Below are 70,276 nucleotides of genomic sequence, written 5' to 3' on the forward strand. Positions count from 1 at the left end.
TGACCATTATACAGTACTGAGCATCATGTGTGGTCGTTATACAGTATGGAGCATCATGTGTGGCCGTTATACAGTATGGAGCATCATGTGTGGCCAATGGCCATTATACAGTATTGAGCATCATGTGGGATCATTATACAGTATGGAGAACTGTGTGTGGCCATTATACAGTATGGAGCACTATGTGTGACCATTATACAGTATGGAGCACTGTGTGACCATTATACATTATGGAGCATCATGTGTGGCCATTATACACAATGGAGCATCATGTGTGGTCATTATACAGTAATGAGCATCATGTGTGGCCATTATACAGTATGGAGCATCATGTGTGGCCATTATACAGTATGGAGCATCATGTGTGGCCATTATACACTATGGAGAATCATGTGTGGCCATTATACACTATGGAGAATCATGTGTGGCCATTATACAGTATTGAGCATCATGTGCAGCCAATATACACTATGGAGCATCATGTGTGGCCATTATACAGTATTGAGCATCATGTGTGGGCATTATACAGTATGGAGCACTGTGTGGCCATTATACAGTACTAGATGGTTTCCCGATTCTAACGCATCGGGTATTCTAGAATATGTATGTCCACGTAGTATATTGCCCAGCCACGTAGTATATTGCCCAGTGATGTAGTATATTGCCCAGTGACGTAGTATATTGCACAGCCACGTAGTATATTGCCCAGCGACGTAGTATATTGCCCAGCCACGCAGTATATTGCCCAGCCACGTAGTATATTGCCCAGTGACGTAGTATATTGCCCTGTGACGTAGTATATTGCCCAGCCACGTAGTATATTGCCCAGTGACGTAGTATATTGCCCAGCGACGTAGTATATTGCTCAGCCACGTAGTATATTGCCCAGCCACGTAGTATATTGCCTAGTTACATTGTATATTGCCCAGTTACATTGTATATTACTCAGTGACGTAGTATACAGCAGAGCCACATAGTATATTGCCCAGTTATGTAGTATATTGCCCAGTGACGTAGTATATTGCCCAGTGACGTAGTATATTGCCCAGTGACGTAGTATACAGCACAGAGCCACGTAGTATATTGCACAGCCCATGTAGTATATTGTCCAGCTATGTAGCATATTGCCCATCCACGTATGACACAGGTTAAAAAAATAAAAATATACTCACCTTCCGCAGGCGCGTTGTAGCTCTGTCGCCTGTGTGGGGTGCAGGCGGCATCTTCCGGTCCCAGGGTGTGAGGACGTCGCGGCACATGACCGTGACGTCACGGCAGGTCCTTCTGCCAGACGATCCGTGCCACCGGAACGTGCCGGTTGCATATCGAGGAGCGGGAAAGGCGGCGTAGGTGAGTATATAATCGTTTGTTTTTTTTTAAATAATTTTTAACATTAGATGTTTTTACTATTGGTGCTGCATAGGCTGCGTCAATAGTAAAAAAAACTTGGTCACACAGGGTTAATAGCAGCGGTAACGGAGTGCGTTACCCGCGGCACAACGCGGTCCGTTACGGCCGGCATTAACCCTGTGTGAGCGGTGAGCGGAGGGGAGTATGCGGGCGCCGGGCAGTGAGTGCGGGGAGTAAGGAGCGGACATTTTCTTCCGGACTGTGCGCGTCGCTGATTGGTCGTGGCAGCCATGACAGGCAGCTGGCGAGACCAATCAGAGAACGAATAACCGAGACAGACAGACAGACGGAAGTGACCCTTAGACAATTATATAGTAGATGGAGCACTGTGTGTGGCCATTTTACAGTATGGAGCATCATGTGGGGTCATTATACAGTATGGAGCACTGTGTGGCCATATTTTTTTGTTTATAATTATTGTATATTAAAGTGTGATCAGCAGTGCTAAATGGGTGTGGTTGGGACGTGGATATGGGTGTGACTAATTATGAATGGGTGTGTTCAGAGGTGTGGCCTAAAATGTGCCGCAGCGCGCGTTGCGCGCCGCAAACTTTGTTCTTCTTTCCCATCTTCAAAAGTTGGGAGGTATGCCATTGTGATGTCTGGGGAGGAGGGGGCATGTTACGTTTTTTGTGACAGTCCGCCAAAACACATTCTGCGACGGATGCGACGTGTGGCAATGCGTCGCTAATGCAACCCTATGGAGAAAAATCGCATCCTGCGGGCAACTGTGCACGATGCGTTTTTTTCTCCAAAACGACGCATTGCGACTTGCGTCTCTAGTGTGAAAGCACCCAAAGATGTCTGAAACGGATGGCCATCCGTCACTAATACAAGTCTATGGGAAAATACAGGATCCTGCATTCTCAAAAATCGACGGATTGTGACGGGAGCTGAAAGACGGAAGTGTGAAAGAGGCCGAGTGTGAGTGAGCGGCTCAAGTTTCCCGCCTAATAATATGACAAGCGCCTTGCACGTGACTGCTCGCTCCTCTTTCAGGTGACTTTATGAATGCTTCCGCCCGTTACCGTGGACAACACCGACAGACACACGGTGCAAGGCTTGTCCGGTGCCGTACACCGCCGTGTTCGTCAGCTGTTGTAAAAAGATAAACCTACAGTTAGCTCCTACACTGCCGTGCATTGTCAGCGCCGTGCAGTCCGCTCCCACATGTATGTGTATATACGGGTAGACGGATTCGGTTCCCAATCCAACACAAGCGTCTAATTAGCAAAGCACATGCGCTGAATGACGTCATGTCCCCGCCCACTCCCGGGGAGTCGACGTTCCAGTGAGTGAGCTGCTGTGTCAGAGGCGCCTCCTGCCGGCACCGCGGCTCCTGCCCGCCCGGCCCCTTCCCGAGTATCGTGTGAGTACGTGCTGTGCCCCTCAGTGTCGGGCGCCGCTCAGCATGGCAGCCGCTTTGCTGTCTAGTTCTGTCACCTTCCCGCTCTGGGGGTCACTGTTATCCCCTGGGAGGCATCAGCTGGTGTGGAGGCGCATTGCCTCCCCTGTGCCCTGACATGTACTCGTGGTCAGCTCCAACCAGGGCCAGGTGGGTCTGTAGTGGCATTGCCGGCTCATAGAATAGTACCCAGGTAATCATTTGGTAATGCTCACCACAGCCAGCAACGGCCACCCTGTGTGCCAGCTGCTGCTGTACTCTGTAGTGCTTAGGCTACGTTCACATTTGCGTTGTGCGCCGCAGCGTCGGCGACGCAACGCACAACGCAAACAAAAACGCACCAAAACGCATGCACAACACTGCGTTTTGCGAAGTTTTTTGGTTGATTTTGGACGCAGCAAAAATGCAACTTGCTGCGTCCGGAATGACGCATGCGTCGCAAAACGCAAGTGCAACGCATGTCCATGCGCCCCCATGTTAAATATAGGGGCGCATGACGCATGCTGCGGCGCCCGACGCTGCGGCGCAGACCGCAAATGTGAACGTAGACTTAGGCATCACCGCAGCGGAGGTGGGTGTGGGGAGGCAGCGGTCCAGCGGAGGTGGGTGTATGGGGGAGGATGCATCGGTCCAGCAAAGCTAGATGTGTGTGAGGGGAGGATGCACTGGTCCAGCGGGGCTAGGTGGATGTGTGGGGGGAGGATGCACTGGTCCAGCGGGGCTAGGTGGATGTGTGGGGGGAGGATGCACTGGTCCAGCGGGTCTAGGCATGTGTGTGAACTGGGGAAGGATGCACTGTTCCAGCTGAGCTACGTGGATGTGTGAGGGGAGGATACACTGGTCCAGCGGAGCTAGGTGTGTGTAGGATGCACTGATCCAACGGAGCTAGGTGTGTGTGTGGAGGATGCACTGGTCCGGCTGAGCTAGGTGTGTGTGTGAGTGGAGGATGCACTGGTCCAGCTGAGCTAGGTGTGTGTGAGTGGAGGATTTACTGGTCCAGCTGAGCTAGGTGTGTGTGTGGAGGATGCACTGGTCCAGCGGAGCGAGGTGTGTGTGTGCAGGATGCACTGGTCCAGCTGAGCTAGGTGGGTGTGTATGTGGAGGATGCACTTGTCCAGCGGAGCTAGGTGTGTGTGGAGGATGCACTGGTCCAGCTGAGCTAGGTGTGTGTGAGTGGAGGATGCACTGGTCCAGCGGAGCGAGGAGTGTGTGTGCAGGATGCACTGGTCCAGCTGAGCTAGGTGGGTGTGTATGTGGAGGATGCACTTGTCCAGCGAAGCTAGGTGGGGGTGTGTGTGTGGAGGATGCACTGGTCCGGCTGAGCTAGGTGTGTGTGTGAGTGGAGGATGCACTGGTCCAGCTGAGCTAGGTGTGTGTGTGTGTGTGTGTGTGGAGGATGCACTGGTCCAGCGGAGCTAGGTGTGTGTGGAGGATGCACTGGTCCAGCGGAGCTAGGTGTGTGTGGAGGATGCACTGGTCCGGCTGAGCTAGGTGGGTTTGTGTGTGGAGGATGCACTGGTCCAGGTGAGCTAGGTGTGTGTGGAGGATGCACTGGTCCGGCTGAGCTAGGTGTGTGTGTGTGTGTGTGTGTGTGTGTGTGTGTGGAGGATGCACTGGTCCAGCTGAGCTAGGTGTGTGTGGAGGATGCACTGGTCCAGCTGAGCTAGGTGTGTGTGTGGAGGATGCACTGGTCCAGCTGAGCTAGGTGTGTGTGGAGGATGCACTGGTCCAGCTGAGCTAGGTGTGTGTGGAGGATGCACTGGTCCAGCTGAGCTAGGTGTGTGTGGAGGATGCACTGGTCCAGCTGAGCTAGGTGTGTGTGGAGGATGCACTGGTCCAGCTGAGCTAGGTGTGTGTGGAGGATGCACTGGTCCGGCTGAGCTAGGTGGGTTTGTGTGTGGAGGATGCACTGGTCCAGGTGAGCTAGGTGTGTGTGGAGGATGCACTGGTCCTGCTGAGCTAGGTGTGTGTGTGTGGAGGATGCACTGGTCCGGCTGAGCTAGGTGTGTGTGTGTGTGGAGGATGCACTGGTCCGGCTGAGCTAGGTGTGTGTTTGTGGAGGATGCACTGGTCCGGCTGAGCTAGGTGTGTGTGTGTGTGGAGGATGCACTGGTCCGGCTGAGCTAGGTGTGTGTGTGTGTGGAGGATGCACTGGTCCGGCTGAGCTAGGTGTGTGTGTGTGGAGGATGCACTGGTCCGGCTGAGCTAGGTGTGTGTGTGTGAAGGATGCACTGGTCCGGCTGAGCTAGGTGTGTGTTTGTGGAGGATGCACTGGTCCGGCTGAGCTAGGTGTGTGTGTGTGTGGAGGATGCACTGGTCCGGCTGAGCTAGGTGGGTGTGTGTGTGGAGGATGCACTGGTCCAGCTGAGCTAGGTGTGTGTGTGTGTGTGGAGGATGCACTGGTCCGGCTGAGCTAGGTGTGTGTGTGAAGGATGCACTGGTCCGGCTGAGCTAGGTGTGTGTGTGTGTGTGTGTGTGTGTATATGCACTGGTCCAGCTGAGCTAGGTGGGTGTGTGTGTGGAGGATGCACTGGTCCAGCTGAGCTAGGTGTGTGTGTGTGTGTGGAGGATGCACTGGTCCGGCTGAGCTAGGTGTGTGTGTGAAGGATGCACTGGTCCGGCTGAGCTAGGTGTGTGTGTGTGTGTGTGTGTGTGTATATGCACTGGTCCAGCTGAGCTAGGTGGGTGTGTGTGAAGGATGCACTGGTCCGGCTGAGCTAGGTGGGTGTGTGTGTGGAGGATGCACTGGTCCGGCTGAGCTAGGTGGGTGTGTGTGTGGAGGATGCACTGGTCCAGCTGAGCTAGGTGTGTGTGTGTGTGGATGCACTGGTCCGGCTGAGCTAGATGGATATGTGAGGGGAGGATGCGCACTGGTCCAGCTGTGGGGGGAGAACACATTTTCCATTGTCGTCCCCTTAGCAGGACTGACCTTTTGCAGTGAATGGATCACTTAAAACGTTCGGGGATCATTATTCCATTGAAGCCAAAATCATTTTTCTTACTGAGGCCACTGTCATATTAGGCTGTGTTCACTCTGGGCTTTTTGTTTTTCTTTACATGAAAAATTAGAAACATAACTGACCCTTAAAATAAATTCGACATTATGATGCCCTCGCCGCTCCTCCAGCGCTGTCACCAGCTAGGTGGTCGTGTGATTGCTGCAGCCAATCACAAGCCCCAGCTCTGGCCAACGCTTTATCACTGCAGCCAATGATTGGCTCCGTCTGTCACATGTCTGTACCACTGCGACAGACTGTACTATGCTGATGGGACAGTGAGTGTCGATGTCTCCGCCCGTCTAGATTGTGTCTTTTGAGGGTACCAGGGGGTCTCTCCCTAATGTGACATTTCTCCCTTTGGTGGTGATAAATGTTAATTGGCAGAAAACTCCTTTGATAGGTTGTTACTGTGTCCTTCATTGTAGTCTATTGACTATCCCTAGGCCTCATTTAGTCATCTGTTTTTTTTTTGTTTTGTTTTCATGGGAGTGCTTCATAAATGCCCTAATAATTGGATGCAGATACATTTTATCTGTTTATTGCAGCAGTGCTGACTTATCTGTTGTTCATCTGTAGGTTGAGGTATATGGCGATTTTTGGCTACGACAGGTCTCGCACCCACCGATCGCTCTGTGGAGCCATATGCAGGTGAATGGGGTCGAGCAACCGTGATAAGCAAGTCACAACCCTCCAGCTGTGTGTGTGTGCTGCTGATGGTAACCTATGGGTCGCAGTGTGACGTGACCCCATGCACCTGTATTAGGGCTGTCCCACACGTCCAGATAATTCCGGTACCGGAATAAATCGGTACCGGAGTTATCCGTGTCCGTGTGCCTGGGAACTCACGGAGGCCATACGTGCGGCACACGTGTGCCGCCCGTATGGCGAGTGGGTACCACACGGAGCGTGTGGTACCCACTCTGCATGGTGCTGAAGCTGCGATTCATATCTTCCCTGTAGCAGCGTTTGCTATAGAGAAAATATGAAGAATAGTGTTTAAAATAAAGATCCATGTGTCCGCCGCCCCCCCACCCCCTGTGCGCCCCCCCGCTGGTCAGAAAATACTCACCCGCTCCCTCGCTGCTTCCTGGTCTGGCCGCGGCTTCTCCTGCATGCGGTCACGTGGGCCCGATCATTTACAGTCATGAATATGTGGCTCCACCTCCCATAGGGGCGGAGCCGACTATTCATGATTGTAAATGATCGGCCCCACGTGACCGCATACAGTAGGAGGCGCGGCCAGACCAGGAAGCAGCGAGGGAGCGGGTGAGTATTTTCTGACCAGCGGGGGGGCGCACAGGGGGTGGGGGGGCGGCGGACACATGGATCTTTATTTTTAACACTATTCTTCATATTTTCTCTATAGCAAACGCTGCTACAGGGAAGATATGAATACCGGCTTCAGCACCATGTGGGGGGGACAGCGCTTACTGTAGCGCTGTCTCCTGCACGCACACGGACCCCAGACGGAGAATGTCCGTGTGAGGTCCGTGTTTTACGCGGACCCATTGACTCTATTGGGTCCGTGTAAAACGTGCGCTCCCACGAACACTGACATGTCTCCGTGTTTGGCACACGGAGACACGGTCCGCAAAATATCAATGACATCTGCACAGATGCATTGATTTTTATGGGTCTACGTGTGTCAGTGTCTCCGGTACGTGAGGAAACTGTCACCTCACGTACCGGAATCACTGACGTGTGAAACCGGCCTTATGCTGCACTTCTGCTCACATTTAGGGCCCACAGTAGATTCTCTGCTTCCATTACAGAACAGCTACTTTGAGCGTTCCAACGTCTGTTTCTTGTGCTGTAAACCTGCAGTGTCTGCTTGCCCTGTAAGCTTTTCCACAAGTCTGTGATCACTGCCTGGGCTGCGGCCATAGATGGGCTGTGCAGAGGGAGGAGACTGGGAACTGGGTGAAATGTCAAGGTCACAGTATTTCTGACTGCTTGCATGTGAGGACTTGTGCGCCACAAACTGGGTGTGATGGATGGAAGAAAATAGGAATCCGTTCTGCTTTCCCTTAGTAGTGAGCCGTCTGTCTGCTGTCACATAGGTGCGGGGTGTACAGCCTCGTGACGTGTGTCCTCGGTGTGCGACCAGGGTTTCATTGTTTCCCCTGCTTTTATTCTATAGTCAGGAATGTTCTTTATTCAGGAACCCAGTGGCCATGTTCCCACCTAGCGTAAAAGCTGCAGTTTTTTGTACAGATAAGGTCGTGCTACACAATGAGTTCCTGATGTTTGTTTGTAGAAATTACTTGAAAATGTTGTAAAAACGCTGCACTTTTAAAAATTTTTTTTTTCAGGTAACCATGGCAGTACAAATTGAATCAGGAACACATTGTGTGAACGCGACCTAAGCATTCAAAGTAGAAGTGATTTCACGAAAACTTCCTCCCACCGTGCTTTTAAAAACACTGTTGACTCTGCGTGTTTTTTTTGTGTAGATTTTACTTTAGAAAACAAGAATGTAAAAAGGCAGTTGTTTGTATTGCAGCATTTAAATGTATAAATACATTTTCTATGACATGTTCCCACTTGGCATAAATGCTACTTTTATTTGTACAGAGAATCCACAGCATTTAATAGTTCCAGCAAAGTGGCTGTGATAGGATGAAGACACAGTGCTGTCAGTGATGCTCCTGACTTGTGTGTATTTTGGTGCATTTTCACTTCAGGATTGTATGGGGAGCTGAAAAAACACAATTTTATGTTTTAAGTGCAGAATCGCAGTGTTGGCGCACTGAGCAGGAAGAGGCACTTGTTCAGCAGCACGGTTGTTTTCCATATAATTTAGCATTCTTTATGCCTTTCGGCTGGTTTTTTTTTTTTTAATGTTTTGAAATAAAGTCTACAGAATTTTTTACATATTGGCGAGTGCTGCAATTTCTTATTGCATGAATTGATTCCTATCTTGGCAAATGTGATAACCTCAGCAACAAGGGGCTCATTTAGTCTTGTGGATTGGATTAGGGGGTCTGTACACTGCATGATACTCGTGAATGAGTGTTGTTTAAAACGCTTGTTTCACAATGAGTTTGACGTGTGAACGAGCAAAACACTTGTTCAAGTGAAATGAACTTTTTTTTAGCAGTATAGGGCCAAGTTCACACATTAGGTATTTTGTCAGTATTTTATATCAGTATTTGTAAGCCAAAATCAGGAGGGGAACCATCAGAGGAAAAGTATAATAGAAACACGTCACTACTTCTGTATTTATCACCCACTCCTGGTTTTGGCTTACAATTACTGATGTAAAATACTGACCAAATACTGACCGTGGCCTAAAGTATAATTGTTCATGGCGGTGCATTGTCCGCTGTGAACAGTCCTGGCACAGCTGAGAACAGCAGGCTATGTGCACTGTATTGCCTAGTAGACGTCGCTCAGTGCACATCGTCTGTTTTGTGCTGTCCATCTAAGCAGGCATTCAGGCGACTGCCAGTCAGTGCAAGTCTACACAGTGGTTGCGTGCTACTGGGCCATTCTGTATAAATGGATTTTTAGGTATTTGTGTTTAGACTTGGGGCACAGTGGCGTTTTGATCAATCCACAGCTGCATGCAGTTTTTATATAGACAGGCATGGTTTTGACAGTTCATGTCCTGAATGCAGGGTCAGTCACACAGATGATCTTCGTTGATTGGCTTATTACATTTGGGTTCTGCTGTAAAAACAAAACTGTTTCTGGAAAAACATTTTTTTAGAAGTGATGAAACTGTGCTGTGTGTCCATATTCTTAGCCTTTTTTCTCTAGTCACCTTCCACGACGGCATATGGAGGTTGCCTCTTTGCCCTAATGGGGAACAGGAAATGGAGAGGTTAAAAGGCCCTCCCACCTCCCTCTCACCAGTGTCTTTCCTGTTCCCCATGGGACAGGAGAGGTTTACTCTCGTATGCAGTGGTGGCCGGTGACTGCTGCATCTAACAAGCGTCGGCTTGTGTGTAACCGGGCAGCATGGGGTCGTATCTTACCTCCCCTCTTATGCTGCTCCCGTCGCACCACGCTGCGGTGTCCTCGGGACCTGTGCCTAGCCTTCCCGCGCCCCCGTGAGGGCAAAGCAGGCTAGTGTTTCCTGACCGGAGTCCTCCTGGAGCTCTCCGGTCTCTTCCCCTCCAACACGCTGCTGGCAACCCGGAAGTGATCGCGCGCGTCACTTCCGGTCCTTTCTGCGCTCCCTGGAGGCACTTCCGCCGGCGGTGTCTCGTGCAGGACGGCGTCCTCCACGCTGGACCATGGAGGGGAAGAGGTGTATCCACATCGCTGGGGGCAGGTGCATACCACTGTGTATAAAACCTGCCAGAAAACGTCGCAGGTAAGACTGTTCCTGTCATGGAGAGCGTTACCTGCCCTGCGCTTGCAGAGCCCAGCGCTGCCCCTGCCACAGTAAGTGCCGCAGGGACAGGGGTCCTTAGATAGTAATTTGGGGTATCCTTGGTCACTCTCTCTCTCCCCTCTCATTGCAGGGAGAAAGGTCTACCCCCAAAACTACTGTTAAAAAGAAGTGTGCCATCTGTAATATTAAGCTGCCACCTTCATGGGAGAAAAAACTCTGCAGGACCTGTACTGACAAAGTTGTCAGGGCAGAGCAACCTTCTTTGCTAGAGGAAATCCGGTCCCTGGTCAAGCAAGAGGTGCAATCCTCCCTAGCAGCCTTTACCCCTCCAACCCCTCCGCCACCCCCTCCGCCACCCTCTCCAGCCAAAAAAAGGAAGATCCAGGAAGAGGATTCTGAATCTGAGTCAGACCTCTCTTATGCCTCATCCTCAGGTCGTCAGGAGGAATCTGCATCCTCTATTTCATCTGAGGCCAGAAAATATCTCTTTTCTTCTGACTGGATTGAGGACTTAGTAGCCGCAGTACGCAGTACTATGGGGCTGGAGGAGGAGCCAGAACCTCAGTCCATACAGGACCAGATGTTTGGTGGCATAACTAAGGGTAAACGGGTGGGGTTTCCAATCCACCAGAATATTTCTGATATGATTGACCAAGAGTGGGAATTACCTGAAAAACGCCTCAGTACTCCATCCGAGATGAAGCGTAGATTCCCCTTAGAAGGCGAAATGACCAAATGGGATGTCCCTAAAGTTGACTCTCAGGTGGCAAGAGTGGCTAAAAGAACGGCTCTTCCATTTGAAGACTCGTCGCAATTAAAGGATCCGATGGACAGGAAGATTGAGAGTCTATTAAAGAAATCATGGGAGACCTCCTCGGTAGCCCTCAAAGCTAATATCGCATCAACATGCGTGGCTAGAGCTCTATTCCGCTGGATAGGTGAACTGGAGTCTCACATATCCCAGGGCACTTCAAGAGCTGAATTATTAGACTCCCTTCCTAGTCTCCTTAGAGCCACGGGTTTCCTAGCAGATTCTTCGATGGAAACTATCAGAATTGCTGCAAGGTCGTTAGTACAGACTAACTCGGCCAGAAGGGCGCTGTGGTTAAAAATGTGGTCTGGTGATATCACCTCCAAAGCCAAGTTATGCGCCATACCATTTAAAGGTAACTACGTCTTCGGGCCTTCTCTTGATGACATCTTGGAGAAAGCAACCGATAAAAAGAAAGCCCTCCCAGAACAAAAAACTCCCAAAAAGAAGTTTTTTCGTCCCTTTCAGGCCCAAACCTCTCAGAGAGGGAAAGGCAAGTCTGGGAGGTGGAGTTACCCGAAGGGAGGGGGGAGAAACATCCTCATCCCTCAACAACAGCAGCAGCAGTCTCAACAGGAGAAACGGTGACTTCGATCCAGTGGGGGGGAGACTTTCAAAATTTTACTCCCAGTGGCAAAACATCACCTCTTGCCCCTGGATCCTCAATGTCATCAAAGAGGGTCTCCTAATAGAATTCATTTCCTCCCCCCCACGGGGTCTAAAAGTCACCTCCCTACCCTCCCTGAAAGATCAGTCAAATTTGGCGTACGGTCTCAGAGCCTTAAAGATGTCAGGTGCGATATCCCAGATACCAGAATCGGAGAGGGATCGCGGCCACTACTCTCGCTTATTTCTGGTTCCCAAGCCATCGGGCGAGTCCCGTGTCATTATAAATCTAAAGAATCTCAATCGGCATATAAAGTACCGAAGATTCAAGATGGAATCAGTGAAGAATGCCATCCCCTTGATAGGTCCACACTCCTTCATGGCCACTCTCGATCTGAAAGATGCCTACTTTCACATCCCCATTCACCAGAGACATCGCCAATACCTCAAATTCGCTGTGCAGAGAGGGCGTCTGATAGAGCACTATCAATTCAACGTCCTCCCATTCGGAATTTCCTCGGCTCCAAGGGTATTTTCCAAAATAATGGGGGAGGTAGTCTCCTTTATCCGGAAGCAAGGCGTCTGTATAGTGCCGTACCTAGACGACCTTCTGATAATAGCTCCTTCCAAACAGGCCCTGGAGTCTCATGTATCCAATACTCTCGAGATACTGACATCTCTTGGATGGGTGCCGAATCTGGAAAAATCTCACCTACGACCCTCCAAATGCAGGAAATTCCTGGGAGTTCTCCTGGACTCGGCAAGACAAATGTCCTTCCTCCCAGTGGAACACCGTCAAACCCTTTTATCAAAGGTCAAAACGTTCAGGGACACCAGATCCCCTACAATCAGAGAAGGCATGTCTCTTGTAGGCTCGATGACAGCCTGCATTCAATCGGTACCATGGGCCCAGGCCCATTCCAGAATTCTTCAGGCACATATCTTGCAGAATTGGGACGGTCATCCCAGTTCTTTAAACAAGAGATTGTACACACCAGGTCGTGTCAAGGCCTCCCTGGCATGGTGGATGTCCCCAAAAAATTTACAAAAAGGGGTCAGCTGGACGCAAGTCCCACTGACCACAGTAACAACGGACGCCAGCCAGAGAGGCTGGGGGGCCATGATAAATCACACCCCTTTCCAAGGTCTCTGGGACCAGTCAACAAGCAAGAAATCTTCCAACTACAGAGAGCTAAAAGCTGTAGAAGAAGCCCTACTAGTAGGAGGTCATCTGATCAAGGGACATCACGTTCGGATATATTCGGACAATGTGACCACGGTGGCCCACATCAGACATCAGGGCAGTTCAAAAAACAATTCCCTGAAGAATATATCTGCCCGGATATGCTCCTGGGCAGAAAGACATCTCTTATCTCTGACAGCGGTTCACCTGAAAGGCTCGTCCAACATTCAGGCAGACTATCTAAGTCGCCAAGACATACATCCGGGGGAATGGTGCCTGAGCAACCGAAGCTTCGAGATGCTGGTGAACAAATGGGGTCTCCCAGAAATCGACCTCTTTGCATCCAGCCGAAATGCGAAAGTCGAAGCATTCTTCTCTCTGAACCCCAGGGACGGCTCCAAAGGAGTGGATGCACTGGTCCAGAAGTGGAATTTTCGGCTGGCTTATGTGTTTCCACCAATCCCAATACTGGCGAAAGTCTTACAGAAAGTGCGAGAAGAACAAACGCCTACCATATTGGTAGCTCCACTGTGGCCCAAGAGGAGTTGGTACAACCTGATAGTGGACCTTCAGGTGGATGGGCCGCTCCACTTTCCGATAGAAGAAGACCTTCTTTCTCAAGGACCAATCCATCTCCTAGATGCCCACAAGTGGAATCTGGCGGCATGGCTACTGAAGCCCAAATATTAAGAGCCAGAGGACTATCAGAAGCAGTGGTTTCCACACTTCAAAAATCTAGGAAACCTGTAACCATTGCAATATATAATAAAATCTGGAAGAAATTCTCATCCTTCTGTCTTCCTGAGGTGCCGGATCCCTTCAACCCGAATATTTCAAAAATTCTAGACTTTTTGCAAAAGGGCTTAGAAATAGGCCTCAGGCCTAGCACCTTAAAAGTCCAGGTGTCCGCCCTCAGTTCAATATTTGATCAGGATCTGGCAAATCATCGCTGGATCAAGAGATTCATGATATCAGCTTCCAGAATGAACCCTAAGAAGCAAATAACAGTACCACTGTGGGATCTCAACCTAGTATTACAGGGGCTTACAGGTCCCCCCTTCGAACCATTATCCTCCTGCTCCCAGAAAAACTTAATCTACAAAACAATTTTTCTAGTGGCTATTACATCAGCAAGGAGGGTGGGAGAATTACAAGCTCTCTCAATAAGAGAACCATACCTAACCATTCGAGATGACTCTATAGTACTGCGCCTAGACCCTTCCTTTCTTCCAAAGGTCGTATCGGACTTCCACCGCTCCCAGGAAATTATTCTACCTTCTTTTTGCCAAAATCCTGCAAATTCCAAAGAAGAGAGATTCCATATGCTGGATGTCAGGCGCACTGTATTGTTTTACTTAGAACAAACCAGTTCTTACAGAATTGACCACAATCTATTTATCCATCCATCAGGACAAAATAAGGGAAAAAAGGTAGCCAAAAGTACTATTGCCAACTGGATAAAGAAAGCAATAGCGGAAGCATACCTTGCTCAAGACAAAACTCCTCCAGTGGGAATCAAGGCTCATTCGACTAGATCAACCTCAGTCTCCTGGGCAGAAAGAGCAGGTGCATCAGCGGAGCAAATCTGCAGGGCAGCCACATGGTCTTCATTGCATACTTTCTCCAGGCATTACAGATTGGATGTAATGCCCAACAAGGATTTAGCCTTCGGCCGGAAAGTACTCCAGGCCGTTGTCCCTCCCTAGCGCCAATCAGTTGGTATTCCTCCATATGCCGTCGTGGAAGGTGACTAGAGAAAATAGAATTATTCTTACCGTTAATTCGGTTTCTAGGAACCTTCCACGACGGCGCTAGTTCCCTCCCTATACTCCTGGATTTAAATCTGGGATTCAAGGTAAACCGGTGCTATGGTTTTCAGTTATAAGTCACTGGTGAGAGGGAGGTGGGAGGGCCTTTTAACCTCTCCATTTCCTGTTCCCCATTAGGGCAAAGAGGCAACCTCCATATGCCGTCGTGGAAGGTTCCTAGAAACCGAATTAACGGTAAGAATAATTCTATTTTTCTGCAATCAAAACTATGAACATCCCCATATACTGTAATGGGTAGATGTTCTTTCCGTGGAAAACACTGATGGAACACAGCCACCTGAATGAGGCCTTAGACGATGCTTAAGGGGTTATTCACAACTATGACAGCCCCTTCTTAAACCAAATGCTCATCCCCAATAAAGTAATGAAGCCCGCTCCCGCGGTGTTGTTGCTCACTTTCCCCAGGGCTGTGATGCGGTGTTGTGACACGTGACGCCGGCGCCCAATCAGCACTGATGTCACTGTCTCCGCCTTCAAACACACTGAGCATGAAGAGGAAGTCAGAGCGCAGCTGCAGCCCGGACTTCCTCGTCATGTTTGCTTTGTCCAAAGGTGGAGACAGTGACGTCAGTGCTGATTGGGTGCCGGCGTCACGTGTCACAATACCTCATCACACCCCCGGGGAGAGCGAGTGGCGGCACAAGAGGGTGACTGTGGACTTTATTATTTTATCGGGGCATAACCTTTAGTTTAAGAAGGGGTTGTCATAGTAGTGGACAACCCCCTTTAAATGGGCTGATTTATGTGCTGTACATACGCAGACATCCAATTACACTATTCCTGTAATCAAGACTAATGCTTATAGAAGAATAAAAATCTGTACTTTGTTCCATTTTTGTTTTTTACCTCTGAATCATCTTTTAGAAAAAATGTTTCTTCTGATACTTTTTTAAGCACATTTATTTAGAAAGAAAAAAGAAAGCTTAAATGTGGAGGAGGACTCCTAAATGGCTGTTTAGGTATTAGTATATTACTAGGAACTAATGATTTGTTTTCTTCTCTTAGGCAGAGTTCCCATGAACGGTTAATACTAGGGCCTGTCATGTCCACGTGCAGCTCCATGATCTCTATGATTGCATCTGAAACTAGCATTGCCTCGTCCACAAAACGGACAGGACTAGGCACTATGTACTAACATTGGGCAGTGTGAGGTCCGCGTGAGTCTTAAGCACACTGCCCAAAGATTTGTGAATAGCGGAGTATCAAGTGGAGTGAGAACTAATGTGGTGGTTTGGTTTTGTTTTTTAATACTTTTCCCCATATCATTCTGGTGGCATCTTTGCTGAAGGTTTTCATCTTGGCATACAGACCAGTCAATATCGGTATAGGAGAGCCAGTCAGGTGCATTGCTAACTAATGCAGCAGCTTTCAGGATAATCAGTGATGTTATTACAGATGGTTTATTACATTTTGGTTATGATTTCACAATTGCAATGTCAAAACCATGTTTTCTTTCTGCAAAACTACGCTGTGTGGCCTTGCTGCTAGGGATCATTCAGATGTCTGTTTATGGCTAGTCAGTGACTATAAATGTCTTTTCTGATTAATTTTCAGATGTGAATTATACAAATGGGATTGAGTAAACTGGATGTTCTCTACAGGCGGTTACTCCTTACTAAATTTTTCATCCGAGGATGGGGCAAACCAGAAGACTTGAAACAGTACGTCTATGGGAATATACAGTAAAGTTTGATTTCTCCCTACATGTGATTTATACATTTTAGCTCTAAAGTTTACACGATGGCAGTAAGGAACTGAATAGTATTATCAGTGATCACTTACTAGACTTTGAATGTTATATTTTATCTTCTGCAGCTTTTCAGCTAGCAACATAAGAAATGCTTTGAGCTTGAACCTTTGTTTTAAACCATTTGTTTAGGATAGTGGCTCACTTGCTAATTGCTGGGCCCCCACAGATTGAGAATGGACTCTGCACAGTCCCATTTTGAATGGGGCAAAGGTGCACATGCTCACTTCATTAAATTGTCTATTGGGCCATCGGTAAAACCATAGTACAATGCTTGGCTGTGTCTGCCAGTCTCATCGATAGTGACCGGAGGTTGAGCTTGTACAGTGGCATGTAAAACTTTGGGCACCCCTGATCAAAATTACTGTTATTGTCAACCGTTAAACAAGTTGAAGATGAAATGATTTTTAAACGGCCTAAAGTTAAAGAATTCATGTTTCCTTTGTCTTTTAGGCAAAAAAATATCTATCTAAAATTACAAAAAGGAAAATGGGTCGTTGCAAACGTTTGGGCACCCCTGGAGATTTGTGTGCTCTGCTAACTTTGACCAAGGTTTCAGACTTTACTTACCCTGTTAGGGTTATGGCTTGTTCACTATCATCATTAGGAAAGATAGGTGATGCAAATTTCCCAGCTTTATAAAAACCCAGCCGCCTCTAACCTCGTGTCAAAAAACAGAATCCATGAGGTCTTCTAAGCAGCTGCCTAGCACTCTGAAAATAAAACTGGTGGAGACCCGCAAAGTAGGAGATTCCTGTAAGAAGATAGCAAAGCTTTTTCAAGTTGCCCTTTCCTCAGTTTGACCGCAAAAGACCTTCAGAACGATTTAGCAGACTCTGGAGTTGTAGTACATTGTTCTACTGTTCAGACACACCTGCACAAATATGGCCTTCTAGGGAGAGTCCTCAAAAGAAAACCTCTCCTGCGTACTCGCCATATAATTCATTGTCAGAAGTATGCAAAGAACATCTAAACAAGCCTGTTGCAGCCAATGGCACGTGAAACATTTCACAGGTAGAACGAATAATGGATTCAACGAAATTTCAACAACTTCTTGATGCAAACATAACACCACCTGTAAAAAAGCTGAAGTTGAAAACAGGATGGCGTCTACAAATGAATAATGATCCCAAATATACATCAAAATCCACAATGGAAGATCTCAAAAGGTGCAAGCTAAAGATTTTACAATGGCCCTTACAGTCCCCTGATCTGAACATCATTGAAAATCTGTGGCTAGACCTCAAAATAGCAGTGTATGCAAGACGACCCAGGAATCCAACAGAACTGGAAGAATTTTCCATAGAAGAATGGATGAAAATCCCTCAAACAAGCATAGAAAGACACTTGGCTGGCTACAAAAAGCATTTACAAGCTGTGTTACTTTGAAAAGGAGGTACTACTAGGTACTAACCATACAGGGTGCCCAAAGTTTTGCATAAACTCATTTTCCTTTTTGTAATTCTTAAAATGTAAAAGATGAATAATATATTTGGTTGTTTTTTTTGCTTAAAATACGAAGGAAAAGTGACATTTTTACCTTTAGCCCTTTTAGAGATCATTTCATCTTCAAGTTGCTTAACTGTTCACAATATCAGTAATTTTGACGAGGGGTGCTCAAATTTTTACATGCCACTGTATACATTGGCTCCATTGAGTGAGGTTTTATAGCTTCTATTCTCATGATCGCTGGTGAAAAAACAACCCTTGAGGCTATGACTGCATCCATTAAACCAATCCATTTCTATTTTTTAATCAATTTAATTGTTTTAAATGGTAAAAAAACAGCAAGAACTTAACCGTCGTTTTAATCTGTATTTCATAAATCAACCGTACACATGAAAATAAGCAACTTTGTAATATCTTATCAGAGAAATCTGCTTCTGTCTCTGCCAGAACTGATCCGTCATTATCAAAATTCTAGGTTCTAAGGTAAAATCTGTGTTCAGTGAGGAAAGACCGTCTTATTACTGAGGTAGGAGATGGCGGCTGCTGCTGATTAGAACAACAGTAAAGGTACCTTCACACTGAACAACTTAACAACGATAGCGATCCGTGACGTTGCAGCGTCCTGGATAGCGATATCGTTGTGTTTGACACGCAGCAGCGATCAGGATCCTGCTGTGACATCGTTGGTCGGAGCTAGAAGGCCAGCACCTTATTTCGTCGCTGGATCACCCGCTGACATCGCTGAATCGGTGTGTGTGACGCGGATTCAGCGATGTCTTCACTGGTAACCAGGGTAAACATCGGGTTACTAAGCGCAGGGCCGCGCTTAGTAACCCGATGTTTACCCTGGTTACCAGTGTAAATGTAAAAAAAAAAAAACACTACATACTTACATTCCGGTGTCTGTCGGGTCCCCCGGCATCTGCTTCCCTGCACTGTGTCAGCGCCGGCCGGCCGTAAAGCAGAGCGCAGGGGTGACGTCACCGCTCTGCTTTAGGGCCGGCGCTTACACAGTGCAGGGAAGCGGACGCCGGGGGACCCGACAGACACCGGAATGTAAGTATGTAGTGTTTGGTTTTTTTTACATTTACACTGGTAACCAGGGTAAACATCGGGTTACTAAGCGTGGCCCTGCGCTTAGTAACCCGATGTTTACCCTGGTTACCCGGGGACTTCGGCATCGTTGGTCGCTGGAGAGCTGTCTGTGTGACAGTTCTCCAGCGACCACACAACGACGAAACAGCGACGCTGCAGCGATCAGCATCGTTGTCTATATCGCTGCAGCGTCGCTTAATGTGGCGGTACCTTTACTCTTTAAAGGGAATCTGTAGATAAGCCCCCGATGTAACCTGAAAGATAAGAAAACAAGTTAGATTATACTCACCAGGGTGCGGTCCAGGTCCGATGGGCGTCGCAGGTTCGGGTCCGGCGCCTCCCATCTTCATGCGATGTCGCCCTCTTCTGTCGCAGCTCTTGCTCCGCACTGCAGTACTTTACGCTGCCCTCAACAGGGCAAATCAGTACGCCTGCGCAAGAGCCGCAACAGAAGCAAGGAAGAGGACGTCATCACATGAAGATGGGAGGCGCCGGACCGCAGCGTCCATCAGATCTGAACCATACCGGACCGCTCCTCCAGGTGAGTATAATCTAATTTGTTTTTTTATCTTTCAGGTGACATCGGGGGCTTATCTATAGCATTACAGAATGCTGTAGATAAGCCCCTGAGGCCATGTGCACACGTTCAGTATTTTTCGCATTTTTTTCGCTATAAAAACGTGATAAAAACACGAAAAAAACGCTTACATATGCCTCCTATTATTTACAGTGTATTCCGCATTTCTTGTGCAAATGTTGCATTTTTTTCCGCGAAAAAATCGCATCGCGGAAAAAAAAGCAACATGTTCATTAAAAATGCGGAATTGCGGGATTCCGCACACCTAGGAGTGCATTGATCTGCTTACTTCTCGCATGGGGCTGTGCACACCATGCGGGAAGTAGGAGACTCTCCTCCACGGACTGGGCACCATATAATTGGTAAAAAAAAAAGAATTAAAATAAAAAATAGTGATATACTCGCCTTCGATGGCCCCGGAGGCATGCTGCCGCTTCCGTTCCTTTAGATGGTCTGTGTTCAGGACCTGCGATGACGTCACGGCCTTGTGATTGGTCGCGTGACCGCTCATGTGACCGCTCAGCGACCAATCACAAGCCGCGACGTCATCGAAGGTCCTGAACACACACAGCATCTATAGGAACGGACTCCTGCAGGTGAGTATAACCATTTTTTTATTTTTTTTATTATTTTTACATTATATCTTTTTACTATTGATGCTGCATAGGCAGCATCTATAGTAAAAAGTTGGTCACACTTGTCAAACACTATGTTTGACAAGTGTGACCAACCTGTCAGTCAGTTTTCCAAGCGATGCTACAGATCGCTTGGAAAACTTTAGCAGAAAATTACGCTTGCAAAATGCTAAAAAAAAGCGAAAAAAAAAAACGGGAAAAAAACGCAAAAAAAAAAATGCGTATTTCTTGCAGAAAATTTCCGGTTTTCTTCAGGAAATTTCTGCAAGAAATCCTGACGTGTGCACATACCCTAATGGTGATGGCCGCAGCTTATATGCGAAAAATGAGGTGACAGATTCCCTTTAAGGGTATATTCACACATCTGTTTTTTTTCTACATGATAAAGACACTCTACCTGGAATATTGACGTAGAAAACCTGCTTGTTTTGGTGATTTTTTTTTTTTTTCTTTTTTTTTTTAGGCTTTTTTGTGGGGTGGTGGCAGGGGGAGAGGGTTTTTTTGTGTGTGGCTAAGTCTCTTTGATTTCAATGGCGAAAAAATTGTCATGCTGCATTATTTAAAAAAAAAAAGCCACATGGCAGAAAACAATTTGAACATGACATGAAAACGCTATGTGTTTTTTACACACGAAAAGTGTTTTCTTTCTATGTGTTAAAAAACAAAGCAAATAAAAAAACAAACACAATAGCGCAATGTGTGACCATGCCCTGATGGATAATAGATGTGCAAAAGTGGGACCATATTTGATAACATTATTTGTTTTGAGGTTTGTTAAAAGTAAAAGCAGATTAGTGCTGGGGAATTTTGTGGAATTGACAATTTTTGTCACTAGTTATTTGCTTTGAAGACGTCTGTCTATCTGTAATATCATTGCAACTTTTTTTTTTTTTGCTGTTAAAAGGCTATTCGAATTTAGAAAAATCATTGGAAACAGAGAGAAATGCCAGAACCTGGTGCCAAAAGATTATCCAGTGCACATTGACTCGGTAATGCTGTTTGCCTTCTAGAACCCTTTTTAGAAATTAATAATTTTTTTCTCTTTTAGGCTCTGTTCAGACACGTGTCATGGCTACCATTATGAATTGAGCTGTGACGTGTGAAATCCTGATGAGTCCCAATGAACTGTAACTGGTGTACTGAGTCTTGTTAATGTGACGGTATTGGGCAGTTACTGTGTCCGGTCATTGATGGGTAGAATCACATTGTATGTGATGGGAAATCTGCTTCAGTGTGAATTTGGATTAAGATTAGGTAGATTTGCATGTATTATATAGTGGAGAAGAATAAACCCTAAAGTAAGGGCATCTGACACATTCCAAAAGAACCTAGGGTCATGACAAGACTTATCCTGAACTGGCAGCCTATCCTGTTGGCAAATTACTGCTAGAATTCTTTGGCCGGTCATTCCATTAGTATGGTGTTACATCTCATATTTCTGATATTTAGATTGAAGAACAAACTGACTGTAAGATTTTTGATGGCCATTTTACCTCACCACTGGTCCACTATGTGCCAGATGTTATGCCACCTGAAACAGTAACGGCTCGGTAAGTTGCCTTTTCTTAAGAAATTACATGACCTACCTGTAAAACCTGATCATTGTCACTGCAGACCATCCCCTTGATTAGCCAAAATGTACATCTAGTATGATACAAGCATTTTCCTCCCTTAACATACTCAGTTCCACAATGTATTCTAACATTTCTAATTTGCTTGGAAAGATGTCCTGTAATTTTGTGTGGCTGGCCGTATGTTTCCCAAGGGTTAACAAGTAATTGTCTAGTTTTTAAAAATCCGTACCCTTGAGGCTGGGGTCACACATGCGTGTTTTACGTACGTAAGAGCGAAAAAACTACGTCCGTAAAACTCGCATTGCATACGGCACAATGATTCTCAATGGGTCTAGTCCTATCAGCCGTATCTTACGGATCCGTAATATACGGCTTTGTACGGGCGCAGAAAATCGCAGCCTGCTGCGTTTGTCAGCGTATCGCGCAAAAAATACGCCAATGCAAGTCTATGGGAGAGCGTATAATACGGAATGCTTACGGACCATGCGTGTGCCTTGCGAGAAATACGGAACTTAATGGCAGATGTCCTGAAACGTCCAAAGGCCTCAATTAGGCAGGTGAGACATGCTAATTAGCTGAAAAAGCCAGACAGTGAACCCGGAAGTCTGCTGCACGCCTCCACGGAGTGAGATTCACCATGTCTCACATTATCAATGTGGACATGCTCATTATTTTGGTCCAAGAAAGGCCTGTAATTTGGGACCAAAGAGATCCAAACTACGCCAACAGAGCCCAAAAAGAGGCAGCATGGAGGAGCGTGTGTGTGGCCCTCTTCCCACATTATGACCAGCAGCCACGTCAGGCACAGCGACAGATAAGTAAGTACACCCATGTTTGAAATGTAATGTTCTTTGGAATTATCAGGCCCTTTCTACTTTGAATTTCTGCGCAATGTACTAAATAGTCATGAAGGAACTAGAAAGCCCACCAGTAGATCCAAGGTGTGGTACATGATATACGGATTTCATTAATGTTTACAATAGGTGTCCCTTTTACTTACTAACAGTGTTTCCCATTATTTGTCCTTTCTGTGATAGAGGTTAGTGGACTCTGTCCTTGTGGCTTTGCTTGCTAATTGGGGTTTTTGTTTCGATTTAAGATGAATTCTTCTCCCCAAAGGCCTATTTGGATGCTACACTTATAAATCTGTGTAGTCATTTACACCTTTTTGGAGCTCACTGATTAATGGTCTAAAGAATGTGTGTTTTTTTTGTTGTTTCAGTGGGTGATGTTACAACAAGGTGGCGGAGTATCCGCGACCAGTACAGGAGGGAGAGGCAGCAGCGGGAGAGAAGTGGAGCCGGGGCACCTCCCAAAAAAAAAAAGTACATATACTTTGACCGGCTCAACTTTCTCAATCCCAGCATGGACCTCAGGCCGTAAGTACCAATCTCAATAATTTTTGGTGTGGGTTTTGGTATTATTTGTGTTCTTACTTTTTTTTTTGGTTCCAGAACTCAGTCTAACCTCACTGACAGGGAGACAGGGTCTGACTCCGAACTGGTCATTGACCCAGTTGGGGAAGGTGAAGAGGTGGCTGGTCCATCTGCTGCTCCCTCTGGCTCCATCCCTCCTGGATCCTCCTCATCTCTTCATGAAGCTGGATCTGTCTCAGTCCCACACCCAGAGGACCCACAGTTTGCCTCTTCAGCGGCAGCCTCATCAGCAGCACCACCACCTAGCCAGGATGACCCTGTAAATAGCAGCAGCCCAACTGTTGCCCTGGCTCCATCCCCACAGGCTGCAGTCAGACCACAGCTTGCACGCCGCAGAAGAGAATTGAGACAAAGCCGCCAAAATGTCGATGCTGGGGTCCTGAGCTACTTGGCACGTGTTCGAGACGATGATGGGGAGGAGGGATTTACCAGGAGCATGGCCAATTACTTAAGGTCCATAGAGAGGGAGTTAAGGCTACGTGTGAGAGGGTGTTTTCAGATCCTTGTTGACGCATGCACCCCCCCAAATAACCCATACAATCTCATGCTGATGATTGAACAGTGGCAGATGTCACCTGAAAATGTTCTGCGGCCTCTGAGATTACAAGGCCTGGCAGCTCAACAAGGATCCGAACCACCCCCTCCACGTCAGCCAACACCTCAGCCCCAACCCCCATCAACCACACAATGGCCACCTCAGCAACATATGGCAGGATATGTTCAACCATCACAATATGGCCACTTGTCCACACCCAGTGCTGGAGGCTGGTCCCAACCTGGGTATGGACAATATGGTCATTTTGGGTTGGGTTATGATTCCCGGCCATATGGTTATCAGCAGCAGGGGTATGTCCAAAATCCACGCCCTACTCTTCCAAGTTCCCAGCATCCTAGCTGGCCAAATGTCCCTCAGGCCACAACATCATCTGCACAGGGTTCTGGACAATTGGGCCTACAAATGCCACCTGATGCAGACCCAGAGCAAGCTGCTTCTCCTGCCCCTACCTACCAGGACTTGTAATTTTTTGTTTTTAGGTTTGTTTTGTTTTTTATGTTTCTTTTAATTTTTTTTTTTTTTTTTTTTTTTTCTATGATTTGTATACAATTTGTATGCTTGTATTCTCACTACAGAGCATGGTTGCTTGTGTTCGGAGTGGCAATTTTGGGCAAAAAAAAAAAAAATATGAGACCCAAAAAAGGTTATGACAAAAGAATAACCTACACAGTTGAAAAAGTTACCCAGTAAGTAAAATGTTTTTGTACTAGCAATCACCGTCTGCCTGCGCTGTATTCATTCTTCCATCACACACACATGATATGCTGATAACCATATGTGAAATAAGAAAAAACTAGACACAGAGTTGGAAAATTGTTTCACACATACTTTATATAGCTAATTAATTACACATGCAAAAAGGCATAGTCTTGCCAGGGAATAGCACCTTGAGGAGACAAAAAAAAATTGGTAAAGATATCACGAACTTTCAGACCAGAAAGTGGCCGACGCGGAGGAGGGACATATGGGGTAGGCCTACGAACATTGATCATGAGGTTATCTTCCACGCTTGGTGATGAACAATCATGTATTCTTGTGAAATTATGTAGAATGACACAGGCTTTTATCACTTCGTTGATTGTCGCCTCACTCAGCTGTATGGCAGAGTGAAGAACCCGCCATTTGGCCACAAGAATCCCAAAGGCGCACTCAACCAGTCTCCGTGCCCTGGCAAGTCTCAAATTAAACACCCTCCGCCGGTGGTCAAGGTTGCGCCTGGGGTAAGGCCTCATGACGTTCCGCGACAGTTGGAAGGCCTCATCTCCAACAAAAACAAAAGGCACTGCTTCAGCATTGGAGCCTGGGAGTTGTTGTGGTGGTGGGAGATTCAACTGGTTGTCACGTAGCCGCCGACCCATTATGGATGAATTGAAGACCCTAGAGTCTCCAGTTCGCCCATAGGCCCCAATGTCTACAATGACAAACCTGTAGTTACTGTCAGCAACTGCTAACAGAACTACAGAGAAAAACTGCTTGTAATTGTAGAATTGGGAACCAGAGTTCGGCGGCTTACGCACCCTGATATGTTTCCCATCCACAGCTCCAATGCAATTAGGGAAGTCACAATTATTTTGGAAACCTGTGGCGATTTTAAGCCAATCGTCCTGTTTTGGCTCAGGCAACACAGCTTCATGTAGTTTCAGCCAGATTTGGGAACAGGTTGTCCTAACAATGCCTGAAATGGTCGACCGCCCAATCAAAAACTCCAGGTGGAGACCCGCATAGGACAATCCTGTGGCCAGGAAGCTGCAATACAACAAAAAGGGAAAAGAAAAAAACATGAGCACTAAGATCCAAGGAAGAAGCCCAAGTGTATATTTCATAGAATATGACATTATTTACAGTATACAAATTGGCAGTTGAAAAAATAAATAGACTATAATCTTGCCAACATTCTTGGATATGTGCTTGTGGCTTCATGTCCAAGTGAAGTTAATGAAACCTAGTAGTACACCTCACATTTGTTAAGAAAAACCCCAAAAATACAGTATTTTCAAATGTGGAATACATACCGTAAGGTTAGGAGCAGACGCTCCTCAGCAGAGATGGCTTTTCTCATCCAGGTGTCCTTAAAGGTGAGCCCAGGACGTAAGAGCTCCAACAACATGTCAAAAGTCCGGATGGACATGCGAGTATACTGGTAAAACTTCTCTGGATGTGCCCTCAAAGCTGAATATAGTCTCTGGAAATGGCCTTTACTCTGGCGTTGGATCAATAGAGGATGGACCCACAATCTTCGTCTCCTCCTTCGCGGATCCACATTGACCGAATATGGCTGTCCAAAGCGACGAGACAACACCCAGTGAAGCAACACCCGCTGAGTTGTGCTTACATACACAGGGCCAGACATGGTTGTAATCTCCAAGCAACACAGCCAAAATATGCTAGAGAACATATAGGGCAGATGGGAGGGCTCCACCTGTTGTAGAGGGCTTAAATAGTGTGGTTAATGATGGTTTAAATGATTTGCAGGCCTGAAAACCGTTAAATGTCCATTTTGTGATGGTGCGTGATAAATACGCCATACGGATCACACACGCATCACACACGCACAAGCACATGCACAAAATACGCGACCACACCTCAGCAACGCCGGAACTACGGAAGTCGCTTACGGAGACATTTTGGCGTATTCAACGCGTAATACGGACGTATAATACGTTGCGTATTGTCTTACGCCATGTGTGACCCCAGCCTAACAAAACTGAGTAGCTGGGTCAAAGCGTTTCATTTCTTGTGTATGTAATGTCGGAGTGAGTATTAAACTGAATCTGTTATTAGGTTTTCGCCTCTTAATCTGAGCAGCATGATTTAGAGACATAAACCCTGATTCTAGTGACTTGTCTCCTACTGGGCTGTATGCTGTTGTTTTGATAAAGTCATTATTTTATCAGCAGATTATCACTAGACGACTAGTATAGCTAATGCCATGTAGTCCTCCATATTCATGTGCTTTGTATAACCCCCACCACCACCACTAATTGGCTGCTTTCTGGCTATGCGCAGTGTACACAGAAAGCTCCCAATCAGCGGTGTGGGCGGGGTTATGCAGAGCTCAGCCTTTCCCATACATCATGCTACTCGGAAGTGGGGTAGGAAAAGTCTGGTGACAGATTGCTTTTCAAGGGTTTGTCAAGTGAAAACAAACACAAGATGGGTGATAACTTATAGATAAGTGGGGGTCTGATCATCGGGACCTACAGTGATTTGCTGAACGTCAACTTTTGAACGTGATAGAGACACTTTTATCACCATTAGAATAGAGTGACAATTTGCATGCTCATCAGCTGCTCCATTCACACTCTATGGCCTGGCCAAACACTGCACTCGGCTTTTTCTGGCAGCCCCATAGAGAATGAATAGAATGACTGCTGGGCACACGTGCTACCGAAACATTCTGATGCCTCATTCACATATCAGTATTTATGAACAGTATTTGAATAGCAAAACCTGGAGTCTGCGAAACACACAATTTCAGTAGTATTTCTCTGTAAGTTCCACTCCTGGTTTTGGCATTCAAACACTGATACTGACCAAATACTGACTTGTAAATGAGGCCTAATTGGGATAAAAATGTCCTGTTCTGTGTATCAGTACGGGCTTCAAAAGTTGGACCCACACCGATCAATAGAGTTGAGTGAATTTTTCAAAATTCGGTTCCGATTCCCTTTAAAGTGTAACTGCACTTTCAGATGACTTTTCGTAATAGGTTGTCCTGTGCGTGTGTACCCAAAGAATAACTCTTTCTAGCCATGATGTGACTTGTATCCTGCATTTTTAACAATTTTTCTCTGTCCCCCATGACGGCACCACGGAGAGAGGGGATCCGCCCTTCAAGGACAGGAAACCTACAGATAAAAAGGCGGTACCTCTCTCCCTCATCAGTTTGGTTTCCTGTCCTTGATAGGGAACCTGCAGTCGTCGCAAGACATACCTAGATCATTGTTGGATTCCGGGGCTAGTCACACCGATCCAGGCAGCGGGGGTCCCCTTCCTCGGCTGGTGTGGTAACCCGAGGCGCCACCGCTGAGGTCAGTGAGCCTCTAGGGTGTGCAGGGAGAGGCAGCAAAGAAGAGGATCGCGAGGCCGCCTCTCCTGGAAATCTTCTTCATGGCCGACGGGCCACATGGCACAGCTTGCCACCGCGGGGGTCCCTACGGAACACGGGGGGGGGGGGGGGGAGGCAGTAACACGCAGCTTCCTCACCTGGAACGAAGGATGGAGGCGGCGCCGTTGCAAAGCATCTCTGGGAGCCGGTTAGTGCACATGCGCGGGACACGATGACGCGACTGGCGCAGGTCGTGACTGGGTCAGTCAGTGCGCATGCGCAAGGCATGATGGTGCGATTGGCGTAGGGCATGACTGGGTAATCCAGTCTAAGCACTATTTCAGGGGGACGGTGCACTGGCTTGGTGCTTCCGATGGAGCTTGATCAGTGTTCCCCACAGACCATGAGCGATCTGGAACAACCGGAGTTGAAATCTCCACAGACCCAGATCACCACCACAGCAGCAGAAACGGTGGCCACAGGTGAAAGGGAAACAGGCTTCCCACCACCAGCAACATGACATCGCCGGAAAGCGGCGCTTAGGATCCCAGAACAGCAAAGGTTCCAGTTCGGCGTCCAGCGTGAGGGAGAATCCTTCAGTGGATACAGTTCATTTCCAACCGCTACTCTTTGTTCCGCCAGGTCGTGAGTGAACTTCGCGAAAGTTCGCCTGTTAACAGGGCCCCTATTTTCTGTTATGTTTTTTTTTTAGGGGAGGAAGAGTTCAGGGAATTCTAAACACAGGATCTGCGTTCTGTAGGGAAGATTTGCCCGCCATGTGGGAAAAAAGACTTTGCAGCTCCTGTATAGAACAAACAGTCTGTGAAGGGCTTTCCGGGTTCACAACAGAACTTAGATCATTAATTAAAACCCAGGTGGAGGACACCTTTTAGGTCCCTTCAGGAGGGTAAAAAGCGAAGGAAGACCAGGCACTCCCCTGAACCCAAATCTAGTATTTCAGATAGTGAAGAAGGGGATTTGTATACCTCTAATTCATCTTCCTCTTCCTCTTCCTCTGAAGAGACTTCCCGCTTCATGAAAAAATCCAGGCCTTGATTAAAAAGGAATGGAAAAAACCCGTAAGGAAAGCTCTACTTACCCCAAAAAGGAAATACCCAACATGCTCCTTTTGGGAAAAGGCACCCAAATTAGATGTGGCAATTGCCAAGGCGTCCAAAAAGTTTGCCCTCCCATTCGAGGATATGGGAGTCTTAAAAGACATCATGGACAAGAGGGCAGATGTGTTCCTGAAGGGTTCATGGGAAGCAGCCGGGGGAGGGGCTAAAACCAGCAGTAGCCGCCACTTGTACATCCCGCTCCCTAATGGTCTGGTTCGATCAACTGGAATCTCAACTTAAGGGAAAAACATCTAGAGACATTATGTTAAATAACTTACCAGTAATGAGGGGGGTTGCTGCCTTCCTGACAGACGCGTCTTTTTTCTACTGCAGCCAGACGAGCACTTTGGCTTAAATGTTGGCCGGGAGATCTCCAGACTAAGGCTACTTTCACACTAGCGTCGGTACGGGGCCGTCGCGCTGCGTCGGCCCAACGTACCGACGCATACTGTGCAAGCGCCGCACAACGGGGGCAGCGGATGCTGTTTTTCCACGCATCCGCTGCCCCATTGTGAGGTGCAGGGAGGTGGGGGCGGAGTCCCGGCCGCGCATGCGCGGTCGGAAATGGCGGACCGTCGGCACAAAAAAAGTTACATGTAACATTTTTTGCTGCCGGCGGTCCGCCACAGCACGACGGTTGCGACGTGTGTCAATACGTCGCAATGCGTCGCTAATGTTAGTCTATGGGGAAAAAACGCATCCTGCAGACGACTTTGCAGGATGCGTTTTTTCGCCAAAACGACGCATTGCGACGTATGCAAAAAAACGCTAGTGTGAAAGTAGCCTAAATCAAAGCTATGTGCCATCCCATGTGAAGGAGAGTTCCTGTTTGGTTCCGCTGTGGACGACATCCTAGACAAAGCAGGGGATAAGAAAAAGTCCTTCCCTATCCTCTCTAACCCACCCTACAAGCGGGCCTTTTTGGAGTAAGAGGTTTATCCGAAAAAAGCCACCAAGAACACAAGATAGATGGGAAGACAAAAGAAATAAGAATAAGGGGTTCATGTTCGGCAAAGGCCCCACTGATAATAAAAAAACCCCTCCCAATGAAGTGTTTCCCCAGGTGGGGGGGGGGGGGAAGGTTGTCCCTCTTTCTCTCAGCCTGGGAGAAGATAACCAACAGTTCCTGGATACTGGACCTAATAAAATTAGGCCTAAAGCTCAAATTCCACACCCTCCCTCAACCATCCTCTCTAGTAACATCACGGAGATCCTCAATGGAGGAACAACTGGCTTTAGAACAAGAGGTTATGGGACTGCTGGGCAGGGAGTTGTTCTAGAGGTTCCTCTCCAAGAAAGAGGAGAAGGGTTTTACCCTTCCTCCTCCCCCCCCCCCCTTTTCCTCAGAAGGAAACCGGATGGTTCCTTCAGGACAATTTTAAATTTAAAGAGTCTGAACAAATACTTGAGTGCAGCCATTCAAAAATGGAGACAATAAAAACGTCAGTAAAAATGTTGTTCCCACTCTGTTTTATGGCTATGCTAGATCTATAGGATGCATATTATCACGTCGCCATCCACAGAGACTATCAAAAATTCCTCAGGGTAGCAGTCCAAATCAGGGGGGTAATAAAGCATTACCAATTTGCAGCTCTTCCTTTTGGACTGGCCATAGCGCCTCGAGTGTTCACCAAACTAGTGGCAGAGGTAATGGCTCACCTAAGAGAACCGGACACCCTAATCGTTCCATATCTAGATGACTTCCTGATAATCGGCAACTCCCCCCAACATTGCAAAGCTCAGTTGGAGAAGGTCATGTGTTCCTTAAACAACTTAGGCTGGCTTTTGAATCTAGGAAAGTCCAAATTAGTACCAAGCCAGGTACAGGAATATCTGGGCATCATACTAGATTCGATCAATCAGGAGTGTCGTCTACCCTTAGGGAAGATCCAGAGGATGGTGGGGCTGGTATCTCGAGTGAGAGATCTCCCCTCCATATCTTTACGAGAGGCAATATCCCTCCTGGTGTCCATAACAGCATGCATCCCTGCAGTTCAGTGGGCTCAGATACACACGAGAGAACTGCAATGGGAGTTTTTGTCAGCGGAAATTTCACTAAGAGGAAATTTAGAAGGTCAGTTCAGTATATCGTCAAACACAACACTCTCACTGGAATTGTGGATAAGGACAAACAATTTGACCCCGGGTGTCCCGTGGGTGGTTCCAGTCTCAAAAGTTGTGACTACGGACGCAAGCCCCAGGGGTTGGGGGGCTCACCTGAGCGACCTCATAGCACAGGGGGTCTGGTCCGACGATCTGAGAACAGCATCTTCCAATATGAAATAACTGGCGGTGAAATGTGCACTCTTAGTATTCCTGAACACCCTTCACTCACATCATGTCAGGGTATTCTCAGACAACCGGGTAGTGGTAGCATACTTGAATCACTAAGGGGGTACCCGATTCCAGTCTCTCATGGAAGTAACAAAATCAATCTTTCAACTAGCCAAGGACAACCTGGGGTCATTGACGACTCTTCACATAAAAGGGGTGGACAATTAAAGGGCAGACTTCCTGAGTCGGTCTCGTCTGAGCCAGGGAGAGTGGGAATTAAGCCAAGCAGTGTTCAATCAGATCACAGAAAGATGGGGTATACCAGACATAGATCTGATCACAAACAATCTGAACCGGAAGGTTGATACCTTCTGCTCCATAACTCCCTTAGGGAACCCTGTCGCATTGGATGCATTACTGATTCCATGGAACTATCAACTAGCATATGCTTTTCCCCCAATCACACTAATCCTGGCAGTTCTGAGAAAAATACGGGAAGACCGAGCTCGTGTAGTCTTAATAGCCCCCTTCTGGCCAAAGAGGATTTGGTTTTCATGGGTGAGGAGGATGTCCATCTCCGACCCTTGGGTACTCCCGGATCTTCCAAACCTCCTCTCCCAGGGACCAGTAACACACCCACAGGTAGCAAGTTTACATATGACAGCCTGGAATTTGAGAGGGTGCTACTAAGGGATAAAGGGTTTTTGCCAGGCCTAGTATCAACTTTACTACAAAGCAGGAAACCAGTAACCACCAAACAGTACAGAAAAGTCTGGAAAAAATTCCTCTCAGCATCAGGCTCTAAAGTAAATGAGGGGGTTCCACTTAGAGCCATATCAGAGTTTCTGCAGAAGGGGTTGGAACAAGGTCTGGCTATAAGTTCCCTAAAGGATCAGGTCGCTGCTTTAGGGGCTCTGTTCAATTACGATTTAGCAGGGAATCGATGGGTTTCCAGATTCATTAAAGCGGTAGAAAGGTCTAGACACCTTCACTTGCGGAGTACTCCACAATGGGATTTAAATTTAGTCCTTACGGCCCTAACTAAGCCTTCCTTCGAACCCTTGGCAGAAGCTCCCTTGAGAATTCTGTCCCTCAAAACATCTCTGCTGGTAGCTCTCACTTCAGCACGCAGAGTCAGTGACATCCAGGCATTATCGGCTAATCCCCCTTTCACACAGATCTTGAATGATAGGGTTGTTCTCAAAATGGACCCAGCCTACCTTCCAAAAGTAGCTTCTCGGATCCATAGATCACAGGAGACTTCCCTTCCCTCCTTTTGTCCTAATCCCAAAAATAAGGAAGAAAAAAATATTGCACACATTAGACGTCAAAAGATGCCTGATTCATTACCTAGAGGTCACTAGGGAGTGTAGGAAGTATAGATCTCTTTTTGTGTTTTCAGGGTTCTCGGAAGGGGAAAAAAGCTTCTAAAAGCACATTAGCAAGATGGATCAGAGACACCATCAACCTGTCATATACCTCGTGTGGGGTGTCCGCTCTGGAGAAAATTAGAGCTCACTCAACGAGCAGTAGCAGCCTCTTGGGCGGAAAGGCGGTGGTTCGATTGATCAGATATGTAGAGCTGCTACTTGGACTTCCCCCTCTACATTCTTTAACCACTATCGGCTAGACCTAACCTCTACTTCGGACCTTACCTTTGGGAAAAGGGTTCTGGAAGCGGTAGTCCCCCCCCCCTTCCCCCCAGATGTACAGTCTCTGCAATTCTCTCCATGGTGCCATCATGGGAGACAGAGAAAAATGTAGTTACTTACCGTTAACGGTATTTCTCTGAGCCCATGACGGCACCCGTACATTCCCTCCCTTCACGTGTGGGTGTGCACACTTAGTTTAAAATTACACTTTTTACTTAAGAAAGTCACGTGGTATCTCGGTCAAACTCTTCAGTGATGTTGAAATTTTTGAATTTTTTTTTAATTATCTTCCTGTTATTAACCTAACGTTCCCTTCATGCTCTGTAAACAACTGATGCTGGAGAGAGGTACCGCCTTTTTATCTATAGGTTTCCTGTCCTTGATGGGCAGATCCCTTCTCTCCGTGGTGCCGTCATGGGCTCAGAGAAATACCGTTATCGGTAAGTAACTACATTTTTTTTCCCCCCTCTGCATTAGAACGATCACTCACCATTTTCTCTGTCTGCTCTTCCTTTTCTCCCTCGGGCTTCTTCAGCCTCCTCATTCTTTAGATTTTTTTTTATTGAGACTGCATATAGCTTCTCTTTCAATCTGTCAAGAAACCTGTCAGTCAATTCATGCTGCCCAAACTATGGGCAACATGAATCCGAGCCTGTCTGCATGATTTCAGCTACATATGTTTTACTCTGAAATGCTCCCGGGTTTTAGAGAAATCCTAGTGTTTAAGAGCCTATTAGGGACTACAGGGAGAGAATAGTTGCCCATCCTGTCCCCCGCCCTTGACCAGTTTCTCCACATCCTGCACTGGTTGACCGGTGTATACGTAGGGAGAGACCTGTCAATCAACTGGAGCGTGACTCCAGACTCTCATTCATGCTGCCCGTCATTTGGGCATCATGAATCAAGTGACCGGTACCCTTTTAAGCAATTTTTGAGTGAATGATCAGTACAAGAGACAAGATAATTTATTATAGTAGAATTACATTTTACTCCTATTTCACAAGAAGCCAATTTTTTTGTAATTCTCCTCTGCCCACTGAATCATTCAAGGCCATCAAAAGGTTAAAAACAAGGAATACTTTTACTCCACTTATCACTCACCACTTTAGTCCCTCCGCTCCTTGCTGGCCCCCATCCAGTCCCGATTGCAGCTTGCTATCCTGCTTTGAGCACTGAAAACCCCTGGCTTCTCACTGGCCCTTGACTTCCTGCTCTGATGTAGCCTGGGACGGTTCGGTGCATGCTCGCAAAAAGACCCATATGTAGAGCCGTCCTGGACCTCATCAGAGCCGTAAGTCCTGGCCTAGCATGATGGGGCACAGGATTACGACACTCGTGGCGGCGATAAGATGTGATGAGGACCCCGACGGGGGACAGTGAAGAGCAGAGGGGCCGTAGAGATGAGTGGTAAGGAATTTTTTTTACATATTACTCTTTTTTTTTTTTTTTTTTTTTTTTTATGGTCTACAGCTTAGTCATTCTTTTCAAGGAGAATAGCTTTGCTGCCAATCAAATTTCCCCGTACAATCTGCAATTTGGCAAATTCAACTTTTGCCAAATCATTCTTCTCTACAAAAAATGTCTGATAGGTGGAGAAAGGAACGTATTTCTCTGATATGATTTATTACAGATGGAGATGAGGAAAAAAAATAAACGGTACCACGTTCCAACCTCTGGTTCGATCAATTGGTGCAGCTGGATTTTACTTCTGTGGCCGATATTCTCCTAAAATCTCCTGGGCACGTTGTGATGTCACGTGAGACCTAGTCTGTAGGATTCTCACGACATAGTGACGTTCATCTCTCCGTGATGTGGGAACTAGTGATGGCTATGTTTTTTACCGTACCATTGCCTCCAGTGATAACTGTGCTTTGTGAATATGTAACTCCAATGGCTTTTTAATGTCTGTGAAATAGTATAATTTCAATGTATTTTTGCTCTCTGTGAACAGACATACTTATTGTTTTTGTGCAGTAGCATATAATTATTATACATCATTATTTGTATTTTGTATTTTTTATAAGATTTCAATTTATTGTGCCTAAAGAATGGAAGAGCAAGTATCGGCCTGTATGTATCCATCTAGCTGGCACAGGTGATCATGTAAGTCTCATACGATTTTTCTTTTTTCTCTTCGTATAGTTGCAGATTATTATTTTTTTTTATAGCCCATACTGTGCCTTCATGTGCTGATATGCTGGAAAAAAGGATTGACACATTGATGTATACTGTATTTTGATGCTCCTCTGATTTTCCTTTGGACAAGACAGACACCGTAAAGTGAGGGCTACTGCTGCTCTGGCTTCCTCCATATGACAGTTTTGTCCGACGTAAGCAAACCGTAGTAGACCAGGTGCCGATATCTCTGGAACGACGCTCGCAGCAGAGGGGAGTATAGTCAGTTATTATTTTACAAGGGGGAAATATAGTGCTTGAGGAGTTGTTTTCCTAGTAGTAGATAACCATTTTTTAGAGTAACCATCGTTTTTAACATTTTCATTTCATAAATCAATAATGCACATGAAAATAAGAAACTTTGTAAAATATCTAATCAGAGAAATGTGCTTCTTTCATTGTCCGTTAATGGTTAAACCTGTATTAAGTAAAGACAGATTTTCCCATTTCTGAGAACAGATAGCAGTTTTTCGTTGTATTGTGTGGAGCAATGAGGAGGAGGCAATCACAGACTTTCTACTGTAAGTTGCCATTGTCTATAGATCTTTGAGCACCATCTGTCATCTCCTATCTCCATAATGGGTAAATCTGTATTCAGTTAAGACAAATTTTAGCTGTAAATTGTGAATTTTGAGAATGAATGATCAGCAGGCCAGGAGAAAGATGAGAATTTCTCTAATAAGATTTTACAATGTTTATTTTCACATGTACTGTTGATTTATGAGGACAAAAACAAAACCTTAAAATGGCGGTTACTCTTGAAAATGTCTATTGAATACTTCCATATGCAATGAAGAACTCCCAGCACTCCTCTTCAGTTCTTTATATCATATACAGGTGCTTCTCACAAAATTAGAATATCATCAAAAAGTTAATTTATTTCAGTTCTTCAATGCAAAAATTGAAAATCTTATATTATATAGTCACTAGATGGTAGCCCGATTTGAACGCATCGGGTTTTCTAGAATATGTATGTAGTTTATTTATGAAGATTTTAGAATAATACATTGAATACACAGGATTCGGCCAACCGTGACCAATTAGCAAAGCGTGGTTCAAATCCCGCGCCAATTCGCGGCCTGACTGCGCCTGTCGCTGATTGTTCGCGGCCGGCCACGTAGTATATAGCACAGCCATGTAGTATATAACAGCCCACGTAGTATATTGCACAGCCACGTAGTATATTGCACAGCCACGTAGTATATTGCACAGCCACGTAGTATATTGCACAGCCACGTAGTATATTGCACAGCCACGTAGTATATTGCACAGCCACGTAGTATATAGCACAGCCACGTAGTATATAACAGCCCACATAGTATATAGCACAGCCACGTAGTATATAGCACAGGCCACGGAGTATATAGCACAGCCTATGGAGTATATAGCACAGCCCACGGAGTGTATAACAGCCCACATAACATATAACACAGCCACGTAGTATAACAGCCCACGTAGCATATAACACAGCTCATGTAGTATATAACAGCCCACGCACGCAGTATATAGCACAGCCCACGTAGTATATAGCACAGCCCACGTAGTATATAGCACAGCCCACGTAGTATATAGCAATGTGGGCATCATATCCCTGTTTAAAAAAAAAAAAAAAAAAAATTAAATAAAAAATAGTATAATATACTCACCTTCCGTTGGCCCCCGGATCCAGACGAAGCGTTTACCGATGCTCCTTGCGCGCTCCGGTCCCAAGAGTGCATTGCGGTCTCACAAAATGATGACGTAGCAGTCTCGCGAGACCGCTACATCATCATCATCTTGCGAGATCGCAATGCATGGAGCCTTCACCGGAGCGTCGCGAGGAGCAGGAAAGGCCTGTTCTGGATCCGAGGGACCGACGGACGGTGAGTGTATAACTTTTTTTTAATTATTTTTAACATTAGATCTTTTTACTATTGATGCTGCATAGGCAGCATCAATAGTAAAAAGCTGGTCACACAGGGTTAATAGTAGCGTTAACGGAGTGCGTTACACCGCGGCGTAACGCGCTGACTGGAGGGGATTATGGAGCGGGCACTGACTGCGACTGTGCCCGTCACTGATTGGTCGTGGCAATGGTCGTGGGCGTTTTGCCACGACCAATCAGCGACTTGGATTTCCATGACAGACAGAGGCTGCGACCAATGAATATCCGTGACAGACAGACGGAAGTGACCCTTAGACAATTATATAGTAGATTACAAACAGAGTGATCTTATTTCGAGTGTTTATTTCTGTTAATGTTGATGATTATGGCTCAGCCAATGAAAACCCCAAAGTCATTATCTCAGTAAATTAGAATACTCTAACACTAGCTTGAAAAATGATTTTAAAATCCGAAATGTTGACCTAGTGAAATGTATGTTCAGTAAATGCATTCAATACTTGTGAGAAGCACCTGTAACTTATTTCTGTGGGCACCACAAAGAGTGGATAGCTGATCACCATTTGTATTTTTAAATGAATTCTGCCAGACCATGATTTCCAGTTTTCCGGAAAGTCCCAGATTCACAAAATGGATCACATTCACCAGTGAATGGGCTCTTTTGGTTTCTTTTACAATAGTCACCATCTTACTGATTACTGGTAGCTCAGTCCTGGTTTCATGTACCTGGCCTTAGTTCTTCCCCATTCCCACCACCCCACCTGTAATTTCCCTGCTATATAATTTGTTATAGCTTTGACAGTGCTCATGTTGTGTAGTGAGTGGTGACGGTAACCCTCCCTGCATCACTGGAAGCGAGCTGCTGCATGGAATGGATAACTTTATTTTCTCCCTTTACCTGTCACTGTATATCTACAGGTGTATAGCGCATCTGGAGGTCATGGGTACCATTCTCCACCACTAAGGGTGTGTGCACACGCTGCGTGTTTGCCTCACAAATTTGTTACAAAACCTGAAGGGAATCTTGATGCCAGCAGAATGAATGAGAATCCTGAAGTCTTATGCAAACGTTGCTTATTTGCATTATTTCAGCGTTTTTTGCAGCGTTTTTCCCCCATTGACTTCAATGAAGTCATTTAAAAATGATTGCATATTTGCTGCATTCTTGTAGCATTCTTGCTTGTGATTTTTGCATACATTTTTAGACAGCAGTGGATGCTATAGAGATAGATAATAGAGAGAGACTGATTTACAATTGGACAGGTTTTTATGATGAAATAAATGAAAAGTTATGTGTGGTCCCTCCGTTTTTTGTAACTAGCAAAGGTAAACCAGACAGCTGCGAGCTGATATAAAGCTGGGAAGGTCCATTGTTATTGGGCATTTTCCTGCCTAAAAATATCAGCTCTGAGCCACCCCTGAAGTGGCTTATCACATTAGATGCACCAATTCCAGTACTTTGCCTTGGCTCTTTCTGATTGCCCTGATGTCAGCTATGTAGTGTCCAAAAAGACACCTGACATCAAGCCTTGGCCTTAGTAGTGGAGGGGTATCTTGGCGTCTATTGAAATAAACACCCCCCGACACTAGACTTCGTTCACTGCCGCCACAAATGGAAACCTGAAAAACATACACAGAGAAATAAACATAAGACACTGTCCCTCATTTCCAATTTATTAGAAAGAAAAGTTCCCACTCAGGTTCGCCATAGTCTACTGAATCCGACGTAGTCCAGGAACGTCAGAAGATTAGTAATTTTAACTGTTGTCACCGCTCTTCAAAGGGAGGTGTGACCCGGCTCTTCAGACTTTTCTGGTCTCTCTGCTCTCTGGACTACGACAGATTCGATAGACTACGGCAGACATTCGTGGGACAGTTTTAAAAAATTTTTTTTTATTATTATTAATTGGTGAATGAGGGATGGTGTCAAGGGGAATTTATTTCAACAAGGTATTTTTTTTTTTTTTTTTTACTAGGTTAGTAATTGGGATTTTTGATACACCTTTCCATTACTATCACCATAGCTTTGTCAGCTGTGTTTCTTTATCGCTTCATTGGAGGACACAGATAACCATGGGTGTGTACTGCTGTCGCTAGGAGCCCCCTACCGTCCAGGATGAGAGCACAGCCTCTTCCCCGGAGTGTGCTTTTGCTATGCCGCAATCGGTTTCTGATCTGACCAAGGTGTCTCAGTCCCTGGTCCAGGTCCTAGAGCACCTGCCAAACCTGTCCGCTGCCACCAGTGCTCTGAACAGCTCTCATGGTGATTCGCATGCACCTGAACACCATCCTCATAAGGACAGATGAAGGACAAAATACAAGAAGCGAGTTCTGTACAGTTCTTCATCCAGCTCTCCGGGCCCCTCTACATCCTCCAAGATGCCCTAGATATCCCACGCCCCCTCTTCCGTGGTGGCTTTGGGGTCTGATCCAGATTCCCAGTCAGACTCTGAGTCTGACGCGGACCAGAATTCTAAACTACCGGATATAGTCGACAACCTTATTTTGGCAATTAACCAGACCCTTAATATTAAGTCATATTTAGTATTTTTAATATTTAATATTTAGTCAGCCTCCCAGCGACAGCAGCATAACCCCCATGGTTACCTGTGTTATCTTTTACAGTGAGTACTAAGAATCCTTCTTTTTGGACCATTCACAGCTGACATCATCTTGAAGCCCCATTACCCTGATTGCCAACACACCAGGATAATTGGGAAGAACGAAGGCGAAGTGCCAGAATTGGTCCATCTAATGTGATTCGCCACTTCTGGGGTGGCTGCATGCTTGTATTTTTAGGCTAGGAAGGGCCTCTTCAGCTCTTGGCTGTCTGCTTTACCTTTGTTGGGTACATAAAAATGGGTGAGGGGGCCACGTCATTTTTTTTAATTCAATAATAAAAAGCTTTCCAATAAGATCCACAGGGTGCAATTTTATAATATGGCGCTGATCAGCTGCTCACCAAACAGAAGCACTCAGCTCCGTGTACACACACAGCTGAACTCTTCAAAGCAGTTTTTGAGTGATCGGTCTCAGAACCTGGACCTCAATCAATCTGCAAAACTTGTAAAAGGGTAGTACATTACTAAAAATATATTAGTATGCTCTTTAAATGAACGTGTACCTATTTATTGCTGGGTGGGACCTCATAAGAAATAGATATCTTCTGATATGTTTTATTTTTCCTCACTTATAGTATTTCTGGAGAAGGCGAACTTTAATGGCCCGTCCTATGCTGAAAGAAGCTGGTATTGCTTCCCTGATGTTAGAAAATCCTTATTATATCCTTTGTCTTTTTGTAAATAACATGTTATAAATGTTAGTCGCTAAGGATCTTGTTATTAACATCTTAGTCAAGGCTCTCACTTGTGTAAGAAGTTCTGTCATGGTTCCACCATGTTCAACAAAAGAAAAAACACAGCTGTGATATTTTTTTTATTTTTTTTCCCCCACTAAAATGACAGGCATGCAAAGGAAACTTAAGGGGCCCATGATCTTCAACAGGGTCTGTCTGGTCCCTCTTACATCTATAATAAGTTAATCATCAGTTCAACACCTAGTCCAAAGCAATTGTAGTTAAAAAACCAATAAAAGCGGCTAATAAAAAAACAAACAAACAATAAAAGTTTGCTTTTTCATCTTTCACTGAAATGAAAGGCACAAGTAATGATGGACTAATAATTATGGAATGTGACTACCAGGGCCGGACTGGCCATAGGGCACTTCTGGCAAATGCCAGAAGGGCCGGTGCCAGTGGTGGGCCGCTCAATCCGCCGCCCCCGCCGTCGCATTCAACTATACCGGCGTATAGACGCCGGTACAGTTGAATGCAATGATGGAGGAGAGAGCGTCTACAGACGCTCCTCTCCCATCATTCCCCGCTCTGCCTCTGACACTGCGGGTGCGCGATGATGTCATATCATCGCGCACCTGCTGTGTCCCGGGCAGACTGCAGCTGCTGAGACAGGAGCAGGAACCAGGAAGCAACGCTGGGCACGAGGAGAGGTGAGGAGAGTTTTTTTTTTTTCTGGACTGTGGGGCCATTCTCGGAGGAGGTGAGGGGAGGAAGAGAAGAGATGTGGGCTGTATATAGTTCTCTGTGGGCTGTGCTCTGTGCTGTATACTGCTGTGGGCTGTATATAGTTCTCTGTGGGCTGTGCTCTGTGCTGTATACTGCTGTGGGCTGTATATAGCTCTCTGTGGGCTGTGCTCTGTGCTGTATACTACTGTGGGCTGTATATAGTTCTCTGTGGGCTGTGCTCTGTGCTGTATACTGCTGTGGGCTGTATATAGTTCTCTGTGGGCTGTGCTCTGTGCTGTATACTGCTGTGGGCTGTATATAGTTCTCTGTGGGCTGTGCTCTGTGCTGTATACTACTGTGGGCTGTATATAGTTCTCTGTGGGCTGTGCTCTGTGCTGTATACTGCTGTGGGCTGTATATAGTTCTCTGTGGGCTGTGCTCTGTGCTGTATACTGCTGTGGGCTGTATATAGTTCTCTGTGGGCTGTGCTCTGTGCTGTATACTACTGTGGGCTGTATATAGTTCTCTGTGGGCTGTGCTCTGTGCTGTATACTGCTGTGGGCTGTATATAGTTCTCTGTGGGCTGTGCTCTGTGCTGTATACTGCTGTGGGCTGTATATAGTTCTCTGTGGGCTGTGCTCTGTGCTGTATACTACTGTGGGCTGTATATAGTTCTCTGTGGGCTGTGCTCTGTGCTGTATACTGCTGTGGGCTGTATATAGTTCTCTGTGGGCTGTGCTCTGTGCTGTATACTGCTGTGGGCTGTATATAGTTCTCTGTGGGCTGTGCTCTGTGCTGTATACTACTGTGGGCTGTGCTCTGTGCTGTATGCTACTGTGGGCTGTATATAGTTCTCTGTGGGCTGTGCTCTGTGCTGTATATAGTTCTCTGTGGGCTGTGCTCTGTGCTGTATACTACTGTGGGCTGTATATAGTTATCTGTGGGCTGTGCTCTGTGCTGTATGCTACTGTGGGCTGTATATAGTTCTCTGTGGGCTGTGCTCTGTGCTGTATATAGTTCTCTGTGGGCTGTGCTCTGTGCTGTATACTACTGTGGGCTGTATATAGTTCTCTGTGGGCTGTGCTCTGTGCTGTATACTACTGTGTGCTGTATATAGTACTCTGTGGGCTGTGCTGTATATAGTACTCTGTGGGCTGTGCTGTGTATAGTACTCTGTGGGCTGTGCTGTATATAGTACTCTGTGGGCTGTGCTGTATATAGTACTCTCTGGGCTGTGCTGTATATAGTACTCTCTGGGCTGTGCTGTATATAGTACTCTCTGGGCTGTGCTGTATATAGTACTCTCTGGGCTGTGCTTTATATAGTACTCTGGGCTGTGCTGTATATAGTACTCTGGGCTGTGCTTTATATAGTTCTCTGTGGGCTGTGCTGTATATAGTTCTCTGTGGGCTGTGCTGTATATAGTTCTCTGTGGGCTGTGCTGTATATATTACTTTGTGGGCTGTGCTGTATATATTACTTTGTGGGCTGTGCTGTATATATTACTCTGTGGGCTGTGCTGTATACTACTGTGTGGACTGTGCTGTATACTTCTACGTGGGCTGTGCTGTATACTACTGTGTGGTCTGTGCTGAATACTGCTCTGTGGGCTGTGTTATCTACTACGCGAGCTGTGCTATAGTATGCAGGCTGTGCTGTATACTATGCGGTTTGTGCTGTATAATATGCGGGCTTTGCTATATACTATGGGGAGTATATTATATTCTATGGGGGAGGCCATGTTATGTACTATGTGGCTGTGTTATATACTATTGTGGGGGTATATTATATTCTATGGGGGAGGCTGCGTTATATACTATGGGGGGCTGCATTATATTCTATGGGGGGCTACATTATATATTATGGGGAGGTGGGCTGTATTATATTCTATGGGGGTTACATACTCTGGGGTGGCTGCATTATACTCTGTGGGGTGGCTGCATTATACTCTGTGGTGGCTGCATTATACTCTGGGGTGGCTGCATTATACTCTGGGGTGGCTGCATTATACTCTGGGGTGGCTGCATTATACTATATGTGGGCTGCATTATACTGTATCGAGGACTATGGGGAATACGTTATACTATATGAAGAACTATGGGGTGCATTATACTATGGGAAGTGAATTGTACTACATGGATGACTGTGGCGGTGCATTATACTATATGGAGCACTATGAGGATTGTATTATGCTATATGGAGGACTATGAGGATTGTATTATGCTATATGGAGGACTATGAGGAGTGTATTATACTATGTGGAGGACTGAGCAGTGTATTTTAATATATGGAGGACTATAGGGAGTGTATTATACTATATGGAGGACTATGGAGCACATTATAATATATGGAGGACTATGGGGTGTATTTTACTAAACAAGTAAAATGCTGCATATTCGGATTGTTTTTGCTGGAACAAAAAGCCTTGTTGTCAGCAGCACATTGCCAGTGTAAACTGTAGATGTGCTGCTGAAAACATGATACTGTATGGTGATCTATTAGTGATCGTTCTGTCTCATCATTATTCCTCAGCTGGTGGAAAGAGGCCGGGAAACAAGCGTTGAACAACTTCAGTATTGTCGATCAAACTCGTTTAGCGGCCTGAACTCAGCGCACGTAAATACAACAGAAAGGCTTCTGTGTGATGTGCAATATGTTAGCATTTGGGGACCCATTTTAAACTTTGCCTAGGGCCCCACTTTGCCTAAAACCGGCCCTGCCTACAAGTGTACAAAGATATTATACAGTCACCATGTGACAAGTGGGCCTGTGTAACTTCAAATGCCAGGGCTGAATTTTAGTCCCAGTCCGGCCCTGGTGACTACCATGCACAGTGCATAGCATCTTAAGTTAATCATGTTTCTTAAATATTCTTAGTCTAGCTCACCAGATGATGTTCTTGTGGCTGGAACACCAATTGTATCTCTGTAGACTTAATATGTTGTGTATAACGTGATGGGTTCATATCATTGTGTAATTATTCTTGTTTTATTTACAGAGAGCGTCTCATCATTTATCTTCTTGTTTATAACAGCTATTTTTGCAAAACAAAAAGTCATTTACTACGTGGCATGTTTGGCATATATACTACCTTTCATTCTTTTCCTTGACGTGGTTTCTTAAATGGCTACAGAAAACCAAAGGACCAATTGTAAGTGTGCATGTGTTTTACATTTACCAATTCTATTTATTTAACTAAAGTTTACAACCCCGTGTCATCAAAGACTTTTACACCAAAAAAGTGGCATAAAAGCTTTGAAAAGTAAAAAAATGTTGGTGTTTTCATTTCGGTTTCTTCCAGCTTAGTTAAAATGAGATGAGCCATACGCCAGAGTCTCACTCCAATCCCTAAATCCATGTCACTCATCAGGTGCTGCAGATTCGTGAAGAAGCGTGCACCTTTTCATGAATCCGGAGAGTCTGATGTCGCTGCACTCCCTCAAAATCACGAGTCTTTAATGACTCTGAGCTTATGCTTTCATACCAGCAAAATGTTCATCAGTATTGCAGTTCAATCCATCAGTGAGCTTGTTTGATGGCTTTCTGCAGCCTTATCTTTCCTTTCATGAATGATCAGCTAAGCTGATTTTAGGCAAAAGCACCATTACATTGGATTGGTTAATCTGCATGGAAGATGGTTTGAGAGATAAGGGTTATAGACCCTGTTGTCAGATGAGTTCACTGACAGATTCACTATTAAAGGGGGTTGTGCACTAATAATTACCTTGTTAGCTAGTACTGGTCAGTACTTACACAGAGGTGGTCACTACTGTCAAACTCTTCACTGTTTTGCGTCACCCCACCAATTTCCCATGTGTCATGTGAGCTGATATGCACTGGAGCTTCTTCTGCCTTCACTTCATCAGTGTTATCCAACATCAGTCCTGTGGGCTTGAGTTAGGAATCGCTGGTCTAGACCACACATTCCTTACATCAGAACTGTACCAAGGCTTCCAGACATAAGCACACCATAGCTTAATGGAAGAGAAGATCAGCGTGTCTGCTCTTCTGGTTGGACTGACCCGGTCTGCCCACTAACCCATATCTACTGATGGTTACATAGTTGGCATGGTTGAATATCTATTCAACCGTGCCAGCTATGTAACCATCAGTAGATGTCCATCAAGTTCAATCAAGAGATGGGAGAGGATATAAGAAAGGGATATAGGTATATCCATAACGCATGATCCAGTCTGCCCTAAAAGAGCAGATGTCCTCCTACCTCCTTTAGGCCACGTTCAGTATTTGGTCAGTATTTTACATCAGTATTTGTAAGCCAAAACCAGGAGTAGATGAAAAATACAGAAATGGTGATGTGTTTCTATTATACGTTTCCTCTGATTGTTCCATTCCTGATTTTGGCTTACAAATACTGATGTAAAATACCGACAAAATACTGATAGTGTGAACTTGGCCATGTGGCTAGTGTCGATCTGCTGGATCAATGTCCGGAACAAGGACTTTTTTCTTTGACCGTTCTCGCTTCAACCAGAACTTGAGGAATCACTTGAGGAACCCTTTCTCCAAACAGAGGGAGGTTTTTCATAGAGGGAATGTTCGGGATAGGCTCTGTGTGTGTACTACCTTGTTTTCACTGAACCCCCACAGAGCAGACACCAGGACAGACCATAGCTCAATACAGAATTGGGAGGAAAGGACCCTGGCTAATCTGGGCAGCTGGGCGGAGGCATCATGAACTCAGGAGCTAGAGCTGCCAGGAGGGAGCAGAGCTAGGAGGAGCAGGGGTTATAGGAGGGCCAAAAGAGTGAATCGTATAGCACACCCCATCCAGCAGACTTGAAGTTAGTCAGTGAGCACTGTGGTCACATGATAAGAAATGGGTGGGAATACAACAAAGGTGTAGAGGCTAATGTGTGACCATCCCATTGTGAATACACTGGCTAGTACTAGCCAACAAGAAAAATTTTATCTCTCATCCATAGCCTTTGAGCCTTACATGTGACAGATCAGTGATGTGACTTTAGAATGGGGGACAAAAGAGAGGCCGACAGCATTCAGTCAATTAACCTAAATCTGCTGTGCAGTGAGTGGCAGAAAGCGAAGTCGTTATCACAGATTGTAAGATAAGAAATGATATTCCCTCAGTAATAAGGAAAAGGCCATTTCTGCTGTAATCTGACTGTCATTGTGTTCTCTTGGATAAAAGGAGATCGAGCTTAAAGAATGTTTCTGACTTGTTTGTAATGGGTGGTGCTCTGGTGCTGGAGTCGGCTGTCCTCCTACACTGGCTGGAGAGGGAAGGCTATGGGCCTCTGCTAATGACTGGCATTTCAATGGGAGGACATGTAAGTTCTTCACATGGTTTCCGTCATACATTCTGATCTGTATGTAATACAAAACTCCAAGATTAACCTGTGAAAATGTGAAACACATTCTTCCACCTTCTGTTCGTTGCTTGGGAGTGTATACCTCTCTGTCTATATTATCGGTACATAGTCTACATTATACCTAATTGCTTCACCAAAATCCCTTTTCCACATATTTTCCAAACATTGGTCTGAGCTTAAATGTTCATATTAATTAAAATGAAAATGGAAAACATTATTTGCAAAAATGATAAACCATTAAAGTTTCCCAGCAACTTCTTCTGTGTGGATTATATATTTGGATTTAAAGTGGTTTTCCGATAAGCAAAGTACATTTTAATTAATTAATCTTGGGATAAAAATAAGTTCCACAATTTGATGTGTTAAAAAAAAAAAAAAAAAAAAAAAACAACTTGTGTTCCTGGGCTGAAATAATCTCATAAATGTGCCCCTGCTATGTACTGTGTACGTGTCTGATCATGTAGGAACATAATCTGAATATACAACAGATCTTTCTGAGGTAAAACATTCTTAAAAACATGCAGCAAATTTATTACCTCAGTCCGCTCCGATCCATTGCTATAATTTCTGTATACACTCTTTTGCTTTCTGCCCTGCCCAGTAGCTGTGGTGTGATCAGACACACATTATACAGTGCAAGGACACAGTTTTATAAGATCATCTCCGCACAAGAACATTTTATGAACATATCCAATTGTGGAAATTATTATTCCTAGATCTATTGATTGTAATATACTTTGTTCATGGGAAAACCCCTTTAAAGGAAATCTATCAGTAGGATCAACCCTCCTAAGCAGTCTATATGAGCATGTAGGTCATAGAAAGTTGAATAAAATGATACCTTCATATCTGCGATCTGGTGTCTTATTACAGAGAAATAAATGTTTTTCTTAGTAGGTAAATGAGCTGTTAAGATTTATGGGCCGGACATAGATCTTCTTGATGCATCCAGAGATTATTTTCAATGAAAGCGGCAGTTACCAGTGTGAGACATGTAATGACTGACAGTCTGCTCTCCTGAACTCAATGCGGAGTGGAGTGTGATTATTACACAGTACAGCAGAGCTGAGCCTTGTCTATTTGAAAGCACATATGCAGTTGTCCCTCTGTGCTGTCATCCCAGCTGTACTGACTCCCCCCCCCACACTAGCTACCTGTGAGAGGGAAGCTGAAGTGTTAGGGAATCTTCACATACTTTACTTTTCCAGCTGTTTTTTTTTATTTTCTCAAATCTGCATCATATCAATTCTGTGTTTTGCACTCATTCAAATGAATGCACTAAAAAGGACAATGAGTGCACATTTTATATGCTGCGTTTTTCCTGCCAAGAGATACGTTCTTCGTATAGAAGAATCCGCTGCAAATACTCAACGTGTGAACATGCTGTAAATTTTAATCAAGCTTTTCAGGGAGGGCAGACTGTCAGTCAATAAATGTCTCACACAGGTAATGCCGCTTTTCATTTAAAATAAGCTCTGGAGGCAGATTCTCAGGGAGATCTATATTCTTCACATAGAACAGTTCATGAATTTCTCTGGAATAAGTCACCGGATCACAGATATTAAGGTATCATTTTAATCAACCTCCTGTGACCTGTGTGCCCAATTCCCATATAGACAGGATAGGAGCGTTGATCCTACAAATAGGTTCCCTTTTAAGGCCTCAATCATACGGTTATATAACAGACAACAATTGCATTGCAATGCTCGAACTGGCCGGTGGCTCTCGTGACCTGAGCGTGACGGCATGTGTTTCTATGCAGCAGTCACGCTCGGGTCAGGCGAGTCATCTGCCATTGCGATTGTCGTCCATGTTATACGGCCGTCTGACTTTGCCCTAAAGCTAAGATACCTGTGAAGTCAGTCATTGAGTTATACAATAATGGCAGTTACATCAATTTTGCTGCAGAAATAGCAATAAGCTTTCACAAAAATGCGACATATGAGTAGCAGTGATTTTTTTTTTTTTTAAATATTTATATTCGTGCGACCAAAGCTCACAGTGCAATACGAGGGAATAGGTTCACGTCAACTTAATCTCACGAAGTCCAACCGCATCTGAGCATCTGATTTTTTGCGGTTTGCTTGTCGCAGTACCCTCACGATTGCAATGTGCCGAACTGACCGATGACTGTGCCAGTCGCCGTAGCTCTAGCCGAAGATCATTTTGCATTTTTTCCCCTTTTTGCAACATGAAAATAAAGTAGTAAACTTAGGTCTAGAATTCCTTTGTGTTTTTTGATTTTATTACTACTATTTAAGCCGCTTGAACAGAATTAAAAAAAAAAAAAAAAAAAATCCATATGGTAAGAGAGATGGTAAAATAATAACTTTGGTTATATGCACATGCACAAGATTGTTGATACCCTACTATAGTCCTCCTCCTTGTGTCCGTGGTTCCAGTACTTGTGCCATCCGTGTTTCTCACGGATACCACACGTACCTATTATAACCTATGGTGCTGTTCACATGTTCGTATTTTTACACCGTGCAAAACACACAGACATGTCTGTATTTTCCAGCAACACGTATGACAAGGGACAACACAAGTCTGAGTCTGTAAATAACATGTACAGTACACAGCATTCACGTGCTGCCCATGATTAACATTGCAAAGTATAGAAGTTTTGTAGTTTAATTTTTCTTGGTCCATACCAGAAAAACATGAATGACTCTCTGATGACACCAGTACCGTTTTTTCACGTACGTGTTTAAATACGGACATGTGAAGGAGGCTTTAAAGTAAGGAAAACCCAGAATGGTCACACTGAAGCTGTGAAAAAAAGCAATTTTCAATGGAAATTTACTGAATATCAACTAATGAAAATTAGACATTGTTTTCCATCAGAAAAAAAATCTAAAGAAATTGGCCTGAACAAAAATGAAGGTACCCCTAGAAAATGATCAAAATAATTTGACCATAGGCACATGTTAAACTGATGTCTACAAACTTGTAATCAGTCACTCTGGATATTTAAAGGGTGAATAGTCGTTGTGCTATTTGGTGTCATGGTGTGTATCACACTGAACATGGAAGCTAAGTACAAATTTGTTTCAGGAGATTAGAATGAAAATTCTAGACAAATATGTGAAATGTAAAGCCTGTAAGACCATCGCCAAACAGCTTGATGTTCCTGTTGCTTCATCTCCTGTAGCCCACCTCTCTGCATGTGACAGCAAGAGGAAAGTTGATGACAAATTAATGAGACCTATAGCTCGAATTGTAACCAAAGAAATTAGAGGTGAACTCCAAGATCCTTGTACTTCAGTGTTAGATCGTAGTTTATGTCGTTGTCTTGGCCAATGTGGTCTTCATGGAAAACGATAGAGGTGGAAACCACAGCTGAAAGTAAATTATAAAAGAAAGCGCAACTGGAATTTGCCAAAGTGTATGTTGACAAGCCACAAAGCTTCTGGGAGAATGTTCTTTGGACAGATGAGACAAAACTGGACCATTTTGGCAAGTTGCATCAGCTCTACGAGCCGTAGACCAAAATACCTGTGGACACATGCAGAAGTGTCACTGAAAGTTACAGAAATTGTGTTTGCATTAACGGGTTGTGCAACAAAATATAAAATTAAGGATACCATCAATTTTGTCTGTCATTTTCATTATTTATTTATTTTGTAATTTTCTCTTAAACCACAATTTAAAAACAATGTCTGATTTTCATTAATTGATATTCAGTAAATTTAAAATAACTTTAGCAAATTTCAAGTTATTTCAGTGACTATTGTGTTTTTTTTTTTCTTCTTATTTAAGGCTGCTTTCACACATCAGTTTTTTGCCATCAGGCACAATCCGGCAAATTTTTTAAAAAACTGACCCAGCAAAAGTTGCCGCCGGATCCGTTTTTTTCTCGTAGACTTGTATTAGCGCCAGAATGCGCCAGATGGCTTCACGTTTCATCTGTTTTTTGTGAAATGATGGAATCCGGCAACCGAATCCGTTTTTTTTTTTTTTTAACACAAATCATGCATTTTCCATTCCTCTCTCTCCATCTCTCGAACAGGAAGTCCAAACTCTATCCCCGGGTAAAAAAAAAAAAAAAAAAAAGCGGATCCATCGTATCAGTTTTTCACAATTTGCAACGGATCTGTTTTTTCAAAATTCGCCGGATTATGTCTGACGGCTAAAGGCTAAAAACTGATGTGTGAAAGGGGCCTTAAAGGGTTATGCACGTAGACAAAATTGTTGCTATCCTTCAGTTAATTACCCTATCTGCTCCAGTAGTTTCACATGTCTTTACTAGCCAACCTCCATTGATGTTGCTCCGTCCCCCACTGCCTCTGGGTACAATGTTTGATCTGACTTGCTTTCTATTGATTTTTACTTTATATTTCAGATGGCTTCTTTAGCAGTAACCAACTGGCCTAAACCAATACCGTTAGTTCCATGCCTGTCGTGGTCAACAGCCTCTGTAGTCTTTACTACGGTAAGTATTTCCTGTCCTTTGTACAGCTGTGATTGTGTACAGCATTACCGTTGGCCACCATGTAGATAACACGCAGGGAAAAAGTTTTATGCACAGACTAGCTGATTAATGTTACTTTTCATTCCACTCTAAAGAAAGGAAAAGTAATAAACTATCTAGGGGGTTCAAAGTGATGCAAGAGTTATGGTCATTCAAAGCCACATAGGCGCTACTGTTGGAAACTTGTCCCACGGTTTACATTTTTTGCAAGGGTACACATTAGGTTGTCCACAATTTTTTCATTGATGACCTATTTTTAGGATTAATGATCAGTGTATGATCAGCTGTTCATGGTGTCGGCAGCAGCCGGCCGTAACTGCTTGATTGCGGAGATTCTCCATCTTTTGATGGTAGCTGCGCAGGGTACTATACATCGGTCTCCTATTCAAAGCTATAGGGGGTGGATGTATAGTTCCCTGCCACCATCACTATCAGAAGACTGAGCAGCTCCGCAATCGAGCAGTACTGGCTGCCGCCGCTGCCACTAAGCCCTGCTGATCAGCGTGGACGTCGGACCCAGACAGATCAGACATTGGATAGGTCATCAATGAAAAGTTGTGGACTCTAGACAACCTCTTTAATGAAACTAGCCATAATAAAACCTATAGCATCAACTGGAAGGTAGACTCTGTGTTCAAAATTTTCATCTGATAGAAAAAAAAAAACATTTTTTTTTTTTCATGAAATTTGGGAAGAATATGTTCCTAGAAAGATCTATTATCCCTTGCCCATTCCGAAGCTGGAATGTCTGTAACTGCAAATATGGACTTAAAGGGAAGATATCATCAGAAAGCTACCTATTGACTAAGGGTACCGTCACACATTGAAATTTCCATCGCTACGACGTTACGATTCGTGACGTTCTAGCGATATCGTTACGATATCGCTGTGTCTGACACGCTACTGCGATCAGACACCCTGCTGAGAATCGTACGTCGTAGCAGATCGTTTGGAACTTTCTTTCGTCGCTTGATCACCCGCTGACCTCGCTGGATCGTTGTGTGTGACAGCGATCCAGCGATGTCTTCGCTTGTAACCAGGGTAAACATCGGGTAACTAAGCGCAGGGCCGCGCTTAGTAACCCGATGTTTACCCTGGTTACAAGCGTAAACGTAAAAAAACAAACAGTACATACTCACCCGTCGGTGTCCTTCAGGTCCCTTGCCGTCTGCTTCCTGCTCTGAGTGCCGGCCGGAAAGTGAGAGCAGATCACAGCGGTGCTGCGCTCTGCTCTCACTGTACGGCTGCACTCAGAGCAGGAAGCAGACGGCAAGAGACCTGAAGGACACCGACGGGTGAGTATGTACTGTTTGTTTTTTTACGTTTACGCTGGTAACCAGGGTAAACATCGGGTTACTAAGCGCGGCCCTGCGCTTAGTTACCCGATGTTTACCCTGGTTACCCGGGGACTTCGGCATCGCTCCAGCGCCGTGATTGCAACGTGTGACCGCAGTCTACGACACTGGAGCGATGATTATACGACGCTGCGACGTCACGAATCGTGCCGTCGCAGCGATGAAAATTTCAATGTGTGACGGTACCCTAAATCAACTGTGTGTTTTTAACTTTATTTAAAATATTTTGGCAATTTTTTTTTTTTAATATCTCATAGCACAATCTGTATTAAAAATTTAAATCTAGCTGTTTTCACATTGTTCACTGGGGCTATTTTAGACTCTGACCTTTTTGTTTCAGGAAATGCACATGTTCATTAGCCCCAGTGGACAGACTGACACTAGCTTTTGTATTGAAGTGTCTAATGAAGTTGTGCAATGGTTCATTGTGAAGGATGGGGAGCGGTGACATCACCTATTGTGATTGGTGGATCCTGTGTTATCAGCGGTGTATAGAGGTGTTACCTGTCATTGTTATTTCTGCCTCTGATAAGAAAACTCATATAAATGCTCTATGAAAGGACAGAAAGTAAGAATATATAAAAGCCCCAGTGGCCAAAGAGAAAATTTCAAGATTGCTATTTTAGGTGAAAAAATGAAGAAAATCCAGCGTGGTTGTCTTCAGTAAAATTTAGAAGTTTTATTTGCAATCCTTAAAAGTGGCAAAATGAGCAAGGATTGCAAATTAAGGCTTCTAAATTTTATTGAAGACAACCACGCTGTACTTTCTTCATCTTTTCACATGATTCTTGGACTGCAGCACTGCAGGTTACCTTGCGTTGTGTCTTCTAGTAAAGGTGAACTGACTCTTTCTTTTTGCTATTTTAGGTGTTTTTTTTTTTTTGTATAAATAATCATAACCTGAGAAAACAGATCCTCACTTTTTGATAAAAATAATACATGTAATACGAAAGCCCGATTTAAACAATTGCTCATTTTCTGATGATGGGTCCTCTCTAGATGTGTTTTGCATCCACCAGTTAGAGCATATTAAACTGACCACATCTTGGAATCATGGCTGCAGAGATGAGTATAAAAAGTAGTTGTTTTTTAATTTCTCCTTTTCATTACAGAGATATTTACTTGTAAAGTTTAGGTTATTTTGTTATGTTAAACTGTAACTGGGTGTTATCAGAAATTTTTCTCTGGAGGTGCGTACTTCTTCCTCTGCACAAGGTAGAACAACTGTAAGCAAGCAGCATTAGGTAGAGGAGAAAAGAACAGGCACTCCTCCCTGAGCGTGGCAGCTATTGTGTGGAGATACAGCAGAGCTGAGTTGTGTGTCATTACAAACACTGCCAGATCTCATATGTCTGCAGTCAGTATGTGAGGGTCCGAGCACGGCCCTTCCTGTGGAGTCAGGCGACCCTCCAATTTCGAATCTAAACTTTACAAGCTAATATTTCCGCAACGTAGAGGAGAAATAAAAATAAAAAATCTGTTTTACTCCCTTCTGCAGCCACCGTTCTATGATGTTGGCGGATTCACATGCTTATACTGGTAAAAGGTCCTCTTTCAAATGAAGTTATGTGAAAAGATTGTTCACCAGACGATCATTTGGTTCCCGGGTTAGTAAACAATCCATCTACATTGACAAGATTAACATTCATGATCTATACCAATGCAGTCTATAAACTGCTAGTTTGCGTTTTAATCTCTTTCTGTCTCCCCCTCCAGTTTGTAGTATTCTACGTAAATTTTGGGGGCTTGACAAGCAAGGTGTGGATTAATTTGTACTTCATACATGATTTTATTCCCATCATATTCTTGTCTGATATAGGGGGTTCTAAGTAAAGCTGTTAGCTGGGGAGAACTTGAAAAACAATACTGCACACAGTCCGTCTACGAGGAGGAGATAATGCATCTGCTGGAGTACTGTGGGGTAGGTACATTTTATGTCTTTTTTCTTTTTTTTTTTTTTTTCAGTGCCACAATAACTCACAGTTGGAAAGTGTAGTCAACTGCCTGATGAAACACATTGTATTTCTAAAAAATTAAGCTAACAGATTTTATACTGAAAAGAATGCCAGACATTAAAGGCGTCTTCCCAGCCCCAAGATCCTATCTCAATGTGTAACAGGTGTAATAATAATAATATTAGCAAATGCCTCCAATTACAAATGTAGTATAGTTCGTTTGATTAGCGATGTCGCTTACCCCACGTGCAGGGCATTGCAGTAGCTTAGGTATCCATGGTTACAACCACTCATACAGTGACACTTTAGTTGTTATTGGTCATTACCATGGATACCTACCCCTTGTATAGGTTATAGATCTAATAAAAATCTTAACTTGTGTCCAATTTCAGGGCCACAAAGATTGACAGTCCAACTATTGACCTGTTTAAAAGCCACCGATGCTTCCTACATTTAGTAGTTGCTTTGCGTAGTTACACCCATTAATTGGGATGTGGTCAAGATGTAGTAAACTATAAAAACTGCTACATGGTTCACCGTGGCCCCTTCAAACAGCAGGTCAAAAGGGATGCTGAGAGTCTGACCACCTGCAATGTAATACTGATGTCCTTTGCCAAGGTTGGTCAAACAAATTTAAGGAACCGGTTAACCCCTCTAACACCCTGACTGACAGCTCTTGGATGTCCAGAGCAATCTTTGCCTTTCTTGCCATTCTTGGAGTCCTTTCTCGCTCCTGACTGTAGCAGCTGCAGTGATACATGTATCCACAGCCGCCCGCTACACTGACTGCTGGTATCGGTGTGCCACACCACGGCTGGAGCGCATGCAGCGCTGGTACCCTACTCCTCTATACTCCAGGATGCAGCGACTAATTTGAAGAAGACTCGGGGCGGGTTGAAACGTCAAGATCTAGCACTACTTGTCGCTCTTCTGTCCCCTTAACTAGCACTATGGTGAACTACTGTTTTTAAATAAACCAGCATCAAACTGAATGAAATCGTTTTGTAGGAGTGCGGTTTATTTTCTATAAGTCTATCACGAAAGCAGCAGCAGTAAAATCTGTTATACAAACATGATTTCTATAAGGGTCAAGTTCCCTATATGGTTGTACTATCCATTTAATTGGAGTTTTGGGGGCGACAGACTCCCTTTTAAAGGTTCAATCTATTAAAATATAAAATGAACCAGTGTGGGAAATCACATGTATTGTTTTATGCCAAACATAGCGATGCAGCTGATACATTTGTATGGCGCCTGTCTTATGTTTTCTATCTGTTCCCCTATCTTCAGACAGATTCTTTCAAGATGGGCCAAGACTTTGTGAAAAATTCTCCAAAAAGCGTTGATAGCCTGACCCACCTAAAATATGCTGCTAGTATCTTCCGCCTCAACCGCACCAGGAAACCATTCTCTCCAGAGTCTATACAAGCATCAAGTGTCCATAACAATGAACTGATGTTTCAAAGTGACCCCAAAGGGGCGTACATCAGGCGGGCAATGACTGGTGGGCTAAACGGTCACCTAAAAAGCGAACAGTCAAAAAGAAGCGAAGCTCTGCAGAGGGAGTCACTGTTATTCATGAAAGGAGTCATGGATGAATGTACACATGTGGCCAACTTTTCTGGTATGGAAATGTATAAGTTGCTGTACAATGGGAGATTTGAAGCTGCGTGTTCGGCAACCTGAGTCAAATAGCCGTACATACAAAAAGGGGAAATGAAATGTTTGTGTAGAAATAATTACATGGTAAAAATTCATACTGCAAACAAAAAAAAACACCTCTCAACAGAGACTGATGGAAAATATCTGTATAGATGGTGTTTAGTTATTCCAGGCACATAGCTTTAAATATTAATAGGCTCCCTATATGGGCTGTATTCAGTAATTTAATAGTTTGATTGTTTATACTCTTCCCTCCAGTTAGGTGTACATATGGCTAAAAGACAAAGATTTTAAAGCATACATCTATTTTTTTTAATGCACTACATACCGTGCAGCAGATCGGTGGAGACCCTAATTCAGGGTCTGATCACTCATAAAGCGCTGTACAGAGCACTCTGCTCAGCAGACAGAAGACCTGAGCTTGTGCCTGACCATGCGCACTGGGTACAGGCTCAATAAAAAGTCTGAGCCCCTCTTTGGCCAGACTCATAGATTTTCTGTTGACCCCATAGACAGCTGTGCTCAGGCAGGAGCTCCGCACGTCCGCCTGCTAAGTGAAGGAACAGCTCATTTATCAATTGGAGGTGGACTGAGTTTGCTACATGTTGGGTATCATGTCTTCAATTAAAAAAAAAAAAAAAAATGGGTATTCTCTAAATAAAATACAAGTGCTTAAAGGGGTTGTATTTTTTTTATGTTAGACCTACAATATTTCAGTTGCTACCCAGGTTCCCCGTCAGTCTCTGCAGATCCTGCTCTTTGTGATCACTGCAGCTAGTGATTGGATGCCCATCTGGATCCAGCAGCAAGATGACTGGTGGGGAACCCAGGTAGCACTGTATAGAGAGGGGTTAGGAATCTTATGGCGAATGCTTAATGTTTTTTTTATTAACAGTTTACTTTAAAAAGATAATGTGGACAACCCCTTTGACTAAAATTCCTAATGCTAGTTTCACACCTGCATGTGGACTAATGATTTGACTGTAATAATCTATAATCATATTTGTTCCAGTTCCAGTGGACCCATCCTTGATCATAGTTGTTCAAGCCAAAGAGGATGCCTACATCCCAAGGGTTGGTGTACGCAGCCTCCAGGAGGTTTGGCCTGGGTGCGAGATCCGATATTTAGAAGGTGGCCATATCAGTGCCTACCTCTTTAAACAAGGGCTGTTCAGGTAATGATATTTATATTCCACATGAAATAATTCTCAAGAGTCTTCCTATAGAAGTCTGCATTGTATTGTTCCTCTTACTAGTTCCGGAACTGTCTGAATAAATAAAAGAGTAAATTTTGACCAGGGTTGCCTAAACTTTTACATCCCAATGTAAGTTGTTTTAACCTGGGAAGCTTTTCTGTTTATTTGCCCGTTGCCCACCCACTACTCTGTGACACGACTGTGGGATGCCATTGGGTTACCATAGCATCCAGGGGTCTACTTGAACGCCATTGTCTTCTTCCATGTTTGGGCTCCTGGAAGATTGTGTTAATCGTTAATTTCACCAAATATTGCAAAACTAATATATTACATTATATTGTGGAAACAACCATACAAGTCTCTAAAGAGGGCTTTAAAAAAATGGAAAATAAAAACCAAACAAAACCCCATAGGTTTAAATCCCCCTTTTTTTTTCACAAATATTTTTATTGAACAGTTTAACATTTTTATAATATGGGAGAAAGGGAAACAGGGAAAGGGAATGATGGTAGGGAAGGAGAGGGAAAGAAAACCCCATACGCAGTGGGGTTTGGAAAACAGGCATTAAAAAACAGACCAAATAATAGTTGCTTAAATATACTACAAGTATGTTACTTACAAAGAGAAAAAAAAAAAGAGTTAAAGTATTTTAACATTATAGTAGAGAAGCCATAAATTTTAGCAGAATAAAATGTTGCTTGAAAGCTAGGCCTAGCAGTAAAAATAACAGTACACTGGTCAAAATTAAAATAGCCTAAGCATAGAAAAACACTATATATACATGATGCTTACGTATAAATTGAATAAGTAGGTTATAAAGTAGCGTCATTATTTAGTAAAATTATATGATGCTCAGTAACATTAGTATACTCATTTAGTAGTCCGTGACGTAAAAGTAGATTAAAAAGTCATATAAAGATAAAACTAATGCCTGTAACAAGTCCCAGAGTGCACATGACACCCCGTAGACCTAGTAGAGGAAAGTTCGGTTTTGATCCAAAAAACTGACAAGTAAAAAAAAAAGTAAATATAAACTTTGAAGTGGAAATAAGATGTCTCAGCTACTCAAATGACTTATCGTTGATTAATTGTTGCATATTGATCCAGAACAGAGTCTATCAAATTGTAGAGGGAGAATTAAATGCGGCTTCGGAGGGCTTGATTCCGGTGCGTTTTAAAAATTCAATACCCTCGTCAGGAGAGGAAACATGAAAAAATCCTGACGGAAGTCTCACCCGGAGAGTCGATGATCTAGTCCTGGTATAATAGAGGCCAGCACGGAATAATGTACGAGTAATATGTGAAAAAGCTCTCCTATTTTGGAGAGTGACTTTTGATAAGTCCTTAAAAAAAGTCAGATGTTTATATGGAGATGAGAGGAATCTGGGAATCTTTGAAATACCCAAGAGTGCGTTCCTCACCCAATTTGGGTAAAACGTAACAATCACGTCGCATGACAGATCCTTGGAAAGAGTGGGCGGTCTGCGAATTCTAACCGCTTTTTCTATCAGAGGGCCTTCGACAGAATTAGGAAGTAGGTTGGAAATCATTGATGATATATAGCTCTCCAACTGGAAAGCCTGAATCGTCTCTGGTATGCCCCTAATTTTTATATTATTCTTCCTTCTAAAATCTTCAAAGTTGGCTAAGTTGGTTTTTAGGAGATCCATTTTTTCCTGAATCTTCTCCAGCGATTCTGAGGGTTTAGAGATGGTTTGGGAAACATTCTGTTGGTTTTTATTGAGTTTGTATTTATATACAAATGAGTCTTGGTCAAAAGAAGTTCCAGTAGTGATGATAGGAGGGATTGTCTCAGTGGCAGATTTAACAGAGGTTATTATCTCTTGAAAAAGCTTTTTAATGAAAGTTTGAGATGCCTTTGAGTTGAATGATTTCTTTCCTCCAAATAGACTTTATATGGTGAATTGAATGATTAAATTCAAAACTACGTCTCTACCCACAAAACCAAGTCCTCACACAGCTTTGTCAATTGATTAATAGTTACGTAGCGCGGTCTCTGCTGTTGAATGCAATGATTTTGTAGCAGGTTTTTTTTTCCCCACAGGCAAGCAATCTATGATGCCTTCAATCGATTTCTTCAGAAGTATCCTATGTGATTTTGTGCATCTACATCCATTCCATCCTCGTTTTGCAGACTGTTAATACCAGTAGTTAAGCCCGGCGTTGACTGAGAGAAGATCCGTACTCTTCAGTAATGTGCCGCGTCTCCAGACAAGAGGACATTCTTTTTAGGATTTGGAACAGCTGCAGCTGCCTTTTTAATTCAACTACTGCTGGGCAAAATAAAATATATATATTTTTTTTTTGGTGGGGCTTAGTAGTCCGTGGCAGTTTAGAACCCATTGACTTTACTGTAATCTGTGCCAACGCTGGTTTAAGATTGCAGAACTCTACTCCAGTTCATGCCAACATCATCTTGCTTTATTTGAGGTTTGATAGGGCTGGTCAGAGAGAAGAAGGAGAGGGTGGTGGGAGATAAGAGGCCAGGGGTCCGAAGCAACCATTAGTGCAGTGGTTTTATTGTGGTCATGGAGCTGGGGTGAGAAGCTAAATGGAAAAGGGAGCACTTGTGAGAGGGTTATCCTTTACCTTCAATTCTGCACTGGAAACAAAGCGCTGACATGCTAGATGCAGTGGGAAGTAAAGGGTGAGGCCCTCACACACAACAAGGTGAACAAGTTCTCTCTTGCATCCCCAATTTTACTAATAAACAGCCAGCTTCTCCTCGCCACTCTCATTACTCTGCTCCCGCTCAGGTTTGAGCAGTCCGGCCAGTTACAGCTTCTCATACGGTGCTTGCTCCACCTCTGACAGACGATGGGAACAGAGGGGGGGCTGAAATCATATTTTCGATTGTGCATGAAAAAAAATCTGAATTGTGTCATCCTCCAGTGGCGATTTTATTTGATTAATCACCCAGCCCTTAATTCAGTGTATCCTCCTTTAGTTCTGAAAAGTGTTTGTGTCTCTACATGAAGTCCTCTTTTTTTTTTTTTTTGTTTCAGGGTTATGATAAAAAAAAAGCTTTGGATGCAAAAAAAGATTGGACTACTTATTTCTCAGATTTAAAGGGTGTGAACACTGACACTTGTACTTTAATCATTTTTAACATTTTTATACCCTTTTTTTAAAAAAAGATCTAGTATATAACGATTCAGAGAAAAGAAGTAAAAAATGAAATGTACCTTTTGTGAATGTAAATTATTTGCTGTGAAGAATTGATGATGGCACACTGTTTCTTGGCTAATCAAGAAATGAATAATCTTGAATAAAAGAAATTCATAACATGTTTTTGTCTTTTATGAAATCAAATGTAGACAAGGCAATATTTGTTGTTGGGCTCAGTTCACATCTGCCATATTTAATCTGGTCAAATCTGTTGTGTTTGCCAGAAATCGTTCCATATTCAAATATGATAATGGGGTGTCTAGTTTACTCTTAGTTCTAAGGGGTAACATCTCTCCTTGTGGAGAGTGATAAGCCAGACCTTTCATGTCAGAGTGAGGAGACTTATATGCCAGGTATGCTCCTCTGGGAAATGTAATATGCAAATTGCCTCTTCAAAAAGGAAGAGAGAAACTAATATCAGTAAAATAGCTAGTTATGGCTGCAGTCCAAAAGACTCCACACAAAGGATATATGACATCTGCCTTCTCTTATTGCAGAAACTCAGAAGTGAACAGAAGGAACGACTAACCACTGTTAATAAATGTACTACATTTCTTTCCCTTTCCACCACAATTACTCTCATCATGCTGACATACACTCTAACAGTTTTGGCTCCATTACTCCTCACTCTCCTTCGCTATCCCCAAACCCCAGCACCCTCTAAACAAGTAATAATCTCTCCTTCCCTCCTGCCTCCCCACCTGACCTCCTCCGCTGACTTGCTCCTCAACCTCAGATCTCTCCTAATGAAACACAAAACAAGCCGCCCACTCTCCTTCTCCCACCTGCTATGTCTCCCTCTACTTCTCCTCAATGCTGGTGACATATCTCCAAATCCTGGACCCCCACATCTCATACCTCCCATTATTACCCCCTTCTATCGCTCCCAACCCAACATAAACACCCGAAATCTTGTGTTTTTGGCGGCCACGACGCACAAAAAAAGTTAAATGTAACATTTTTTTGTCCGTCTGTTCCGCTTTTTCCGACCGCGCATGCGCGGCCGGAACTCCGCCCGCTCCTCCCCGCTCATCACACTGGGCAGCGGATGCGTCGTAAGACTGCATCCGCTGCCCAAGTTGTGATTAATGTAGCACAACGTCCTTCGGGCCAACGGTTTGCGACGGCCCCGTACCGACGGATGTGTGAAAGTAGCCTAACTCTCTCTTTGACAACCTACAATCTGGCTTCCGTCCCCACCATTCCACTGAGACTGCCCTGACCAAACTTAGCTTTGGCTGTAAGTAAGTCGTTCCTAACAGACAATTCTCTATACACTGTGTGCAGAATTATTAAGCAAGTTGTATTTTGATCACTTGATACTTTTTATACATGTTGTCCTACTCCAAGCTGTTCAGGCTTGAGAGACAACTACCAATTAAGTAAATCAAGTGATATGCATCTCTGTAATGAGGAGGGGTGTTGTCTAATGACATCAAAACCCTATATAAGGTGTGCTTAATTATTAGGCAACTTCCTTTCCTTTGGCAAAATGGGTCAGAAGAGAGATTTGACAGGCTCTGAAAAGTCCAAAATTGTGAGATGTCTTGCAGAGGGATGCAGCAGTCTTGAAATTGCCAAACGTTTGAAGCGTGATCACCGAACAATGAAGCGTTTCATGGCAAATAGCCAACAGGGTCGCAAGAAGCGTGTTGGACAAAAAAGGCACAAAATAACTGTCCATGAATTGTGGAAAATCAAGTGTGAAGATGCCATTTGCCACCAGTTCTGCCATATTTCAGAGTTGCAACGTTACTGGAGTAACAAAAAGCACAAGTTGTGCGATACTCCGGGACATGGCCAAGGTAAGGAAGGCTGAAAAACGACCCCATTTGAACAAGAAATATAAGATAAAACGTCAAGACTGGGCCAAGAAATATCTTAAGACTGACTTTTCAAACGTTTTATGGACTGATGAAATGAGAGTGACTCTTGATGGGGCAGAGGCTGGATCAGTAAAGGGCAGAGAGCTCTTCTCCGACTCAGACACCAGCAAGGTGGAGGTGGGGTACTGGTATGGGCTGGTATCATCAAAGATGAACTTGTGAGACCTTTTTGGGTTGAGGATGGAGTGAAGCTCAACTCCCAGACCTACTGCCAGTTTCTGGAAGACAACAACTTCAAGCAGTGGTACAGGAAGAAGTCGGTATCGTTCAAGAAAAACATGATTTTCATGCAGGACAATGCTCCATCACATGCCTCCAACTACTCCACAGTGTGGCTGGCCAGTAGAGATCTCAAAGAAGAAAAAATAATGACATGGCCCCCTTGTTCACTTGATCTGATCCCCATAGAGACCCTGTGGTCCCTCATATAAAATGTGAGAGCTACAGGGAGGGAAAACAGTCCACCTCTCGGAACAGTGTCTGGGAGGCTGTGGTGGCTGCTGCACGCAATGTTCATCGTAAACAGATCGAGCAACTGACAATCTATGGATGGAAGGCTGTTGAGTGTCATCATAAAGAAAGGTGGCTATATTGGTCACTAATTTTGGGGGTTTTTATTTTTGCATGTCAGAAATGTTTATTTCTAAATTTTATGCAGTTATATTGGTTTACCTGGTGAAAATAAACAAGTGAGATGGGAATATATTTGGTTTTATTAAGTTGCGTAATAATTCTGCACAGTAATAGTTACCTGTACAAACAGACATCCTCCTAAGATAGCCAAATCTAAAAAAAAAAAACACTCCAACTTCCAAAAATATTAAGCTTTGATATTTATGCGTCTTTTGGGTTGATTGAGAACATAGTTGTTAATGAATAATAAAAATAATCCTCTAAAATACAACTTGCCTAATAATTCTGCACACAGTGTATTCCTCCTTCTAGACCTCTCCTTTGCCTTCAACACAGTTAACCACTGCCTCCTACTACAGATCCTCTCCTCCTTTGGTGTCAAAAGACCTCGCCCTATCCTTGATCTCATACCTCGCCAACCGCACATTTAGCTTTTCCTACTCCCATACTACCTCTTCATCTCGCCCCCTCTCTGTTGGTGTCCCTCAAGGCTCTTACCTAGGACCTCTTCTCTTAATCTATACCCTTGGCCTGGGACAACTCATAAAGACCTATGGCTTCCAGTACCATCTATATGCTGATGACACTCAGATCTACCTCTCTGGCCCAGATGTCACCTCTCTGCTCTCCAGAGTCCCAGAGTGTCTATAAGCCATATCCTCCACCTCTGACTTCCTCAAACTCAATGTGGACAAAACCGAACTAATTGTTTCCTCCATCTCGCACATCTTCCCTACCTGATCCATCTATCACAATAAATGAATTCACACTTTCCCCCGTCCCGGTAATCCGCTGCCTCAGAGTAACCCTTGACTCTGCCCTATCCTTTAAACCGCACATCCAAGCTCTCGCCATCTTCTGTCGCCTTCAGCTCAAAAATATTTCCAGAATCTGTACTTTCCTCAACCCTCACTCTACCAAAATGCTTGTGCATGCCCTAATCATCTCCCGCCTTGACTACTGCAATTTCCTCCTTTGTGGCCTACCTTCTAACACTCTCACACCCCTCCATTCCGTCCTTAACTCTGCTGCCTGACTAATTAATCTCTCTCCTCGCTACACTCCTGCTTTCCCTCTTTGCAAATCCCTTCACTGGCTCCCAATTTCCCAGCGTATCCAGTTTAAACTACTAACACTGACCTACAAAGCAATCCATAACCTTTCTCCTCCGTATATTTCCAAACTAATCTCTCAATATCTTCCCTCACGTAATCTCCGGTCCTCCCAAGACCTCCTCTCTTCCACACTTATTCGCGCCTCACCCAATCGCCTCCAAGACTTCTCCCAAATATCCCCCATCATCTGGAATTCTGTGCCCCAGCACATCCGGTTATCCACCAAATTTGGAGCCTTCAAACGGAACCTGAAAACCCATCTCTTCAAAGAAGCTTACAACCTGTAATGACCACATGACCACCTCAACACCATTGGAGCTACTGCAACCCCCGACCCACTGTCTCCTTCCCCACAATCCTGTAGAATGTAAGCCTGCAGGGTCATCTCCCCTCTGTACCAGTCTGTCATTGTTAGTTTTGTTTATTGTAAGTGATATTTGTATCTTGATGTTACCCCGTCTCATGTACAGCACCATGGAATTAATGGTGCTATATAAAAAAATAATAGTAACTCAGAACCAAAGGGGGTGTCTTCTGGGAGAATACTGACAGGCTATTGGGGTTAGCAAATGATCTGGTAATAGGCAGAATATTTACTTTTGGCTGTATAGAGAGGAGTGAGGGAGACACAGGCTATTTGAAATGCAAGACCATAAATTAATCAATCGTCCAGTCACAAACCAACTTTTACATGGGCCAATCTGCGTCATCCTGGAAATATGAGCATATGGTCAGGACTAAAAATAAGTTTGATGGAACAAAATAAGTTGTTCACATGTGGGGGCTGCATATGCTGCTGTGATCCATAATCCATTTCTTCCCTTAAGGAAACGGAAAATAACTAGATAACTGTAGATGGAAACAATTAGGTATCTCATTTTTTATTTTAGAATGGTTTTGCATATTTGCGTGTTTTATTGTTACCTTTTTACATCTTATTATAAGCACTGTATATTTTTATATTAAATTTTAAAATCTTTAAGTTTAAAAGCTATGAATTCTTTAGAGCACACAAAGATCAGTGTGTGACCTTTTGATTTTCTGACGGTAACATGTTTTGGGGACTCATTACCCTGTGTGTTTGAGTGGTGGTGGTGTGTGGACTGGGTGATTTATGCTCACTTTATAGCCAAAAACAAAGGTTGAGAGCTGGATTGAGTGAGAAGAGATAAATTAACCCTTGAAGGCGTGCCTCACGTCATGTTCTGAGAAGTGTGTACGTGACAACTTGATGGCAAGCTGTAGGATAGTTGTTTTTTTTTGCTTCTATTAGAACATTAGTACTTAGTTTAAGCAATTATTCCCTATACTAAAGAACTGGTATCCTCGCGAGGAGTGCACTAGTTCTACAAGGTCCAACTCAATGCTTAGGCATACTTGCAAACAGTTTCCCCTTCTTGTTTTTTTTTTCTATCTTTTATTTGGCGAAAGGCTGTATGCCGATATGGCAGCCGTATACAAGAAGCAGAGTAAGGAGGCTCTGATTAACCTCTATGAGCAGTGATGAATAGAGACAGCAGACAAAGCCAAGGGTCTGCTGATTGGTGCCTTGATGGAGCAGGACTGGGAGCAGAGTACCGTGGCACCTGAACAAAGAGAGACCCCAACTCAGAGGAGCCAAGCAATGGACCTTGTCCCAGAAACAACTTCTGGGGGTACTAACAATGCCAGTTCTGAGGTGTGTAGGGACTTTTCTTTGCAAATGGCCTTACAACAGCTGGAAAAAGTTTATGCCAGTTTGTGCCTGCAGCTTAATCTACAGGGTGGGCCATTTATATGGATACACCTGGGTTGGCCATTTATAAATTTACATTAAAAAAAAGGCCGACTTCAAAATGGCCGCCATGGTCAACACCCATCTTGAAAAGTTTTCCCCCTCTCATATACTAATGTGCCACAAGCAGGAAGTTGATATCACCAACCATTCCCATTTTATTTAGGTGTATCCATTTCCATGGCCCACCCAGGTGTATCCATATAAATGGCCGACCCTGTACAGTACCAACAAGCTGCTGCTGCAGAACGACTGGCCCAATCTAAGAGATTTCCAGCTTCAGATGGCTCAACTACCAAGGAGTAACCGTTTTCTGCTCACCCATTCCCAGGACATAAATCCAAGAAGACCACTCTTGGAAAACTTCCCTGTGATGGAGACTTGGATACTTTTCTTGGGGGGGTTGAAGAAACCTGCAGGCAATACCATCTGCCCTTTGGTCAATGGCCACAGTATTTAACTCCATGACTGAAAAGCAAAGCCTTGTAATTTTTTCCTGACCTTTCACCAGAACTAGATGGTGACTATGACTTTATAAAAGAGGCCTTGGTCAGGAAATACAAAGTCACCCCACATGTATATAGGAAAACGTTCCGAAATCTACAGTGGAGATCAACTAATAGCTATGCAGATGTTGTGAGAACTTTGAGGAACACTTTCCGTCAATGTATTCGAGGACTTTCTGTAACCAACTGTGAGGAACTAGAGGATCTTATGGTTAAAGATCAGTTCCTCCACATATGTCCCATGGATGTACGACAATTTGTGTGTGATCGAGAGCCAAAGACTGCTGGTCATGCTGCAAAGATTGCTGATTCTTAGGCGGCCAATAGGATGCCAGAGGCTCGGAAGCTATCGGGATTCAACTGGAAAGGAGGTAAGCCAGTTGGAGACCCCTCTCCCTCTGCCATCCGATCCCCAGGGCATTCTGCATCTTCTTTCTCTGGGCCCAGTGGCGTATCTAGGGGGCAGCGGGGGCATGTGCCCCGGGCGCAGCCGGCAGGGGGGCGTAGTCTGGCCTCCTAAAGCTGTGGTCCGCAGTGTCTCCCCCGGCGGCTGTTTTCTGCTGCCCCCTGGACTGGGAGTCAGCTGTGCTCTGTGCCGGCTGTCAAGCTGACAGCGGGCACAGAGAAGCTGCAGCACGCCGGCTCCCAGTGTTCAATTGTACTGCATCTGAGATGCGAGTACAATTGAAGCTGCCAGCGATCATGTGATCACGCTGCTGATGTTACTCGCCCGCGCTGCAGAGCAGAGGCAGAGACGCAGATCGGTGGTAAGTGCTCCAGTGGAGCTGAAGACACCGAAGGTGCAGGGGTAGGGGGGAATTTAATGTGAGTGGGAATGGGGGGATTTAATGTGAGTGGGGATGGTGGGATTTATTATTGGATGGGGGAGATTTGATATGAGAGGAGATGGGGGGATTTAATGTGAGTGGAAATGGGGGGATTTATTGTGTGGGGAGAATTGGAGTGGAGATGGGGGATTGAATGTGCGTGGGGGGAGATTTGTCATGGGGATGGGGGATTTAATGTGTGGGGGAGATTTGTCATGGGGATGGGGGGTGTTTAATGTGTGGGGTGATATTTGGAGTGGGGATGGGGGATTTAATGTGTGGGGTGATATTTGGAGTGGGGATGGGGGATTTAATGTGTGGGGTGATATTTGGAGTGGGGATGGGGGGATTTAATGTGTGGGGGAGATTTGAGGACACAAAATGAAGAGCAAAGGGGGAGATGGGGGGCATGTATGAGGAAACAGTACCAGGGAATGGGGGGCATATATGAGGAAACAGTATGGGGGATGGGTGCAGACAGTTTGGGGAGCAAACGGGGGAATGTATGCAGACACAGTATGAGTAGCGATGTGAAAAACGTATGTGGACAGAGTGGGATGTGTGCATGCGTAGCATGAGGGGACAGTGTAAGGGCACAGCCAGGAGGGGACAGTATACCAAGGAGGAGGAGTGTGATGAGAGTACAGTATAAATACTGGGCCCTATAAGGGGGACACAGTGTGAGAGGACAGTGTGAAAATGGGGGCCGGTATGGAAAGGGGAGGTCAGTGTAAAGAGCATGTACCATAAGAGGGACAGTGTGGGGGTCATATTTTATGCAGACAATATAGTGAGGGGCAATTTTTTATTCAGGAGCATTATAGTGACACTTCTATCTTTAGGCTACTTTCACACTAGCGTTGTTTGCAATACGCTGCAATGCGTCGTTTAGGAGAAAAAACGCATCCTGCAAAGTTGTCTGCAACTACTGTGATTTTTTTGCAACAGAGTGTTTGTTGGTTTTACTGTGCTTTTTTGTGTTTTCAAGTCTCTTGGTGGTGTGAGCATGTCTCTACGGGCTTGTTCACTGTGCGCGCAGCTCATTTGTTCTGGTTTTACATAATTGTTTTCTTGTTTCCACAAGACTGGGGAGGCCTCCATCCCTCTTTTTTTGAGCTGTGCGCACAGGAGCCGTTCTGTCCAGTTTGTCCACATGGACATTCCTTTTCTGAATCCTGCTCATACAGGTATTGTACATATGACCAGGTTTTAAATACATCAGATAGGGATTACATACATTAGCTAGGACTGCTCTGATATGGGTTTACCTTGGCGTTTGGTAGAGCAGCTTAATATACATTTTTTGCAAAAAACGTATCAACCAAATACCCTGTTTTTTCCATCTTTTTACCAGCACTTGCTGTCTACTGTGATTTTTTTTTGCAACAGAGTGTTTTTTTGTTTTACTGTGCTTTTTTGTGTTTTCAAGTCTCTTGGTGGTGTGAACATGTCTCTACGGGCTTGTTCACCGTGCGCGCAGCTCATGTGTTCTGGTTTTCACAAAGTTGTCTGCAAGATGCGTTTTTCCCCATAGACTTACATTACCGACGTATCGCCACACGTCGCAACCGTCATGCGACGGTTGCGTCGTGTTTTGGTGGACCGTCGGCACAAAAAAACGTTACATGTAACTTTTTTTGCGCTTCGTGTCCGCCATTTTCGACCGCGCATGCGAGGCCGAAACTCCACCACCTCCTCCCCGGACCCTACAATGGGGCAGCGGAAGCATCGTAAGACTGCCTCCGCTGCCCACGTCGGGCATTATTTTCACAACGCGCGTCGGCACGTCGGGCCGACGCATAGCGACGGCCCCGTGCCGACACTAGTGTGAAAGCAGCCTTAAGGGCATCATGTGGAGATTTTCTGCCAAAGAACGGAGAAGATGGAAGTCTGTAGAGACGGCTGTGGATGAGACAACTCATCATGGGGTCTGGACAAGATGAAGAAAAGAAAGAGAACGACTCCAGAGACAACGCCATCTATAAGGTACCTGGATGTAAATGTTATTTGTGATACTAACTCTCATGTTTTTATTTATGTTAGGAGCATTAAAGGGGATGTCCAGGTTTGTGATAAGTTTGCAGTCATTCTTTGTGACTGCAGACTTCTGAGTTCTCACAGTGCGCCCTGCACTCTGTCAGGATTCTCTCGTGCTGGCGATTTACATACATGCGGTCACGTGCTGACTAGACATATGTTGCCTCCGTCAATGAAAATGAACTGAGTGACGCCGGGCACGTCTAGTCGGAATGTGGTCAGAAGTATACAAATCACATGCTTGTGCTGACATGACTGTCCACCGGCAAGAGAGAATCCTAAAAGTGTGCAGTGCTTGAGTTGTGAGAATTCCGAAGCTGCAATGTCAGGATCCAGCTCTGCAGGTTCCAGTAGTCGTCACATGGACACCTCACTCATATGTGACTTTCATACTTGTGGTCCTGTGACAACGAGCTTCTCTTCTGCTTCTCTCAGCTTTTCACTGAACATTGAGAGCAGTAGGGAGAAGAGCTTGTGGGTACATGACTAAGTGTGCAAATCGCATACGTTCCGGGGGGGGGGGGGGGTTCGCCAAGCTGAATTCTTGCCCTGGGTGCCAGAAACCCTAGATACACCTCTGTCCGGGCCCCTGGGACCACACAATCTTTTGTTGATACACGTCGATGCTTTACGTGTACCGAAGTGGGAGATGTTAGGGTCGCTTGTCCTGATAAGAAGAAAAGCCCCACTATGACCACCAAGCCACCAGGGCCCTCACCTTCTGTATTTGTGGCTGGCACTGATGTGAAGAATAATGAGAACTGTCAAATGGTAACTGTGGGCAATACAGTTGAGAGAAAAAAAAGTCTTTGTTCCAGCTCTTTAGATAAAATCTTGAAAATTTATTTCATCTAAGGAGCTGGAACAAAGACTTTTTTTTTTTCTCTCTGCTATATATCGTCTCATCAGGACGGAGTTCCCGTGCACCTGGAAGGTGGTGAGCTGGCTTTATTTTCTTTTTTACTTCGGGCAATAAAGTTACCATTGGCCTCAGAGACACTGTAGCAGAAGTAAGGGTACCGTCACACATTGAAATTTCCATCGTTACGACGTTACGATTCGTGACGTTCTAGCGATATCGTTACGATATCGCTGTGTCTGACACGCTACTGCGATCAGACACCCTGCTGAGAATCGTACGTCGTAGCAGATCGTTTGGAACTTTCTTTCGTCGCTTGATCACCCGCTGACATCGCTGGATCGTTGTGTGTGACAGCGATCCAGCGATGTCTTCGCTTGTAACCAGGGTAAATATCGGGTAACTAAGCGCAGGGCCGCGCTTAGTAACCCGATGTTTACCCTGGTTACAAGCGTAAACGTAAAAAAACAAACCGTACATACTCACCCGTCGGTGTCCTTCAGGTCCCTTGCCGTCTGCTTCCTGCTCTGAGTGCCGGCCGGAAAGTGAGAGCAGAGCGCAGCGGTACGGCTGCACTCAGAGCAGTACTGTTTGTTTTTTTACGTTTACGCTGGTAACCAGGGTAAACATCGATGT

General features: G+C 44.7%; 2 protein-coding genes across 7 annotated transcripts; both read left to right on the forward strand.

Annotated features, from left to right (window-relative positions):
* Positions 1-2,621: 2,621 nt before the first annotated feature.
* ABHD18 (abhydrolase domain containing 18) lies at positions 2,622-60,122 on the forward strand. 6 transcript variants are annotated; one of them, XM_077279116.1, is made up of 13 exons: positions 2,623-2,779; positions 16,140-16,246; positions 20,993-21,077; positions 21,538-21,638; positions 34,771-34,849; positions 40,000-40,067; positions 43,958-43,975; positions 45,992-46,130; positions 50,518-50,607; positions 53,821-53,922; positions 55,247-55,580; positions 56,631-56,793; positions 58,880-60,122. In XM_077279116.1, exons 2-13 carry the CDS (start codon positions 16,155-16,157, stop codon positions 58,929-58,931), a joined length of 1,323 nt encoding a protein of 440 aa, XP_077135231.1. In that variant the 5' UTR covers positions 2,623-2,779; positions 16,140-16,154; the 3' UTR covers positions 58,932-60,122. The 6 variants fall into 6 exon arrangements, with proteins under 6 accessions (XP_077135233.1, XP_077135231.1, XP_077135228.1 ...); XM_077279113.1 differs by having other exon boundaries at positions 2,630-2,777; positions 16,140-16,267; XM_077279117.1 differs by lacking the exon at positions 2,623-2,779 and adding an exon at positions 2,947-2,965.
* On the forward strand, positions 21,945-24,442 carry LOC143790465 (uncharacterized). The gene is made up of 2 exons (XM_077279122.1): positions 21,945-23,041; positions 23,117-24,442. Exons 1-2 carry the CDS (start codon positions 22,860-22,862, stop codon positions 24,117-24,119), a joined length of 1,185 nt encoding a protein of 394 aa, XP_077135237.1. The 5' UTR covers positions 21,945-22,859; the 3' UTR covers positions 24,120-24,442.
* Positions 60,123-70,276: the final 10,154 nt, after the last annotated feature.

The sequence above is a fragment of the Ranitomeya variabilis genome, chromosome 1 (genome assembly GCF_051348905.1).
Source record: "Ranitomeya variabilis isolate aRanVar5 chromosome 1, aRanVar5.hap1, whole genome shotgun sequence".
In the NCBI taxonomy this organism is placed as follows: domain Eukaryota; kingdom Metazoa; phylum Chordata; class Amphibia; order Anura; family Dendrobatidae; genus Ranitomeya; species Ranitomeya variabilis.

Coding starts and splice junctions, on each gene's coding strand:
- ABHD18 (XM_077279113.1), top strand. CDS start 16,155: ATGGGATTGAGTAAACTGGATGTTCTCTACAGGCGGTTACTCCTTACT. Junction 21,639..34,770: donor CCTGAAACAGTAACGGCTCG/GTAAGTTGCCTT, acceptor ATTTTTTATAAG/ATTTCAATTTATTGTGCCTA. Junction 50,608..53,820: donor CCTCTGTAGTCTTTACTACG/GTAAGTATTTCC, acceptor TGTCTGATATAG/GGGGTTCTAAGTAAAGCTGT.
- LOC143790465 (XM_077279122.1), top strand. CDS start 22,860: ATGTGTGTTTTTTTTGTTGTTTCAGTGGGTGATGTTACAACAAGGTGG. Junction 23,042..23,116: donor CCCAGCATGGACCTCAGGCC/GTAAGTACCAAT, acceptor TTTTGGTTCCAG/AACTCAGTCTAACCTCACTG.